General features: G+C 41.0%; 3 protein-coding genes across 3 annotated transcripts; 2 read left to right on the plus strand and 1 right to left on the minus strand.

Moving 5' to 3' along the window:
• The first annotated feature begins 5,720 nt into the window (after positions 1–5,720).
• ctsk (cathepsin K) lies at positions 5,721–12,328 on the plus strand. Its single transcript, XM_060921943.1, has 8 exons — positions 5,721–5,854; positions 6,367–6,508; positions 8,947–9,069; positions 10,123–10,272; positions 10,555–10,773; positions 11,406–11,571; positions 11,685–11,793; positions 11,927–12,328. The coding sequence occupies exons 2-8, from the start codon at positions 6,377–6,379 to the stop codon at positions 12,024–12,026; spliced, it is 999 nt and encodes a 332-aa protein (XP_060777926.1). The 5' UTR covers positions 5,721–5,854; positions 6,367–6,376; the 3' UTR covers positions 12,027–12,328.
• A 13,105-nt stretch (positions 12,329–25,433) lies between these two features.
• Positions 25,434–46,670, plus strand: ctss2.1 (cathepsin S, ortholog2, tandem duplicate 1). The gene is made up of 8 exons (XM_060921944.1): positions 25,434–25,516; positions 26,995–27,120; positions 35,796–35,918; positions 36,253–36,405; positions 44,649–44,873; positions 44,980–45,145; positions 45,422–45,524; positions 45,773–46,670. Exons 2-8 carry the CDS (start codon positions 27,001–27,003, stop codon positions 45,870–45,872), a joined length of 990 nt encoding a protein of 329 aa, XP_060777927.1. The 5' UTR covers positions 25,434–25,516; positions 26,995–27,000; the 3' UTR covers positions 45,873–46,670.
• A 2,801-nt stretch (positions 46,671–49,471) lies between these two features.
• Positions 49,472–54,591, minus strand: onecutl (one cut domain, family member, like). Its single transcript, XM_060920580.1, has 2 exons — positions 53,535–54,591; positions 49,472–49,917 (listed from the first exon to the last, which is right to left on the minus strand). The coding sequence occupies exons 1-2, from the start codon at positions 54,589–54,591 to the stop codon at positions 49,607–49,609; spliced, it is 1,368 nt and encodes a 455-aa protein (XP_060776563.1). The 3' UTR covers positions 49,472–49,606.
• Positions 54,592–72,089: the final 17,498 nt, after the last annotated feature.

Genomic DNA, 72,089 nt, shown 5'->3' on the forward strand with positions numbered 1-72,089 from the left:
ACACACAAGTCTACAATAACTATTGAGTGCAGTCCATCAACAGTCTTCCTGTTAGTACAAATTCATGTACACCATTTGTGTTTGCATAATGGAAATAAATGGTTTTGCTTTTTGGTCAGGAAATGTTAACAGATAATTACACACATTTCACTACACAGCTCCCAAGGAATCTCTAATCAGATGTATCAGATGCACAAGGTTTTATCTCAGGATCTTTAGATTTTAGTCTATTACAAAATTCTGAAAATAAAAAAAAGTGAATTTAAGCTTTTAGTGGTTTAATTTCAACTCTTTAGATGTGTTTCTGTGCCACTGTCATGCCAGGAGGCAATGCAATTTTTATCATGTTTATTTATGGAACCCTGGTATATTTGTGATGAACATGTCCAAGGAATTACCCATTAAACATGTCAAGCACGTCTTTCCTTCCCAGGGTGACAATTATAGTCATGACCATCAGCACGTCTGTAAGAAACATCACGAGACAATGTTCAAATATATCTTACATGCATGCTGAGTAAGACACAGCCATCCCACCTCAAGGTGCTGACTAATGGTGCTGGGAAGCAAGTTCAACTTGTGTAACAGCTTAGTTCATATACTATAACACTAACACACACACATACACACACACACACACACACACACACACACACACACATATATATATATATATATATATATATATATATATATATATATATATATATATATATATATGTATGTATGTATGTATGTGTGTGTGTGTGTGTGTGTGTGTGTGCTCGTGTGTGTGTGAGACTAAAACAGAAAGGTGTCAGCACGAACTTTTTCAGCAGTTTGTGCTACAATAGCTTGTTTGTGGGATTGGACCCATATGGACTAGCCATCGTGCCCCATGCAAATCAGTGAGTCTTCGACACCCATGACCCTGTCGCCGGTTTACCAGTTGCCCTTCCTTGGACCACTGCATACCAGGAACATCCCACAAGGTGTGCCATTTTGGAGATGCTCAGACCCAGTCATCTAGCAATCATAATTTGGCACTTGCTGCCTAATATATCCCACCCCTTGCAAGTGCCACTGTAATGAGATAATCAATGTTATTCACTTCACCTGTCAGTGGTCATAAAGTTAGGGCTGATCGGTATATATACATACTGTCTGGTTTTCTCCTAACATAGTTCAGATTGCTGTAAACCTGTTAAAATTCATTCATTATCGATACCACTTATCCATTGCTGGTCATGGATGAGCTGGAGCCAATCCCAGCTGACTTTGGTCAAGAGGCAGGGTACACCCTGAACAGGTTGCCAATCTATTAAGTGGATAACACAGAGAGACAGACATCCATTCACACTCACATTCACACCTACAGGCAATTTAGAGTAGCCCCTTGACCTAATCCACATGTCTTTGGACTGCATGAAGAAACCAGAGCCAGGAAACCCAGAGGAATCCCATGTAGGCATGAGGAGAACACAGAAAGGCCCCAGTTGACCAGCAGGTTCGACCCCATAATCTACTTGCTGTGTGGTGACAGTGCTAGCCAGTGGACCACCATACCACCCAACCTGGAAACAAATATATAGAGCAGGGGTTATCAAACTACGGCCCGTGGGCCGACTCCGGCCTGCCACCCCCCTTTGACCGGCCCCCCAGCCCCTCTGCCCCCCCCCATACACACTTAATCCGGCCCTATGAGGCAATCCCCAAAAGTGGTCATGGCCTATTTTTTTTAAATTGCTTTTTGGCAAATAATAATATGTCTGCATCTTGTATTTTGTTGATTTTATCAATTAAAATTGATATTTAGTTATAAAATGAACTATTCATATTTTCCGAATTTTCGTCATATGCTCGCGATCAAGTAGTGACAGGCAGCACACGCGCAGAGAACTGTCAGTGTTCAGGACAGCAAAATGGCTAGCGGTAAGCGAAAAGCTGACAGAGAGTGCAGAGTTTTTAAAGAACAGTGGACCACCGATTATTTTTTCATTCAGTGTAAGGACCGTGCAGTTTGTCTTGTATGTAAAGAAAGTGTGTCGGTTTTCAAAGAATATAATCTGCGTCGTCACTACGAAACCCGCCACAAAGAGTATGCTAGTTTGCGAGGGCAAACAAGAGAAGACAGGATTCGGAGGATGAAATGCGGACTGGCTGCACAACAGAATGTATTCCTTCGCCAAACCCAGATCAACCAGGCTGCTGTCCGAGCTAGCTATAATGTAGCTCACCTACTAGCTACCCATGGAAAGCCGTTTACTGATGGGGATTTTGTTAAAGTATGCATGCTTGCTGTGGCCGAGGAGGTGTGTCCCGACAAGAAGGATGTGCTCAGTGCGGTGAGTCTCTCCGCACCTACTATGACCAGGCGAACCGAAGATTTGGGGGACAACGTGTATGACCAGCTGAATGAGAAAGCGTCAGAATTCGAGTTTTTTGCTTTGGCCATGGATGAGAGCAATGACGTGCAGGACACATCACAACTGCTATGATCTATTGCTCATATTATTATAATTTCACTGTTTTTTTTAATGTATTTATTTTATAGGCCTATTTACTTGACCTTTATTAAGTGCTGCATGCAATTATTATTAACATTATTAATAATATCAACAGGCCTACCTACAATTTATAATTTTCCACTCACCTTTGCCAGTGTCAATCACCTCAACTAGGCAGATGTTTCTTACCTTGACAGCTTTGATGTTATTTTTATTAGAAAATAAATAAATGGAATATTTGTGGTATTTCAAATTAAAACAAAGTGTGAAGACTCGATTACTACTTTTGCAAACCACTAGTAAAGATAAACAAATATGTGCCAGGAATCAAGTGTGGATATAGTAGTGTGGATAGTAGTGGGGATATAGTAGTGTGGATATAGTAGTGTGGATATAGTAGTGGGGATATAGTAGTGTGGATATAGGAGTGTGGGATATAGTAGTGTGGATATAGTAGTGGGGATATAGTAGTGGGGATATAGTAGTGGGGATGGCTGTGCCAGGCTAGTAATCTCTACTACACAATGAGGCCTGCTGGTGGTCATATTTGTCTGGGTCATACAATTCTGTTATATAGCTGACCCGACCCCAGCCCCCCATCACAGTCAGGAATGACAATGTGGCCCCCAGAGAAAAAAGTTTGGTGACCCCTGATATAGAGGATATTACACAGTTGCACGAAGATATGAAATTTATCTTCAGCTGGTGAATATATTGATGAGTGAACAACACGAATGAGTGAAAATATTTTCACCACAAAAAGATAAACTTCATATCTTCATGCCATGTTCTTTACATTATATGGATACATCCACACAAAAAAAATGCAAGTTAATCAAAAGGATTTTAAAGTTGAAACAGTTTGCCATTTTGACAACACGCATCAAGTCAGCAGGAAAAAACTGGGAGTGATGTCATCAGAGTGAAATATCGGGAATTATTATACATACAGGACACTTTTTTTAATGCAATAGAAACATGTATTCTATTCACCTCTAGCAGGTTTCATTCATTTGGTTTGATCGCATACAATATTGTTAGCATATTGTTTGTCCTATGTGAATTACATCACTCTACCCAATGGAGAATGAGTGTTGAATATGGTTTATGATCTTACATGGTTGTCGAAACAACATGATGTCATACGTTGGAGCTGATGCGAATATCCAATGCGAAAGTTTTCTGCTGCTTATGCACAGAAGCATTTTTTGGTTCACCAGGAAAGAGAAAGACGTGTTGAACACCCAAAAGGCTACCAAAACTTCATTAAATATTATCCATCCCTCCATCCATCCATTATCTGTAGCTGCTTATCCTGTACAGGGTCACAGGCAAGCTGGAGTCTATCCCAGCTGACTATGGGTGAGAGGTGGGGTACACCCTGGACAAGTCACCAGATCATCACAGGGCTGACACATACTGTATACACAAACAACCATTCACACTCACATTCACACCTATGGTCAATTTAGAGCCACCAATTAGTCTAACCTGCATGTCTTTGGACTGTGGGTGAAACTGGAGCACCAGGAGGAAACCCAGGCAGAGAACATGCAAATTCCACAACACCACCGTGCTGCCTTCATTAGATATTATTCACGCATATTTACAAGAGAAAAACATACCAACAGATATCGAAAAACTGGAAAAGACACACGTTGGAGACGTAAAACTTCCCCGCTAGCAGGCGACTGTGACAATTTACAAACAAACATGGCCACCAGGTTTGCTTCGTTAAATACAGAAGATTTTGAGAGAATTTTGAAAGAGAAAGATGCGTTGAACACCCGCAAGGAATGTGTTTGTATAATAATAATAATAATAATAATAATAATAAAACACCTGGTGACTTGTCCAGGGTGTACCCCGCCTCTCTCCCATAGTCAGCTGGGATAGGCTCCAGCTTGCCTGCGACCCTGTAGAACAGGATAAGCGGCTACAGGTAATGGATGGATGGATGATAATAATAATAATAATAATAATAATAATAATAATAATAATAATAATCTCATTATCTCTAGCCGCTTTATCCTGCTCTACAGGGTCGCAAGCAAGCTGGAGCCTATCCCAGCTGACTACAGGCGAAAGGCGGGGTACACCCTGGACAAGTCACCAGGTCATCACAGGGCTGACACATAGACACAGACAACCATTCACACTCACATTCACACCTACGGTCAATTTAGAGTCACCAGTTAACCTAACCTGCATGTCTTTGGACTATGGGGGAAACCGGAGCACCCGGAGGAAATCCACGCAGACACGGGGAGAACATGCAAACTCTGCACAGAAAGGCCTTCGCCGGCCGCGGGGCTCAAACCCGGACCTTCTTGCTGTGAGGCGACAGCGCTAACCACTACACCACCGTGACACCCTTAATAATAATAATAATAATAATAATAATAATAATAATGTTTGGGTTTTGTAATACATCAGATATATTCCATTCAGCTAGCATGATACTGAACTCTTCTTCGACTTGTTCAATATCATGCTAACTGAATTGAATATATTTGATATACCACTCAATGCCAGCCAATATTATTTAAATATGTCACTCAGATCTGTGATGTATTTCGTATGAAAAATGCAAGTTTTTCAACATGAGAAGATAAACTTCATGTCTTCAAGCCAACATGTGATTTTCTTTTTATTTTACAGACACATTCACAAAACAAAAAGTACCCAAATTTATCAAAACAGTTCATCAATTTCCTCACGAGTGAGAGATTTATGTCATGGTTTTGGTTCTCCATGTCCTGGATGTATAGCTTGTATGAAAAATACGAGTGGTGTATTTCCCAATAGATAACTTGTGTCAGTATAATATAAACTAATATTAGTAGTGTGATTTCATTTTATATGGTTGAAATAGTATTGTTTGAAAAGCGTTGTTTAATTATAATATACATAACTGATTAAATAAAATTTTGGTGGTACACCTAAATGGATAGAGTTAAGAAAGTAAAGTCAGTTCAGTTAACTCAACACTTAGTTTGGATTATTTTTAAAACGAGCTCGAACAGAGCAATACTAAGAGTTTATAGAAACCACTTCAGAATCCCTACAGTTCTACAGAGATTAAAGTGTACAGGGAGATAACTTCAGGTCTACAGGATTCACTGCTCTGGGTTTCCTTATCCTGAACTCTACTGTAACTTGATATCTGACATCATCACACTGGGCTGGAGTTCCAGATGAGAAAACTGCCTTGAAAATTTCCATCCCTTTTTTTTCTACTGTAAAACAGAGCACTTCCTCAAAGGGTTTGCATATAAAGCAGTCGCCTGCTGAACAGTTTCACATTAGAGAGTTCGAAACCTTCCATGCTACAGAAGCGGCTACGACTTTCCCAAGCTCACTTTAAGGTATGACTAGTTTCCATTAAAGGTCTTTGATCCGTTTTGTTTCCTAAAAAAACGCGATTTTTAAGTAACTCGATACAGTATATTTAGTTTGATTAGCATTATTATTTTTAATATTTTAAAGGCTTTGCGTTTGAGCATTTTTTTAGGTCTATTGGATATACCGTAGCTAGTCCTCTGCTCAAGCAGGACTTTACATCACTTTCACTTTCCGTTAAGGCAGGAACACGTCTCGTCTCATCTCATCTCATTATCTGTAGCCGCTTTATCCTGTTCTACAGGGTCGCAGGCAAGCTGGAGCCTATCCCAGCTGACTATGGGCGAAAGGCAGGAATACGTATGAAGATTTATTTTTTCTAGAGATAAAATCCCGAAGAATATAGGCTTCTTCTGATGAAATGTCAGAGTTGTTGTCGCCTGTGATAAGTTACATTTCGCAGGTAGGGATGGATACAGTGATGGAACGAAGCCAGTCGTCTGTCTGTGACTCAGTGATCTCGTGACTGTCTTTGCAGGCAACACAGTATGGTTAAGTTTGGCTTAGTGCTATTCCTGCTGCTGCTGGGCTCTGCAGTCAGTCATCTCCTGGATCCCTCATCTCTGGACACATCATGGGAAAATTGGAAAACTACTCACGGGAAGGAATACAATGGCCTGGTAATATACTCTATCCATTATAGTTAGTAAGCATAATAACTAATGCATATACACTACCGTTCAAAAGTTTGGGGTCACTTTGAAATTTCCTTATTTTTGAAAGAAAAGCACTGTTCTTTTCAATGAAGATCACTTTAATCAGAAATACACTCTATACATTGCTAATGTGGTAAATGACTATTCTAGCTAAATTCTACTAAATGCCTGGTTTTTGGTGCAATATCTCCATAGGTGTATAGAGGCCCATTTCCAGCAACTATCACTCCAGTGTTCTAATGGTACAATGTGTTTGCTCATTGCCTCAGAAGGCTAATGGATGATTAGAAAACCCTTGTACAATCATGTTAGCACAGCTGAAAACAGTTGAGCTCTTTAGAGAAGCTATAAAACTGACCTTCCTTTGAGCAGATTGAGTTTCTGGAGCATCACATTTGTGGGGTCGATTAAATGCTCAAAATGGCCAGAAAAATGTCTTGACTATATTTTCTATTCATTTTACAACTTATGGTGGTAAATAAAAGGGTGACTTTTCATGGAAAACACAAAATTGTCTGGGTGACCCCAAACTTTTGAACAGTAGTGTAGAACAGAATATGCTTCTATCATAGGAATTATTATTGGCGCAGTGGTTAGCACTGTCGCCTCACAGCAAGAAGGTTCTGGGTTCAAGCCCAGTGGCTGACGGGGTCCTTTCTGTGTGGAGTTTGCATGTTCTGTCCCTGTTTGCATGGGTTTCCTCCAGGTGCTCCAGTTTCCCCCACAGTCCAGAGACATGCAGTTAAATTGCCCATAGGTGTGAATGGTTGTTTCCCAAGACCAGAAATGGGAGGGTTGTGGCAGGAAGAAGAAGAAACCTTTATTTGTCACATGCACACTTCAAGCATAGTGAAATTCATCCTCTGCATTTAACCCATCTGAAGCAGTGAACACACATGCACACACACTCAGAGCAGTGGGCAGCAACACCAGAGCGCCCAGGGAGCAGTCAGGGGTTAGGTACCTTGCTCAAGGGCACCCCAGCCCAAGGCCACCCCACGTTAACCTAACTGCATGTCTTTGGATTGTGGGGGAAACCAGAGCACCCAAAGGAAACCCACACAGACACAGGGAGAACATGCAAACTCCACACAGAAAGGCCCTCACCAGCCACTGGGTTCGAACCTGGAACCTTCTTGCTGTGAGGCGACTAGGGTTGCCACCATTCAGAAATGAAAATAAGGGATGCCCACCACGGCTCCTTGGGGCCATGACCACCACGGGCACGACTCCCATGGGGTGGGGTGCCCACAGCAGTGGTATGTTTTATTTTGTAGGTGTTTTTAGTAAAGGGGTGATCAAGAAAGCTAATAATATAACACACTAATAAAATAAAATTTTTAATCTAGGAAATGTATTTATTTATTTATTTATTTATTTATTTGTTACTATTATAATATACCGTACGCCACTGAAAACACTTGCTGACAGACTTTACAGTTTGCTCTGTAGTCGTCTTCACTCATGCTGTCCAGCCAAAGATGTGCCTCTTCCCACTCACGTCTGTATTTTTGTAAGCGTTTACGCTTTTGAGGACGTGGTGGAGTCCCGGGTGCAGCAGACATTTTTAAAAGGCCCGGGTTTTTTGAGCAGTGCTGGTGTGTGTTGTCTGTCTCTTGGCAACCGTGACAGCACTACACGCAGTGACGCAGGCAGCCAGGCACAGACGCACAGAGCGTGACACAGAGTGGAGGTTTTGTGTCCTGGGTAGATCCCGCAACAGAGTATTTCCTGTTTTATTTTGTTCATTATTGTTAGATCTAGTGTTGATATGTGTGAGACAGACATGTGTATTGGACATTTATGAAAATACGGAACAATTCGCGTCCCGTATCAGTTCAATACGGGACACAAGATTTAATTGCCAAATAAAGGACGATTCCGTATTTTACGGGACGGGTGGCAACCCTAGAGGCGACCATGCTAACCACTACACCACTGTGCCGCCCAAGGGCATCCGATGTAAAACTATGCTCCAATTAATATGACATGTGGATCAGTAGGGTCCACATAGACCCTGACCTGGCAATAGTGCTGGAGAATAAAATAGAAATAATTATTGTCAACTCAGCAATTCTTCTGGTTTGAAAATATTTTGTTTGCATAGCACATGATTCTGATGATCTGGCTGTAATTAATTAATCTGTATATGATAAAGTAGGCATGTCTATTTATTCACTGTTAGATATCAGTAAATTGTCATGCCAGACATAGGACTGCTGCTGGTAATTCCATTCTGGTTTTAGCCAGTTATCTGAAAAAGTTATTTTCATTTACAATACAGTGCAGTTTTATAACCTCAGTTCATGGGGATTTGACATTGTATCAAATATAGTAATATAATAAAGTACAAATGTTAATCATGTACAAAACTAATCATATTGTCTGTGTGCACATGGTAGGGTGAGGAGGCTATTCGTAGGGCTGTCTGGGAGAAGAACATGAGGCTGATTGAGAGCCATAATCAAGAGTACGAGCTGGGCCTCCACTCCTATGAACTAGGCATGAACCACCTTGGAGACATGGTAAATATCACTTTTCTAAAGGAACTTACTGTCATAAAACACAAAAAATACACATAGGCTGTTATTGCCCATTTTTATTTTCACTAAAACTTGAATTATTAATTTTCTTAGTGCTTCATTGTCTGAATGGCTCTTTTTCTCTGCACCTGTTAACCAGGAAGCGAGAGCAGGGTTAGATCCAGACAAAAGGAATTGGTTTTAGATCTTGGGACATTTTAAAGTCTTGAGAACCTCAGATGCCTCACATCATGTCTCCCAGAATCACTTTTTTCATCTCTATAACTTTAATAAGTTAATGTCCATAATGTATCTGGTCTGCTCTTTCTATCTCTGTGCTTCAGGTAAAATAGGTACAGTTGGCTTTTGGAAGTAAATGACTTTCTAAAATATTTAAAATTTCAAAAAAGAGTAGCTGCCAACATCCCGATATCACCTATGAGGAACAAGACAAAATACTGTAGTTCCTTATAGGTGATGTTGGCAGTTGGCAGCTGCACTGGTCTATATATATTCACTTAGCTCATTAAAATGGAAACTAAGAGTAAATCTTTTTTTTTATTTTGGTCTGATACCTACATGTATGTCAGAGCTTCTATTATTACTTGATATTGATTTAATACTGACATCCTTACAGTAACTAAGCCGGTTCACAATTTTGTCTTCTTATTAAATTATGAGAACCATTGCAGGTATGATGGTAGCATGCTTTAAGAAAACTTGTGGCGTTTGTTCATGTGAAAAATTATGACATTTCAGTCAACATTACAGTCACCATCACACAACAACAACATGGTATAAAATGCATCAGTGAATTATGCCAAATTCAATCCAATACCAGTACAATGTTTCACTGTATATTCTTAATGGTAGGACTTTTACTGAAGCTCTGATTACTTTGGTTACGCTGATAGTACTGTAACTAATCGGTCAAGTACAATTAACATTACTCAGGTTAACGTTAGATAAGGTTGGCCTTAACTGTAATTGTAACTGCAACATATGTTGTACGCTATACTCTTGATCAGTCTTTAACAATCTGTCTCTGCCTGTTAGACAATAGAAGAAGTAGCTGAGAAGTTGCTGGGTCTCCAGGTTCCTATGGACAGTGATCCCATGAATACCTATTCTCCTGACCCACTGGATAAACTGCCCAAATCTATTGATTACCGCAAACTTGGTTATGTTACCCCTGTCAGGAACCAGGTGAGAGATCATGATACACAGGACCTCTAACCTAGCTGGCCTCTGAGAGCAAGAACATTAGTAGCTTTAATTTTTGATGACAGTTCTAAATATAAGAGGCCAGTATATTGATATAGTTTGACAATTTAAGATTTTACAAATTTTTGTTGTTTTTTTTACAATAAGTTTTCTTTTTTTACACAAACAAAAAAACGTATGCAAGCATCTGACCTGAGGTAATGCTTTCACAAGGAGATGTGTGTGCAAATAAAAAGCTTTCTTCTGCTTTTCTCTCTATTTAAGGGCTCATGTGGCTCCTGTTGGGCCTTCAGCTCAGTCGGTGCTTTAGAGGGTCAGCTAAAGAAGACCACAGGCAAGCTGGTAAACCTCAGCCCTCAGAACCTGGTGGACTGTGTGACTGACAATTATGGCTGTAATGGTGGATACATGACAAAGGCTTTTAACTATGTTCAAAACAACAGAGGCATTGATTCTGAGGAGGCTTATCCCTATGTGGGACAGGTATGACTTTCTTTGCATGTGAATATTTATGGTATAAAACCATGCTGTTATAGGAAAATAATGAATAAATTGGTGGTGTAAGGCAGAGTGTTGATTATTTTCTTGTAACTGCATGCTCCAATGTGTTTCATCCTTCTTCCACTGCAGCTTGCCAGTATTTTTTATTTATTTATTGAAAAGCTACAGAACATACCTATTACCAGTAGCTTTAAATTACAATTTAAAGACATTTTATTATTAATTTACAAATTGAGAAAATACAATACACAAAAGTTTAGTACAGATATTAATATATTCAAAATGAATACTAGTGAATTAAATTAGTACAATTAAATGATGGTAACTGCAGATGATGATTATGATGTATATCTTCTGTGGTAAATTGGTCTATAAAGGCTTTACAGTTCCTATAATTCAAAACTCCAGTTTATGATCTTTGGTGTTTTAAGGAAATTTTCAAATAATGGATTTAATTTTGTCTGGTATTGCTAGGAGTTCATTTTCCTGATTTACAGTATATAAAAATAGATATTTGATATTAGATTACATATTAAATGCAGGTGTTTAGTGTTCTCTGTCAATCTTTCTACCTACTTTGCTGCTCATGTTCGTGTGAACACTACCCTCTGCAGGACCAAGACTGTGCATATAATAAATCTGGGAAGGCAGCAGAGTGCCGAGGATATAAGGAAGTAAAGAAAGGCAGCGAGTATGCACTGGCTTCTGCTGTTGCTAAAGTTGGCCCAGTTTCTGTCGGCATTGATGCCATGCAGTCAACTTTCCAGTTTTACAAGAGAGGTGAGTAGCAAAAACAAAGTTTCATGTTACTCGTGCATTAACAAAGCCTTGTTAAAAACAGAAACAATGCTAATTCGTGTGTAGGATGTTCAGCTTTGTGTTCTTTCTCTCAGGTGTGTATTTTGACCCCAACTGTGACAAGGAAAGCATCAACCATGCCGTGCTGGCAGTGGGCTATGGTGCCACAGTTAAGGGCAAAAAATACTGGATTGTCAAAAACAGGTGGGTTACTTTGAACTGTTAATTGTCTTTTTACAACCTATTACAATCTGTCAATGTTTTGAAAAGCTTTATTTCATTACTTACTTTATGCTTACCAATATACCCTTTTATCTCTATTTTGCTCCTGTTACAGTTGGGGTGAGGAGTGGGGAAATAAAGGTTATGTCCTGATGGCCCGTAACCGCAAAAATGCCTGTGGAATTGCCAACCTTGCCAGTTTCCCTGTCATGTAAAAATATTTAGGCATGTTTACCTAAGCAGAACAATCAACCATGGACACTAAGAAAACACAAGGGTCTGAGCCGTACTTCTTAACGCATAAGAACTCTTGCTGCTTTTCAGTATATAGGAAAGCATTGTTGAAATAGGATTTTAAAGTTCTTTGATTCATTATTGAAATATAATATCTAGATACCTATATCTATATAAATTCCTTGAGTAAAGATTTGATATGGAATATTTTGTCTTGTAAATTACGTATACTGAAGGGATTTTGTTTTTTGAAAAAATGAAATAAAGTTTCAGAAAACATGAATTTGTATTCCTTGACCCACTAAAGATGTAACCAAATACTGTACTAATATATTTATTTCTCCAATTGAACAGATAAAGTCTTCTAAAAAGATACAAATACACATAGGAATCATACTATTATTTTTTTGTCTTTCTGACAAAGAAAGTTTGTCAGAAAGGTTCACAGGGATTCTTCTTGAGACTAGAGGTATGCACTGGTACTGGGAACAGGTTCATGTGTTGTGGCACAAACTCAGCAGGCACAAGCTTGAAGCTCACAGGACAAAGACCACATTTATTAACAAAATACAAACAGGAGGCACACTTTTTCCCCTATCTTCAGTGCTTTGATCCTGTAGTGTAATCTAAATGCTGCCTTGGTTAAGTCCCAAAATTCACAAAGAAATATGTTTTTATTTATAGAGTTGCTACTCCATATAACTCAGAGAGACCACACACTGTGCACAGGGCAGCATATATCTGCTGGGGTTTTCAAAAAATAATGTAATTCATTTTAGAAATATTAAAATTTCATTGCTTATGGGTTCCCCCTCCCCCCATTTTTAAAAGAACATTCTCCATTGTTTTCATATTTGGAATGAAATGCTGCTTAAAGAACCCCATTTTGACTAGCAGCAATATATAGCATGCCAGCTTCAGTAAATCCTGATAGCATGACTTTTTTTTATCTTTCTGGAAACAAAATAAAAGCAAATCCAAAGTAAATCAAATAAAATGTTAGGTGACTACTGTTGTAAAATTAAAAACAGCAGTGCCTTGATTTGGGAAAGATGTGTCGAAAAATAGATATAGCTTACTCAGTCACTGTCAGGGATGAGTAGGATATAGATGTATGTGCGGTAGTAGTTTTATTAAGAAAAGTGTGACAATCAGGCAAACAATCCAATTCGGCAGGCAAGATCATAAACGTTAAACAAGCACAGAGTGAGGCGAGGCACACACAAAATGGAAACAAGGAACCAGAAAACCAGGTGTACAAAATAGAAACCCACAGCTTGGTAAAGTATCACAAGGAACTCAATACTTTGCACTGAGCGGGCGTTAAAACAGTCTTTATATAGGCATGCTGATGCACCTTAATCATGTGCAGATGAGCCTCGTTAACGGCAAGCGTGCGAGAGCCCGCTCAGCGCGTGCGCAGTCCGTCACGTGCATGAGAGTCCTTCTGGTGCACGCGCCAAAGCATGCGCAGGGCTGTTAGTCACGTTAGACAGAAAGTTTCCAGAGTTGTGTTTAATTATGAACTTGAGTGAAGTCGCTGAAGTCAAGGAACTGTAGCTGTAGGAGTTGATAAATAACAGCGTTTTCAGGGCCACAGTGGTAGGGATCACAAAAAAAAAAGAAATGATCTCTTAGATGACCTAGATTCATAGAATCCTAGATTATTTGAGAGTGAAAAACAATGGACAGTGACTACAATGACTAGCCACTTTACTAGGGACACCTATATACCTGCACATTCATGCAGTTATCTATTCAGACAATCATGTAGGAGCAGCACAATGCATAAAATCATGCTAAAAATAATCTCAGGCTACATGTATAATACATGGATTGGCTATTCTAAACTGCCTGTAAGTGTTAATGAGTGTGTAAATGTGCATATGCATAGTGCCTTGTGATAGACTGGTGTTCTATCCAAGGTGTATCCTCACCTCTTACCTAGTGTTCCTGGTATAGGCTCAGGATCCACCATAACCCTTTCCAAGATAAAATGATTACTGGAGGTAAATGTCTTTGTCCAAAATTGAGACACCTTCCCTTTTGCAGGACTTACCGACACTGTGGCAGTCAGATACGTAGATAGTGACATAGTCCATCATTTCGGGATTCATGTGCAGCCACTATAGACCAATACATGTTCAAGCTTTGAATAGAAAACTAGTAGGTGAGTGAGTCATTAACTACCAAATTGCCCAGCTTCACCTCTATACCAGCACCCTGCACACCAAAAATATCTGCTTTCTTATCACAGAGCCCTTAATAATCCAATTAATTATGCTTACAATCCAAGAATATCCTGGTCTGAGCAAGAAACCACAGCCTGGTCCCCTCACTGTCATGAAAATTTCTGTCACTTCCCATGATAACTATAGCCTCTATGCTGCATCTACCCACTGCTCCTCACTGAAACCAAGCCCATGGGAGAATGCATCTCATAAGCACCACATCAAGTCTCCATCAGGTCCTTCATCTCTCTTGAATCTGCAGATGTTTTCTTCTTAAACCTTCTTCACCAAGTATGATCTGCATTCACCGATCAGCCATAAAATGAAAAACATTGACTGGTAAAGTGGATTACATTGATATGTTGTTACAGTTGCTCCTGTCAAGGGGTGGGATATATTAAGCAGCAAGAGAACAGTCAGTTCTCAAAGTTGATGTGTTGGAAGCAGGAAAAATGGGCAAGCATAAGGATTTGAGTGAGATACTAAATTACAGGCCTAAAACTGACCAGGTTGCAACCCAAAAGGAGGCACAGAGAAACAAATTAACAAATGAACAAAACAAACAAACAAACAAGGAAAAAAACCAGAACCAAATGCAGAAAATAGATGAGACCTACTGTTTGCTATTTAGGGGCTAATCTAGATGAACACACAAAAACACATGGGCAGACACAGCAAAACAAATAATGGGAAACTTCCAATCAAGCCCACTATACAATAGGAGGAACCTGACCCCAGGAGGTGCTCAGCTCAACTGCAATGGGGAGGGAATTCAAGAGAGAAGACTAAGTTCAAACTGTCTTGTGCTGCTTTAAACAAATTTAACAGAAATGCAAAACAGGGGCGGCATGGTGGTGTAGTGGTTAGCGCTGTCGCCTCACAGCAAAAAGGTCCGGGTTCGAGCCCCGTGGCCGGCAAGGGCCTTTCTGTGCGGAGTTTGCATTTTCTCCCCATGTCCGTGTGGGTTTCCTCTGGGTGCTCTGGTTTCCCCCACAGTCCAAAGACATGCAGGTTAGGTTAACTGGTGACTCTAAATTGACCGTAGGCGTGAATGTGAGTGTGAATGGTTGTCTGTGTCTATGTGTCAGTCCTGTGATGACCTGGCGACTTGTCCAGGGTGTACCCCGCCTTTCGCCCGTAGTCAGCTGGGATAGGCTCCAGCTTGCCTGCGACCCTGTAGAACAGGATAAAGCGGCTAGAGATAATGAGATGAATGAGATGCAAAACTGGGTAAGAAATGAGCAAATGCAAAAAGAAAAAGGGACAGCCTGCCTTTATGTGGAAAGCTCTAAATGGGCATGGACATTAGACAAAGTTGTTTGGTTTTGGGTTTGTTTTTTTGGGGGGGAGGGGGGTGTTTGACAAAGTTGGGACAGTATATTGAAATTTAAATTAAAACTGAAAACAATGATTTGTAAATAATTTGACCTGTATTCAACTCAAAGCAATACAATAGCACATTAGACATTTTAATCTTGGTACAAAACTTTATACAGCACAGCCCCACACACTGTAAGAATGATACTCACAAGTGTTGTGCCTTGGACACTGCAAAACAAAAAGAAAGCAAGGAAATATGGGAATAATTTCAGACTTCAACACAAAGAGAAAAACAAAAATAAACACAATCCCTCAAGTGTTGTTGTTGTTGTTGTTGTTTTCTTTATGACTAAAGCCAGTCCATAAGCTCAAGAAAATTACCCCACCCCAAGTCCATTCACTCCTCAGACTACAGCAGTTTCTAGGGCACTGCCCGGAAGATAATCAGGACCCCTATTGAGACACACCAAGGCAGTGAGCACAGCACACATGGAGCACAGCACTGGTGACAAGGATCACTCAATCCACAACTTAACAGCTACAACAGGGCTGATGCATATGTGCAAATGCACAAATCCAGTACGTGGGGCTGTGCTGATTTTATTATCAGTACTAATGTTTAAGGTACTCCGGCTGGGGGAATATTTCCCATAAACTTTTCATACCATGACAGAAGCAGGATTGAATCTATCACATGCTGAGGTATGTTATGTATTGCGCAATTGTCAGATTGTTCCCTTTTCAGTTTCTTCCCTTTCAATAATGACACACGCAAAAAGTACTCATTCGCTTTGTGGACAGTCTTCTATCTGCAGTGTGTGTGTGTGTGTGTGTGTGTGTGTGTGTGTGTGTGTGTGTGAGAGAGAGAGAGAGAGAGAGAGAGAGAGAGAGAGTAATTGAGTGAGATCATTGAGTTTGTTGAAACTGAGGTTGTATGTTTTACACACACACACACACACACACACACACACACACACACACACACACACACACCTTCAGCTGAAGTCTCAAAAACTGTCAAAAAGAATTCACATTTTACATTTTGAACACTTTCATCACACCTTCCAAACACATCTAAGCTTGATAGAAATTTTATTTGCTGAGACTCATGTCAGAAGCATGACTTACGGATTTCACTTCCTTTTGTAATTTCCCCTTTATTTCTTGACAGGCGTGTACTGGCTGTTTTATTTTTTGCCAGTTTTTTTCCCCATGACTTCCTTTATACTGACATCAAAATTGACTGTCCTGTCCAACATCGCAGTAAAAAGACAAGTAGAAGTTGGTTGCGAAAGTTTTACTGAAAGTGAAGACAGTCGTTCATTTGTAGATAATTGATAATTTAAATCTCATAAATTGAAATATTTAAATCATCCAAATTCTTTATGGCGGCCTTTTGTACATTCATGTGACCTATTTTAAAGTTACAGGTATATCCTTGTGTATGCTTGTCTTAATATTCATACTTAATAAATTATTTTTAAAAATAGAATAAATTATGTCATATATCATTAGTACAAACCTTTGCACACAGTAGAATGTGATTACCATAATATGACATAGTATGGTCACCAGGGAGTAAGAAGATGGTCGTAGTTGAATTGACAGTGCCATGGGAAGAGAGATGCAGTGAAGCTAATGAAAGGAAAAGAGCCAAGTATGAAGAGCTGATGGCAGATTGTAGAGATAAAGGGTGGCAGATATGGAACTATCCTGTGGAGGTAGGATGCAGAGGCTTTCCTGCACAGTCAGTGTGGCAAATGTTTTCTGCTCTAGGAGTTACAGGGCGAGTCAGATGGACAGCAATCCAGAAAATGGCCCAAGCAGCAGAGAGGGCATCATGCTGGGTTTGGCAGAAGAGGGATGTCAGTAGCTGGAGACCCACCACCGACGCGCAGTGACTGATTACCACTGTGGACCCCCCATCCTGAGAGTGTAGCAATCCAGAAAATGGTCCAAGCAGCAGAGAAGGCATCATGCTGGGTTTGGCAGAAGAGGGATGTCAGTAGCTGGAGACCCACCACCGATGCGCAGTGACTGATTGCCACTGTGGACCCCCATCCTGAGAGTGTACCGAGCTAGGGGTCGAAACACATGATGAGGGATGGCCTCGGCTGAGGACGTCGGTGGTGTAGCAGTTTATAAGACCAGTACTGTATTAAGGTAACCTGAGCAACAATTCTTCTGATGAATACCGAGACAGTAACAAATTAGCAAATTGGCAAGTGAAGGTTTTTCCAATGTTCAAGTATTTTAGGTGAACCTCTGTCCACTGTATCCTCAGATTCCTGTTTTTGGCTGTAACGATGTGTTTCTGTTTACCCCAGTTGTAAAGAGTGTTTATTTGAGTTATTCTTCCTGCCAGTTTGAACCAGTCTGGGCATTCTCCTCGAAACTCTCTCATTAACAAAGAGTTTCTGCCTGCACAGCTGCTGCTCACTCTATGTTTTTTTATTTATCTTATCATTCTGTGTTATCTCTAGACACTTTTGGTTGAGAAAATCCCAGCAGATCAGCAGTTTCTCAAATATTTAAACCAACAGGTCTGGAACCAACAACCATGCTGGTTAAAGTCAGATTAGTGTAAATTTAGATTTAACCTTTTTTTTTTAAGTGTAGAAAAAGCAATCTTGTAATTGTCTCCTAAACTGAAATCGACAGTGGAATGCCCTGGAGTTCAATTAGAAGGTTTGCTAAAACATTCCAGTGCATACATGGATAAATGCTCCAAATCCACTGTAACACTGACCAGGATAAACAGGATGCTGAAGATAAATCAATGGACAGATGGATGCATGGAAGGCTGGAAGCAATTCTGATGCATGTCTTTCTATACAGGGTGTCCCAAAAGTCTCCATACATAGGGGAAATTAACTTTTTTAGCTAAATGTAACTTTATTTACAAAACATCCTCTACACGATTGCCATTTCTTTGTAAACACATATGGAGTCATCTCTCCCACTCATGAAGACCGCCTGTTAACACATCCGGCGTTATGCATGTACTGTAACTGCACTCTGAATGCGTCCCTTTAAATGATCTTTGTGCTGTATGTTTTCCTGGTACATCATGGCCTTCATGTGCCCCCAGAGGTAAAAATCATGTGGGCTGAGAGTTGAGGCACTCATAGGCCATGTCATGAGGTCACGGCAACCAATCTGAGAACCCAGAAACTGTTGATCCAGCCATCCCCTATGTATGGGGGTAACCCTGTAGATTCCAGTACGAGGTATAGGCTTATGACTTACATTCTAACAAATTTAGCCTTTTGGATGTAGCTGTCTGTAGTGTAGTTCTAACCTATTTCCGTGAATCTCATTGGGACTTTCCAACATTACATCAGCACTTTGCCATTCTTTTTGTAGGTCACTTCATATCACTGAGTGACATTCAAAGGAGTTGACACTCAGCCCAGTCAGTAGAGAGTTGTTTTCACCCTCTGCCAGTCTGTAACTTTGTTATCCCCAATGTCTGCTGCTTGAACTTGTTCTTATGAACTGCTGTCTTTGAAATTTTGAGGATGGAAGCAACCTGACACTCATTGTATCCCTCTGCCAATGAAGCCAGAATTGAACCCTTATTGGGGTTTTTTTTCATTCAAAACTTTTCTTTTTAATTCTTTTGGCATGATGAATAGATATTTTGGTATTCCAATTAAATTTAAGGTACTACTCGCACAGTTTTTGCCATCCAATCTGGTCCTATAGAGATCTTGCAGTCACGTGACCGGAAAGTACACAACCGCCATCTTGTCGGTCAAAAACACAGCTGAATACTGCTGCACTCGTGTACAGAATGGATCAATTTCAACCGACGGACTACACGGCTCATTTTTCTAATGAACAGATAACTAGATATATGTCTAAAATAAACGATCTACAGATTAGTGACCCTTATGGCTTACCGGATGGAGTTTTCACGACCGGATTTTGAACTGCCAGCGGAATACCCAGACTTGTATAATTACCTCATTAACTTTCCCTCGCTGTTCAGTGGTGAAGCACTGCATGCTTATAAATCTCTGGACAGTTATCTTTACAGAAATTCAGGATTTGTCAGCGACTCAGATGTGGCATCTTGTAAACAAGAATCCTCATTGGATGGGTAAGTCACTTAAGTATTGAGTATAGCACTGACCAGCCGATTATAGAATAGAATAAGGTAATTCCAGCTGTAATTCCAAATCGTCCATCTTGTTTACATGGATCTGGCGTTGGAGAGGTAGAGGCTTAGCAGTGGAGGTTTGAGTGGCTGTTTTCTGAGCTTAGTCAACAGGCCAGCTCTGCAGCCTCGCTTTTGCTTCCGCTCCCGGCACCGCCTCCTTCGCTTTGCCTCCGATAACAATCCACGGAGACCCCGCTGGTCTTGCTATCTCGTCCGGAATGTTGTGCATGCGATGGAAATCGCTACAAACCGTCATTTTCTGCTGGAAACCAATGTCCAGTAAGTCCATACGGTTGTAGTGGATATTGAAGTCCGGTACAGACGAACAACACGCAAAAATACACACAAAAAACATAAAAAACGTGCACAGGTAGGGAGAGCTTGTAGCCGCAGCCATTGTAGTAGAATTGTATATAGTAGGGTTTTCCAGAAGAAAAGGTAGAAGTAAAAGCAGAAGTAGAAGTAGAAGGCGGAATATGGCATTTGACCGACAAGATGGCGTCTGTCACAATCTGGATCGGCTGTGACGTCACATGCAAGTGCTCCATTGCAAGAGGATAGTGATGATCACAGCAGTTTACACACACACACACACACACACACACACACACACACACACACTTATTTATTTATTTATTTTTTATACTAGTGCATCTCAAAAAATTAGAATATTGTGAAAAAGTTCAATATTTTCCACCAGTTATTTAAGAAAGTGAAAATGTTATATATTATAGACGCATTTTTCTATTTTAATTTTAATCAGTATGGCATACAGTACAAAAACATAAAAAAAAATCTCAAAATATTAGAATATTTAATTTCGAGTTTGAGTAAAACAGTATGAACACAGTGTATCTCTCGGTCTAGTTCAGTACACACAACCACAATCATGGGGAAGACTGCTGACTTGACTGTTGTCCAGAAGATGATCACTGATGCCCTCCACAAGGAGGGTAAGCCACAAAAGGTCATTGCTGAAAAGGGTGGCTGGAAAAGGTGCACAAGCAACAGGGATGGCCGCAATCTTGAGAGGACTGTCAAGAAAAGTTGACTCAAGAACTTGGGAGAGCTTCATAAGGAGTGGACTGCGGCTGGTGTCAGTGTATCAAGACCCATCACGAACAGACATCTTCAAGAAAGGGGATACAACTTTCGTATTCCTAATATCAAGCTACTCCTGAGCCAGAGACAATGTCAGAAGTGTCTTATCTGGGCTAAGGAGAGAAAGAAATGGACTGTTGCTCAGTGGTCCAAAGTCCTCTTTTCAGATGAAAGTACATTTTGCATTTAATTTGGAAATCATGGTTCTAGAGTCTGGAGGAAGAGTGGAGAGGCACAGACTCCAAGGTGTTTGAACCCCAGTGTGAAGTTTCCACAGTCTGTGATGATTTGGGGTGCCATGTCATCTGCTGGTGTTGGTCCACTGTATTTTATCAAGTCCAAAGTCAACACAGCCATCTACCAGGAGATTTTAGAGCACTTCATGCTTCCATCTGCTGACGAGCTTTTTGGAGATGCTGATTTCCTTTTCCAGCAGGACTTAGCACCTACCCACAGTGCCAAAACTACTACCAAATGGTTTGCTGACCATGATATTACTGTGTTTGACTGGCCAGCCAACTTGCCTGACCTGAACCCTATAGAGAATCTATGGGGTATTGTCAAGAGGAAGATGAGAAACACCCGACCCAAAAATACAGATATGCTGAAGGCCACTATCAAAGCAACCTGGGCTTCAGTAACACCTCAGCAGTGCCACAGACTGATCACCTCCATGCCACACCGCATTGATACAGTAATTCATGGTAAAGGAGCCCCAACCAAGTATTGAGTGTATAAATGAATATACTTTTCAGAAGTTGGACATTTCTGTATTGTAAATCCTTTTTTTGATTGATCTTAGGGAATATTCTAATAATTTGAGATACTGGATTTCTGATTTTCATGAGCTATAAGTCATAATCATCAAAATTAAAACAAAAAAAGGCTTTAAATCTTTCACTTTACATGTAATGAATATAGAATATATGAAAGTTTACCTTTTTGAATTAAATTATGAAAAAAGGAACTTTTTCATGGTATTCTAATTTTTTGAGATGCACTTATATATCATCTTGGGAACCAAGAAAAAAAAATGTCTCTCTCAATTTCTCTTTTGTTGTAATTTCCTTACTAGGAATTTCCCAGCAACCCTCCCAGTCGCATGATATATCATTGGAAAGCCCAGGATAAATGCTTTACAAGACACCAGGATTCAAGTGAACAGCTTGAAAGAGTAAGAGGGTGTGTGCATAAAATAAATGTCAACTACAGAGGACACAAGTCTATGGGTTCCTCATTAAATAAAGTTTGGTTCAGGTGATCACCTAATCAGTATCTAATTAAGTAAAATGAAATGTGCTTGTGTTGGAATTCCAGCACAGACACCGAAATGAAATGCCTGCCATACATAGAAATGCTGATTTAAGAAAAAATTGAAGTGGTCTCTTAATTTTTTCCACATAGATAGATAGATAGATAGATAGATAGATAGATAGATAGATAGATAGATAGATAGATAGATAGATAGATAGATAGATAGATAGATAGATAGATAGATAGATGCGATATTGTAAAATCAAGTCAAGTTTATTTGTATAGCGCTTTTAACAATAAACATTGTCGCAAAGCAGCTTTACAGAATTTGAACGACTTAAAACATGAGCTAATTTTGTCCCTAATCTATCCCCAATGAGCAAGCCTGTGGCGACGGTGGCAAGGAAAAACTCCCTCAGAAAACATGAGGAAGAAACCTCGAGAGGAACCAGACTCAAAAGGAAACCCATCCTCATTTGGGCAACAACAGACAGCATGACTATAACATTAACAGTTTTAACATGAAGACAGTTTCGTTGATGTTGTAACTCTTCCTTGATGGAAACTTGAGTGCAAAACTGTTCATGACAACTGCAGTCCTAAAGTTAGCAAGTCAACTGTAGTCCTCAGCCATAAAAGCATTACTGTAAGTGTCCAGAGCGTCCTCCAGGTGTAACCCTCAACTGTCCTCATGGGGCCGTCCTTCACAGGAGCGATGCAATAAAACTCCGACCAGACACAGGGCAGCAGGATGGATCAAGCAGGTCCGAGGGGCAGAAGAGGCCAGCATCTCAATCCCAGGACCAACATGTAACTCAGAGGGACAGATTGGGGGGGGGGGAGGGGGGAGAGAGAGAAAACACAGGTTGTTAGGTATGCCCAATGTCACCTGAATAAGTAGGAACAGTATACATATTGCGGCACGGCGGTGTAGTGGTTAGCGCTGTCGCCTCACAGCAAGAAGGTCCGGGTTTGAGCCCCGTGGCTGGTGAGGGCCTTTCTGTGTGGAGTTTGCATGTTCTCCCCGTGTCCGTGTGGGTTTCCTCTGGGTGCTCCGGTTTCCCCCACAGTCCAAAGACATACAGGTTAGGTTAACTGGTGACTCTAAATTGACCGTAGGTGTGAATGTGAGTGTGAATGGTTGTCTGTGTCTATGTGTCAGCCCTGTGATGACCTGGCGACTTGTCCAGGGTGTACCCCGCCTTTCGCCCGTGGTCAGCTGGGGTGGGCTCCGGCTTGCCTGCGACCCTGTAGAACAGGATAAAGAGGCTAGAGATAATAAGATGAGTATACATATTGCACTGAGTACAAGCAGGGACTCCGGCAACTAACTATGACAGTGTAACCGCTGTCTTCGTTGTGTTGTGTTTCTGTGACAAAGGCCGACACTTTCTCAGTGTTTGAATGCACTTTTATTGCCTGTAAGACAGCAAGGAAACCCACTGGTTGGTCACGTTCATATACAGCAGTTTCTCGGCACAGCTTCATAGGAAGAAGTTAGCAAATATTAGCTTAGCCTTTGAGCTAAGGTAGCTAACTATCGTATCAATATGTAACAACAATACACAACCAATTTGACTCATTCTGTTAAAGTGCCATTCCACCATTGGATGTATTTTTTTGGCATAAAATACAATATATTTTATGACAACATGACTAGACAGAGACATCTTTTAGCTTCAAAATGATATATCAAACATAATTTTTTGACAACGACAAGTATATTAATTTTGCGACCAAAGTCACCTACCCTTTTAATTTCCGCGCGGTAGTGAAACGTGATGTCATCGGCAGGTTCCCCTTCTTGTGTACCATGTCACGTGTGACGTGGCACAGATTATCAGCAATGGCGGATAGAACGCGATTGTCAGCTTTGGAAAAGAAGCGAAGGAAAATAGCAAGTGATGCCCAAAGGAGACGGTCAATGGTGAATATCGGCACAGCAATCGACAAGTGGAAATCGCATTCTATCCGCCATTGCTGATAATCTGTGCCACATCACATGTGACGTGGTACACAAGAAGGGGAACCTGCCGATGACATCACGTTTCACTACCGCGCGGAAATTAAAAGGGTAGGTGACTTTGGTCGCAAAATTAATATACTTGTCGTTGTCAAAAAATTATGTTTGATATATCATTTTGAAGCTAAAAGATGTCTCTGTCTAGTCATGTTGTCATAAAATATATTGTATTTTATGCCAAAAAAATACATCCAATAGTGGAATGGCACTTTAAGTGCAATGTGTTCACCATCTTCTTAAGTATAATATAATTTTAGCTGTGTTATTGCATTACGTTATTTTCACAGTTTCAGTGCAGTGCTGTGCTTTGAGTAACCTACCATGGGCTCAATCCTCACGTACTGGTACTGAGGTAACGTCACAGACAGTATTTATATGCTGAGGGGAGCCATGGCAATCAGTGAGTGTCCATGATACATTGTATGTAACAGCAAATCTGATTGCTTGTCACTGTGTCAAGTGGAATCAACAGCTAAAATCTGTTACAACAGCATAACTAAAAGGGGAGAGCCAGAAGGTAACACAGGCATGAGGGAGCCCCGGGACATAAAGCAGCAGCCACTACACCGTCAACAAACTTGAGTGAGCAAGTGAGTGGGGACTGACAGCATCCGTACATTTCAGTTTACCAAAACACTCTATGTCTGAGGACCCTCCAGATCTACTCCTTTACCTCATAAACACCATTAACAAAAGGCTTGACTAAACAGATATGTTTTCAGCCTAGACTTAAACGCTGAGACTGAGTCTGATTCCTGAACATTACTTGGAAGGCTGTTCCATAACTGTGGAGCTTTGTAAGAAAAGGCTCTGCCCCCTGATGTAGCCTTCACTATACGAGGTACCAACAGATAGCCTGCACCTTTTGATCTAAGTAGGCGTGGCGGGTCATAAAGGACCAGAAGTTCACTCAGGTACTGTGGCGCAAGACCATTCAGTGCTTTAAAGGTCAATAGTAGTATTTTATAATCAATACAAAATTTGATTGGGAGCCAATGCAGTGTGGATCAGACAGGGGTGATGTGGTCATATTTTCTAGTTCTAGTAAAGACTCTTGCTGCTGTATTTTGAACTAACTGGAGCTTGTTTATGCACTTATTGGAACATCCAGACAGTAAGGCATTACAATAATCCAACCTGGAGGTAACGAAAGCATGAACTAGTTTTTCCGCGTCATGTAGTGACATTAAATTTCATTTAGTGACATTAAATTTTGCTTGGCTGTTATATCTATCTGCCATATGTAGCAAGAGAAAACGATCTCATGATCTCATTTGACACGTGATAACACCTTTTATAAGCTGAAAACGGTTCAGGCATGAGTCAGTCAGGTTCTGCTTCCTCCTGGGTGAACGCGGTTTATCTCAGAGGCACGAGGTAAGCGCTGGTTAAAGATACACTGGGCTATTTGAGATGTGTCGGTTTCATTCCACATTTCGAGAAATCTAAAGAAAAGTCTGTTTTGAATCTGTGTGATAGTTTCCTGTAGAGCAGGCTATACTGTACATAACAGGCGGATAGATTTTACTTTCGGTTTTAGTATGGCATTCTAAAGCAAGTTGTGTTTGTGTTTGTTGTTCCATGAATAAAATGTGTTTGGGATAAAGTTTTCGAAGTTTAGCCTACAGGTTATGAGTTTTTGTGTCTTCAGATTGTTTTTCTCGGTTGAAGGGAAAAGGGGAACATGAACCGATTTGTTGTGAAAGAGTGGATATTTGGCACATTAACATTCTGGTATATAAAAGTAAAACCCCTGTTTGTTAAATATGGAATGCTGCCTTACATATTCCCATGTGATATTTCTATTGGAATTATATAAACTCTGAATTTGGTAGATCATGAAAAAAAAAAAAAACCTGTGTACCAAAGCAATGCTGGATCAGCCGTTTGTGGTTCCTTTGCGTTTTTTCCAACGAACTTCAGGTTATTGCTTCACTTCCTTGTCCTGTTATTTTATTCGTCATCTATAAACCACACTGAAGAGGCTTACAATATGTTCATAAAATAATCAGGGCGGCTGAGAAGAGAGAAAATTGTAGAAAGGGATTAAAAAAAAGGAGGCTGTGTTGAGGAAGCTGGGTGCTATTCGAGCTTTGCCCCCCCCCCGGATGCAGAGGTTTACATCCAAAACAGAAATCTGTTAATGTTACCTGGTTCATTGCAAAATTATTCCAGCAGGTGGCAGTATTTGTGCACAGTTTGTCAGAAAGAACAGGTGGAATGTCTGTGTGAAATAGTTTTTTTGTGTCCTTTTATGCTGGTACATGATGGAAATGTAATACTTCTGTGGAAGCTCACTTGCGAATGAAGGTGGTCTGGGTGTCTCTTAGTAATGAAGTTTATATCTTGTTTTGGGCAACGCTGAAGATTTGCATTGGAGAGGATGAGAGCAGCAAGAACTTTTTGTGTAGGTTGTACAGAATGTAAAATGCTCTGGTTGTTGAAGTGTATGAATTTTACTGAAGAAATATAATAGAGATATAATACTTGGATTAACTGCTGCACTGTAAAGATTAGAAAAACACCTTGAACTGTATCATACACAAGCCTTCATATGAAGGTTTAAGCTGTATGTTTGTACACAGTTAAGTCGCGCCACAACTTCTCTCAGTATTCAGTTATTGAAAAACGAAATAGGCTTTGGTCATGGGATTGGTTGCGTAACTAAGATCTTACATTCCCTTATGGTTTCTGTTCTGTGTAAAACTCACAGCTGGCAGAAGCAGTTAATTTCTCTAATCTAACAGGCATCCATATTAAAAGCAAAAAATAGTATAATCATATTTCCTTTCCATGGCTCTGATTTACCTTTTATGACCAGTTTGGTTCAGCTAACTGTTTCTGATTTTGAGCAGGTTAAGATGTTGAGGAGCTTGCTGTTCACAGTGATCTGTGGGTCAGTAGTGGCCCTTAAGGACCCAACCCTGGACATGCACTGGCTGCTGTGGAAGAAAAATCACAGCAAAACCTACACTAGTGAGGTGAGGATAATTTCTAAGACTACTGTGAAATTAGGATAGTGGAACTGTCACTTATTCTTATGTTGGATTTCAAAAATGTAAAGCTGCCTGGACGCTTGTCTTAACTGATATGAATGTGGGCCAAGCGTCTTGATGTACAAATGATCTACAACGACTTTTCCAATTATTGTTGTACTAGACCAGTTATTTTTGGAAATAGCCCAGCTGTGGGCAAAATGGACATATTTGCGGGAACTGTGTATAAAGTTACACATACCTTCAGGATTTAACCTCAATAAAACTCTCCTGTTCAATGAAGACCTTGACTGATGAAGTATGAAGAACATTTGCCACTTTCTGTAAGTTCATTAATTAGGAGGCTAAGTGCCGAATGTGTATAGGCAACCTATAGTGATCATTCATATATATATATATATATATATATATATATATATATATATATATATATATCCCTGTGATGACCTGGCGACTTGTCCAGGGTGTACCCCGCCTTTCGCCCGTAGTCAGCTGGGATAGGCTCCAGCTTGTCTGCGACCCTGTAGAACAGGATAAAGCGGCTAGAGATAATGAGATGAGATATATATATGTATGTATGTGGCAGATCACAGAATCCAGGGACACATGTCTGCCCGGGGGCATTTTGAGTTATTGACAGATTCAGAAAGTACAGTTTCTAAGCTTTCCAATGATGCCTTCCATGTGGAGATCTGACAATATTTGAAGAATGTGTGGCCTTTTGAAAGTGTATACTTCTTAAAACAGAAAAGGGAGAAAATCGCCCTCAAAGTTTTCCATCTCAGCTACTCTGGCTGCAGGGCGGGCACATAATGGTGCTCATTTGCATGATATTAAGGAAAGCTCTACCCCCTATGAGCTAGCACGATACTACTTTCATGTAAACAAAGATCACCACGTCAATTTTCCTTCCATGCAAAGTATGCCCAACACAATTATGAAGTACAAAAATAAGTCCGAAAGTATACTTTAACGTTTTGTGGTTGAAAAATTACTCACACCGTAAGAAAGAAAGATAGCACGATGATGACACAACTAACACAACGCTAGTTTCATGTAAAGCCTCGGTCACAACCGGCCATACAGTACGTGCTCCTACAGCCGGTCTACACACAAAAAATGCAAGAAACACACGGAGAGCATGCAAGAAACGCACGAGAGCGCACGTGTGACGTGCTGATTTTCGAGCTGCAGACCAGCCGCAGAGGCTCGTTGTCATGTCAAACAAACTCTACGGGCGCTTACGTTTTTTTCAGGTTGCAAGACAAACTTACGGCCAACGTGCGTCTTTCTCCATGAACAAAAAAAAACCCCGCAGCGATTTGGGAAACGCCCAAAAATCACACGGCCAAAAAATCGTACGTCCGGTTGTGACCTAGGCTTAACCAAACCACAACACTCTCCGTTACATGCAAAAATAACCACACAGCCTTAGATTAATAAACTTACCCCATCAGAAAGAGAAATGGCACCTTGCACACACCAATGCCTCCGATGGAATGTAATCCTAGAATGGTCCGTGTATCATCCGATCATTCAAGTATTCCATTCAATCTGGAAAACGAGGTTGCGTTTTTTTTTGCTAGAAATGGTGATCTCCGATGTAAATACCGTGTGTTGGTTTGCTTCGCGGTGTTTCAGCTCCTCTGCACTCTGTTTAGTAACTCATTCCATAGTGAAATTACATGCCTGTATGCAGCTAAGTAGCCACGAGCTCAGCCTGTATCATACAGCTGATTCGCGAAAAAAAAAAAAAAAGACTTAAATCATCATGTGAATGGCCCATATGGTAATTTACGCACACCCCCCAGCAGGCTACAGTCCTGACAAAAACGAGACAATTTGCAACAAAAAATGTATGCTTTTCCAACAAAACAATCTATTATCTGAAATACTGATTGCATTCTTCAAGATCTCAACTTGCACATGATGGAAAAAAACAAAAATCACAAATTTAAAAAAAAAAAATGCTTCTTTTGCGATTATCTCGGATTCGTTTTGGCCGACATGTGTCCCTGGATTCGGTGAGGGGTCACACACACACACACACACACACACACACACACACACACACACACACACACACACACATATATATATATATATATATATATATATATATATATATATATATAGTGGTGGTGTAGTGGTTAGCGCTGTTGCCTCACAGCAAGAAGGTCCGGGTTCGAGCCCCGTGGCCGACGAGGGCCTTTCTGTGCGGAGTTTGCATGTTCTCCCCGTGTCTGCGTGGGTTTCCTCCGGGTGCTCTGGTTTCCCCCACAGTCCAAAGACATGCAAGTTAGGTTAACTGGTGTCTCTAAATTGACCGTAGGTGTGAATGTGAGTGCGAATGGTTGTTTGTGTCTGTGTCGGCCCTGTAATGACCTGGCAACTTGTCCAGGGTGTACCCCGCCTTTTGCCCGTAGTTAGCTGGGATAGGCTCCAGCTTGCCTGCGACCCTGTAGAGCAAGATAAAGCAGCTAGAGATAATGAGATGAGATGTATATCATCTTCTTCCGCTTATCCGGAGCCGGGTCGCAGAGGCAGCAGTCTGAGCATGGAAGCCCAAACTTCCCTCTCCCAAGACACCTCAGCCAGCTCCTCGGGAAGAACACAGAGGCGTTCCCAGGCCAGCCAAGAGACATAGTCCCTCCAGCATGCCCTGGGTCTTCCCCGGGGCCTCCCCCTGGGGGGACATGCTTGGAACATCTCCCCAGGGAGGCATCCAGGAGGCATCCGAAAGAGATGCCCGAGCCACCTCAGCTGATTCCTCTCGATGTGGAGGAGCAGCGGCTCTACTCCGAGCTCCTCCCGAGTGATTGTGCGTCTCACCCTATCTCTAAGGGAGCGCCCAGCCACCCTGCGAAGGAAACTCATTTTGGCCGCTTGTATCCGCAATCTTGTTCTTTCAGTCATTACCCAAAGCTCATGACCATAGGTGAGAGTCGGAACGTAGATCGCCTCAGCTCCTTCACCACGACGGACCGGTAAAGTGAACGCATCACTGCAGAGGCTGCACTGATCTGCCTGTCAATCTCACACTCCATCCTTCCCTCACTCATGAACAAGATCCTGAGATACTTAAACTCCTCCACTTGAGGCAGGACTTCTCCACGAACCTGGAGAGGGCAAGCCACCCTTTTCTGGTCGAGAACCATGGCCTCGGACTTGGAGGTGCTGATTCTCATCCCAGCCGCTTCACACTCGACTGCAAACCACCCCAGTGCATGCTGAAGGTCCTGGTTTGAAGAAGCCAACAGGACAACATCATCCGCAAAAAGCAGAGATGAAATCCTGTGGTTCCCAAACAGGACTCCCTCCAGCCCCTGGCTGCACCTAGAAATTCTGTTCATAAAAATTATGAACAGAACTGGTGACAAAGGGCAGCCCTGCCAGAGTCCAACATGCACTGGGAACAGGTCTGACTTACTGCCGGCAATGCGAACCAGACTCCTGCTCCGTTCGTACAGGGACTGGACAGCCCTTAGCAAAGAGCCCCGAACCCCATACTCCTGAAGCACCCCCCACAGAATACCACAAGGGACATGGTCGAATGTCTTCTCCAGATCCACAAAGCACATGTGGACTGGTTGGGCAAACTCCCATGAACCCTCGATCACCCTATGAAGGGTATAGAGCTGGTCCAGTGTTCCACGACCAGGACGAAAACCGCATTGTTCCTCCTGGATCCAAGGTTTGACTATTGGCCGAATTCTCCTCTCCAGTACCCTGGAGTAAACCTTCCCGGGGAGGCTGAGAAGTGTGATTCCCCTATAATTGGTGCACACTCTCCGGTCCCCTTTCTTGAAAAGAGGGACCACCACCCTGGTCTGCCACTCCAGAGGCACTGTCCCCAACCGCCATGTGATGTTGCAGAGGTGTGTCAGCCAAGACAGTCCCACAACATCCAGAGACTTGAGATACTCAGGGCGGATCTCATCCACCCCCGGTGCCTTGCCACCAAGGAGCTTGCAAACCACCTCAGTGACTTCGGCTTGGGTAATGGATGAGTGCACCTCTGAGTCATCAGCCTCCACTTCCTCAATGGAAGACATGATGGTGGGATTGAGGAGATCCTCGAAGTATTCCTTCCACCGCCCAACAATATCCCCAGTTGAGGTCAAAAGCTCCCCACCTGCACTGTAAACAGTGTTGGCAGAGTACTGCTTCCCCCTCCTGAGGCGTCGGACGGTTTGCCAGAATTTCTTCGAGGCCCACCGATAGTCCTCCTCCACGGCCTCACCAAACTCCTCCCAGTTCCGAGTTTTTGCCTCTGCAACTGCCCGAGCTGCGGCACGCCTGGCCTGCCGATACCCGTCAGCTGCCTCAAGAGTCCCGGAGGCCAACATGGCCCGATAGGACTCCTTCTTCAGCTTGACGGTATCCCTTACTTCCGGTGTCCACCACCGGGTTTGGGGATTGCCGCCATGACAGGCACCAGAGACCTTGCGGCCACAGCTCCAAACAGCCATGTCAACAATGGAGGCAGAGAACATGGTCCACTCAGACTCAATGTCCCCCACCTCCCTCGGGAGCTGTGAGAAGCTCTCCCGGAGGTGGGAGTTAAAGACCTCCACAACAGAGTGCTCGGCCAGACGTTCCCAGCAGACCCTCACCATATGTTTGGGCCTGCCAGGTCTGTCTGGCTTCCTCCTCCACCAGCAGATCCAACACACCACCAGGTGGTGATCAGTTGACAACTCAGCCCCTCTCTTCACCCGAGTGTCCAAGACATCGGGCCGGAGATCAGATGAAACGACAACAAAGTCAATCATCGACCTCTGACCTAAGGTGTCCTTGTGCCACGTGCACTTATGGACACCCCTATGCTTGAACGTGGTGTTCATTATAGACAAACCATGATTAGCACAGAAGTCCAATAACAAAACACCACTCGGGTTCAGATCGGGGAGGCCGTTCCTCCCAATCACACCCCTCCGGGTGTCACTGTCATCACCCACATGAGCCTTGAAGTCCCCCAGTAGAACAATGGAGTCCCCAGTCTGAGCACCTCTCAGTACCTCTCTCAGGGACTCCAAGAAGGCCGAATACTCTATGCTGCTATTCGGCCCATAGGCACAAACAACAGCAAGCACCCTCTCCCTGACCCGAAGGCGCAGAGAGGCAACCCTCTCGTTCACTGGGGTAAACTCTAACACATGGCGGCTAAGCTGTGGAGCTACAGTATAAGCAAGCCCACACCAGCCCGCCGCCGCTCACCGGGGGTGACTCCAGAGAAGTGGAGAGTCCAGCCCCTCTCGAGGAGCTGGGTTCCGGAACCCAAGCTGTGCGTGGAGGTGAGCCCGACTATCTCTAACCAGTACCTCTCAACCTCCCGCACAAGCTCAGGCTCCCCCCCCCCCCCCCCCCCGCAACGACGTGACATTCCATGTCCCAACAGCTAGCCGCTGTGTTCGGGGATCAGGTCGTCGAGGCCCCTTGGGCTGAGCATACGCATACGAGCTCCAGGGTGGGGCCCCAGCTGTGCCATACTGGGCGATGTCACGGTCCTTGTTTTATAAATTTCCATAAGAGGTTTGGTGAACTGCTCTTGTTCAAGACCAAGATCTCTGTGTGTGTGTGTGTGTGTGTTTGATATTAATTCAGATTTGATATTTATAATTCAGATACTGGCCCAGCCAGTTTACTCTGAAGTTATGCGCACACACAGCTCCAATCTAATGATTAGGACAGTGTTTCCAGAATTGGATTTTTACAGCTGCATTAATAGTACATTCAATGTATAGTGGATATAAAAAGTGTACACACCACATTAAAATAGTTTTTTCTGATGTAAAAAAAAAGAGACCATGATAAATAATTTCAAAACTTTTCCCACCTTTAATGTGACCTGTACCCTGTACAATTCAATTGAAAAACAAACAAATCTGTTGGGGGGGGACATAAAAAATAAACATACAATAAGCTGGTTGCATAAGTGTGCACACCCTAATACTTTGTTGAAGCACCTTTTGATTTAATTACAGCATTCAGTCTTTTTGGGTAGGAGTCTATCAGCCTGCCACATCTAGACTTGGCAATATTTGCCCACTCTTCCTTACAAAAGTGCTCCAAATCTGTTAGATTGTGAGGGCATCTCTTGTGCACAGCCCTCTTCAGGTCACTCCACAGATTTTCAATTGGATTTAGGTCTGGGCTCTGGCTGGGCCATTCCAAAACATTTTGGGGGTCATTGTTGTGCTGAAAGATGAAATTCCTCTTCATCCTCAGCTTTCTAGCAGACACCTGAAGGTTTTGGGCCAAAACTTACTGGTATTTAAAACTGTTCATAATTCTATCCACCTTGACTAAAGCCCCTGTTCCAGCTGAAGAAAAACAACCCCAAAACATGATGCTGCCACCACTATGCTTCACCGTGGGTATGGTGTTCTTTTGGTGATGTGTACAGTAGTGGTGTTTTTGCAAACATACCTTTTGGAATTGTGGCCAAAAAGTTCAACCTTGGTTTCATCAGTCCATAACACACTTTCCCACATGCCTTTGGTAGAGTTGATGTGTTTTTTTTTCTTTTTTTTTTTGCAAAATTTAGCCAGGCCTGGATGTTTTTCTTTGACTCTACCCCATAGTCCAGACATAGGGAGAACACGGGAGATTGTTGTTACATGTAGTACACAACCAGTACTTGCCAGAAATTCTTGCAGCTCCTTCAGTGTTGCTGTAGGCCTCTTGGCAGCCTCCTGACCAGTTTTCGTCTTGTCTTTTCATCAATTTTGGAGGGACGTCCAGTTCTTGGTAATGTCACTGTTGTCCCATAGTTTCTCTACTTCTTGATGACTGTCTTCACTGTGCTCCATGGTATATCTAATGCCGTGGACATTTTTTGTCCCCTTCTCCTGACTGATACCGTTCAACAATGAGATCCTTTTGGATGCTTTGTAAGCTCTCTGCGAACCCTGGCTTTTGCTGGAGGATGCAACTGAATAAATGTCTAAACTTTATTTGGGGTTAATCAGAGTCATTTTAATTGATGGCAGGTGTGAATCCAAAAAGACTGAATGCTGTAATTAAATCAGAAGGTGCTTCAACAAAGTATTAGTTTAAGGGTGTGCACACTTATGCAACCAGCTTATTGTGTATTTTCCCCCCCTAACAGATTTGTTTGTTTTTCAATTGAATTGTACAGGTTCAAGGTCACATTAAAGGTGGGAAGTGTTTTGAAATTATTTATCGTGGTGTCGATATTTTTTTTTAAACATCAGAAAAACCTATCATTTTAACAGGGTGTGTACACTTTTTATATCCACTATAGTATTGATTCAATAGTGCATTCAATAAAGCTGCAATAATAGTAGTACTATTATACTACTGTAGTAGTATAATAGTAACCTTAAAGGAAAGCTCTGGGATTTTTTTTTTTCCACCAAGGCCATATGTTCCCATGTCTTTGGGTCCAAATATTTACTACAGACAAAAATGATTGAAATTGGTCCAGCATTACGTTAGAAAGTTATAACTGGCAGTCATTGTTTTACCTTTGTCTTTTTTTCAGTCTCTGACACAGCACCCCATTCAGTGCCTGTAATCGACTATCTTTCAGGGGCTGTTTTCTGATGTTTACAAAAGGGTTCCTTTCCATGTTGTCAGACACTCATCATAATCCGCGTAAATATTGGGGCATTACTTTGGAAATAGACTTCACAAATTCTGCATGACTTTTCTCCTTTTGTAAGCATCAGAAAACAGCTCTATATGATAATTGCCTATAGGCACTGAATGGGGTGCTGTGTCAGAGACCAGAAGAAGGGAAAGGTAAAACACTGACTGCAGAAACAGTCATTTTCTACAGTTTCTTTGCAGTTATTGAGGAAAACAGACAAAGGTGTAGCTCTGTAAGGATCATTTCCATGTTGCCAGACACTTATAATTAAATTATGAGCCTGTCAGTGGTGAAAACTTTGACAAAAGTTTGATTTACTTTGATGCAGATGTTTGCCCCGTAGGCTTACATTCTACAGCTGTTTTGTGGTTGCCAGTTTTATTGTTCTAACTCAATACTGAACCAATTTCAGTCATTTTTGTCCCTACTATATATTTGGACCCAACGAGATGGTGAAATAGGGCTCAGGATATTTAAAAAAAAAAAAGGTTTTTTAATTAGGGTGTGATCCCCTTTAAAATTATTCACTCATTCAGGTGGCTATCTGCTATTCTGTGTCTATTAGGCACTGTAATTTCCAGTAACTCCAAAGATTCTTGGTTTCTTCAGACTGATTTTAATTTTGCTGTGAAATAACCTCCGATAGAAGTCTTGAGTTCCCATGATGTCTTACTAGGGCTCCAGCCCCAGGGCAAGAATCAGACAGAAGCCCTCTGGACTTACAAATCATAAAATTATTGAATTCAAAACAAGGCAATACTCGCATCACAAAACTTGTAGACATTTATGCTATACATGTGTCATTTATAGGTTTGATAAACTGTAGTGGAAGCTCAAATTCAAGTTTATTTGTGCACAAAAATGTTAATACCAACAAATCTGAATAAATTTTTGCCATTTTAGAATTTTATTGTAAGATGTGACTAATTTATGTAAGAGGCATAATTTCACAATATTGATATTGTATACTCCTATGTACCAGTGATACTATAAGTCCTTAATATGCCAGAAGTGCCAATACTTTGTAAATGTGTGGTGGCAGTTGGAGGAGTTGGGTCGGAGGGAAGTTTGGGAGAGCAACCTGCGCTTGATCACCCTACACAACCTGGAGGCTTCTTTGGGAATGCACACATATGAATTGGGCATGAACCATATGGGAGACATGGTAAGATTTTTACAAAAATCAGGAGAACTTCAAAATCAGATAATTGGGTCTATAGGCAGATGCAAAAGTACTAGCAAGTGCATTTCTTTATGTATATTTATGGAAAAAATATTTGTCATCAGTCAAGAAACTTATTTGGGTCCATGAATTTTATTTCAGTTTCTTTTACCTAATGTCAGCTTTAATGAATTTAAGGAAATCTCTACACAAATAGGAACAGTAGCTTCAGGAAAGTAGATATTTTCTTTATTCAGTCTGATAGTCTACAAACTAAAAGTGGACTTAAAACCAGTAAATGATTCCTACTGTAACACTTTCTGTAAATGAATGCTAGACTCAAGAGGAGATCCTGCAAAAGTTTGCCGGGACTCGAGTACCTCCTAACCTGACAAGGAGGACTTCTACATTTGCTGCTTCTGCTGGAATTTCAGTACCAGATTCAATTGACTGGAGGGAAAAGGGCTATGTAACAGAGGTCAAGTACCAGGTAATATTTTGTTTTACTATGCTCTAATATTGATAGCCTATATGCATTCATGCTTTCTTGATTCTTTCACAAGGTCAGATTTTTTTTTTTGTCTACAGTCAAATTAAATCTAATTCTAGAATTTTGAAAGAAAAAAAATAGTACAGTGGGGCAAAAAAGTATTTAGTCAGCCACCAATTGTGCAAGTTCTCCCACTTAAAAAGATGAGAGAGGCCTGTAATTTTCATCATAGGTACACTTCAACTATGAGGGACAGAATGGGGGGAAAGAATCCAGGAAATCACATTGTAGAATTTTTAATGAATTAATTGGTAAATTCCTCAGTAAAATAAGTATTTGGTCACCTACAAACAAGCAAGATTTCTGGCTCTCACAGACCTGTAACTTCTTTAAGAGGCTCCTCTGTCCTCCACTCGTTACCTGTATTAATGGCACCTATTTGAACTCGTTATCAGTATAAAAGACACCTGTCCACAACCTCAAACAGTCACACTCCAAACTCCACTATGGCCAAGACCAAAGAGCTGTCAAAGGACACCAGAAACAAAATTGTAGACCTGCACCAGGCTGGGAAGACTGAATCTGCAATAGGTAAGCAGCTTGGTGTGAAGAAATCAACTGTGGGAGCAATTATTAGAAAATGGAAGACATACAAGACCACTGATAATCTCCCTCAATCTGGGGCTCCATGCAAGATCTCACCCCGTGGGGTCAAAATGATCACAAGAACGGTGAGCAAAAATCTCAGAACCACATGGGGGGACCTAGTGAATGACCTGCAGAGAGCTGGGACCAAAGTAACAAAGGCTACCTCAGTAACACACTACGCCGCCAGGGACTCAAATCCTGCAGTGCCAGACGTGTCCCCCTGCTTAAGCCAGTACATGTCCAGGACCGTCTGAAGTTTGCTAGAGAGCATTTGGATGATCCAGAAGAGGATTGGGAGAATGTCATATGGTCAGATGAAACCAAAATAGAACTTTTTGGTAAAAACTCAACTTGTCGTGTTTGGAGGAGAAAGAATGCCGAGTTGCATCCAAAGAACACCATACCTACTGTGAAGCATGGGAGTGGAAACATCATGCTTTGGGGCTGTTTTTCTGCAAAGGGACCAGGACGACTGATCCGTGTAAAGGAAAGAATGAATGGGGCCATGTATCATGAGATTTTGAGTGAAAACCTCCTTCCATCAGCAAGGGCATTGAAGATGAAACGTGGCTGGGTCTTTCAGCATGACAATGATCCCAAACACACCTCCCGGGCAACAAAGGAATGGCTTCATAAGAAGCATTTCAAGGTCCTGGAGTGGCCTAGCCAGTCTCCTTATCTCAACCCCATAGAAAATCTTTGGAGGGAGTTGAAAATCCATGTTGCCCAGCGACGGCCCCAAAACATTGCTCTAGAGGAGATCTGCATGGAGGAATGGGCCAAAATACCAGCAACAGTGTGTGAAAACCTTGTGAAGACTTACAGAAAACGTTTGACCTCTGTCATTGCCAACAAAGGGTATATAACAAAGTATTGAGATGAACTTTTGTTATTGACCAAATACTTATTTTCTACCATAACTTGCAAATAAATTCTTTAAAAATCAGACAATGTGATTTTCTGAATTTTTTTTCTCATTTTGTCTCTCATAGTTGAGGTATACCTATGATGAAAATTACAGGCCTCTCTCATCTTTTTAAGTGGGAGAACTTGCACAATTGGTGACTGACTAAATACTTTTTTTGCCCCACTGTATATTAAGAAGTAACACCCTTTTGGTTCAGGGGAAATGGGAGACAGGCTTGTGACGCCTCAAGGTGCATTTTATTCAGTGATTTTATTTCACTCTGTGCACTCTAAGCGCGCGTGCACACACACACACACACACACACACACACACACACACACACACACTGCACTGGGCTGCTCTTCTCTCTCTGTTTACCAGTTTCTCTCTTCAAACACACAAAGGATACACAAATAAACCGCTGGCAATCTGACACAGGTGAGACTCGTGTTAACTGCCAGTTCACCCTGCCTCATCAACTGTGCCCCTGCTGCAGCATACCCCTACTGCCCGACTTAGGCCAGGGAGCCATCCGCCATGCAGCTACCTGCCCCCTCCACAAAGGGAGAGGTAATCTCCCACAAACATCTGCATTCCTGGACTGTGGACCACCTTGAACTTGAAGGGCTGAAGAATTAGATACTAACAAGTGATCCATACATTGGCATCCTTCTTGTGGTGGAACCACTGGAGTAGGGTGTGGTCAAAACAGCCAGTCCCAAAAACTGCCTTACCCACTTTTGGTCCTGGATCTTGGGCAGGCGCAATCACTGCCATGTTATCAATTTGGGGATGCCGTGCTACCCAAAAGACCCATAATTATGATTTGTGAATGGATCACTCCTCCCTCCTGAGAATATGCAGTGGTCATATGACAAGTGAATGAGAAACTCGTACCCAAAAGACCTGTTCATGAATGAAGCCGAGCTTGAGTGGCATGCATGTGTGGCCCAGGGAAAAATGAATGAATCACTCACTGAGATGACTCGTTACTCCTGAATCATACAAAAGATTCAAAATGAACAAATTTTGCCTGAATGACACCACTATTTGATTACCCCCATGTTGAGCAGAGCCTTGAGTTTATACCCGAATTACTTTTTTGGCAACCTGTGCTGTCTGGGACAGCAAGAGGTGGTCCAGGACAGGGGACCGGGATGAATTGGGCTGCACATTTTGGACTGCCTCATCACAGCTCCTCCCTCTCAGGAACCACCATTGCCACAGGGACCTCATCTCTCCATGGTTTTAGGAGATTGAAGCAGTATATCTGAAGTGCATTGCCTCTGTCCATTTGCCTGACCTCATAGTCAACAACTGACTTGCCGTGTGACCTCAAAGGGTCCTTACCACTTCGTGAGTAATTTGGATCTCAGTTTGGGTAGTAAAGTGAACATTTTATCTCCCAGTGCAAATTCCTGTAGCCGAACACCCCATTATACAGTGAGGATTGCTGTTCTTGAGCCTGAAGCAAATTCTTCTGGGTTAGGTGGCTCAGTGTGTAAAGTTTTGCTCTCAGGTCAAGAACATACTGAATTTCATTGTCATAGAAGGTTCCTTCTCCCAATTTCCCCTAATGACATCCAAGATGCCATGAGGCTTATCCCCATACATTAATTGAATTGAGGAGACTCTGTGGAAGCTTGTGTGACTGCTTGAACTGCAAATAAAAGGGGTTCGAACCATCTGTTCCAATTCTGTGCATCCCCATGAACAAATATATGAATCATGTATTTAAGTGTGTGATTAAACCATTTAACTAGTCCATTCGTCTGCGGGTGGTAAACGTTGGCATGAATCAATTTGTGCATAGCATGAACGGTGTGCCTTCAGGATCTCTTTTGGGATCCCAACTTGGGAGAAAATAGTGTCTTCATAACACTGCGTGAATAAATGTTGCATAGACACACTGTTTCTGGGTATTAGCATTGAATGATCTACTAGGACTAATACAAAGCAATGCCCTCATACAATCCAGTCTAATGACCTGATGAGATCCATGCCAATTCTTTCGAAGGGGCTCTTGATCAGTGGTAAAGGGCGCAATGGTGCTTTTAGGGTGGTTGGCAGATTCACCAGCTGACATTCACGACATGCCATGCACCACCTATGAGCATCGCTGTGAATGCTCGGCCAGTAGAAATGGGCCATGAGACCATTCAGTGTTTTTTATCCTGTCCTAAATGCCCTGCCATGGGACTGTGACAAGCTACATGTAAGAAAAGTTCCTTCTGACTTTTCAGGACCAACAACTGTCGTTTCTTCCTCATACCCCATTCGTACTCTCAGTGAAAAGTCTAAATTTTCTGTTATTATGCAGTAATGGTGTTGTGTGAGATTGGGAGCAAAATGGCAACATCAAAACCTTAATCTACCCCCTGGTGACCATAACGTTTATGTAAATCATAATGTAATATTGATGGGTCTCACAATGGGTCTACTCATACTTCCTCAAATGCTAAACAACTGGCAGCAAACTCAAAACAACAAGCAAACATTGGCAGATATAGTGGGAGCGCCATATCCATGGGGATATGTCAGAAGATCTAATGCAGGTAGCTGAAACTGTAGATTGGAGCGCCATATAAAGCTTGTTTTTCATGTAGCCTATGTTAAAGTTTCATTTATATACTACACACAGTATGACCTCTCTTTCCTTCAAATGAATGAGATTCTGACATTTCCACTAAATATTTTTTTTTTATCATGGTTGAGGCATGGAGATGGATGTAAGTGTGGAAAACATTTATGTACACAGGATAGTCAAAGCAACAAAAAAACACCAGGCATGAAAACACAACAGTAGAGGTGAGGAAGACAATGTGCATTGGCATGAAAAAAAAATGCCAGACAAACTAACAGAAGCTGGGGTTTAAATAAGGTGAGCACTAAGTGGGGAAAAGTGAAAGTAGGTGTGCTTGGTTAATGCTGTTTAGAGAGAACAGGAAACTTTCATATATTCTATACTCATTACATGTAAAGTAAAATATTTCTAGCCTTTTTTGTTTTAATATTGATGATTATGGCTTATAGCTCATGAACATTAGGAATCCAGTATCTCAAATTATAAGCATATGTCCTAAGATCAATCAAAAAAGGATTTACAATACAGAAATGTCCAACTTCTGAAAAGTATGTTAAATTATGTACTCAATAAATAAGTTGAGGCTCCTTTACCATGGATTACTGCATCAATGCGGCATGGCATGGAGGCGATCAGCCTGTGGCACTGCTGAGATGTTATTGAAGCCCAGGTTGCTTTGATAGCAGCCTTCATCTTGTCTGTATTTTTGGGTCGGGTGTTTCTCATCTTCCTCTTGACAATACCCAGTGGATTCTCTATGGGGTTCAGGTCAGGCAAGTTGGCTGGCCAGTCAAGCACAGTAATATCAAGGTCAGCTAATAATAATAATCAGTTGAATTTATATAGCACCTCTCTCACACCCAAGGTCGCTTTACAATTTAAAAAAAGTCCACCAAAAGAAGGTCAAGATGTCATTCCAATGGTGTAGCTGTCACAGTCCCACCAAAAGGCACACGAAGAGAAGTTCCACACTGCCTGCACAGACACCGTGATGCCGCTGGGCAACATCGCTCAGAACATCGTGCCATGGATCCACAAAGCGAGCACAGAAGTACTGCCACGCAGAGCGCTGGTATGTCCCAAACCACCTACACAGCCACCGCAACGCCACTGAGCAACATTGCTTGGAACACCATGCCAAGCACAAAAGCATCATTGCATAGAGCACTGGACAACCATGATGTTAAAAGAGCAACAAGCTCACTGCAGTCCGTAGCTAGGAGCACCGGTATCACCAACGGCAAACCAAGGCCTGGAGGGAACTGATGCCCAAAACTGGGTCCAGAGTTACACCACAACCAGTGGACAAAACACTCAAACAAAAAAACAACAAAAACAAACAAACATCAAACTACACAAAAAAGAAAAACAAGAGGGAAAATAAAAGAAAGAGAAGTGGCAGCCAGAATGCGCACAGCATACTCTCAACCAGAAATGGAAACCATTTGGTAGTAGTTTTGGCAATGTGGGCAGGTGCTGAGTCCTGCTGGAAAAGGAAATCAGCATCTCCATAAAACTTGTGAGCAGATACCAGCCTGAAGTTCTCTAAAATCTCCTGGTAGACCACTGCGTTGACTTTGGACTTGATAAAACACAGTGGACCAACACCAGCAAATGACATGGCACCCCAAATCATTACAGACTGCAGAGACTTCACACTGGACTTCAAACACCTTGGATTCTGTGCCTCTTCACTCTTCCTCCAGACTCAAGGACCTTGATTTTTCAAATGAAATGCAAAATTTACTTTCATCTGAAAAGAGAACTTTGGACCACTGAGCAACAGCCCAGTGCTTTCTCTCCTTAGTCCAGGGAAGACACTTCTGACAATGTCTCTGGTTCAGGAGTGGCTTTATATTAGGAATGTAACAGTTGTAGCCCCTTTCCTGAAGACGTGTCTGTGCGTGGTGGCTCTTGATGCACTGACACCAGCCTCAGTCCACTCCTTGTGAAGCTCTCCCAAGTTCTTGAATCAACTTTTCTTGATAATCCTCTCAAGGCTGCGCTCATCCTTGTTGCTTGTGCACCTTTTCCAGCCAGCTTTTTCAGCAATGATCATCTGTTGCTTACCCTCCTTGTGGAGGGTGTCCGTGATCATGTTTTGGACAACTGTCAAGTCAGCAGTCTTCCCCATGATTGTGGTTGCGTGTACTGAACTAGATTGAGAGATGGTATTTAGCTGCTTTATCCTGTTATCCTCTAGCCGCTTTATCCTGTTCTACAGGGTCGCAGGCAAGCTGGAGCCTATCCCAGCTGACTACGGGCGAAAGGCGGGGTACACCCTGGACAAGTCGCCAGGTCATCACAGGGCTGATGCATAGACACAGACAACCATTCACATTCACACCTACGGTCAATTTAGAGTCACCAGTTAACCTAACCTGCATGTCTTTGGGCTGTGGGGGAAACCGGAGCACCCGGAGGGAACCCACGTGGACATGGGGAGAACATGCAAACTCTGCACAGAAAGGCCCTCGCCGGCCACGGGGCTCGAACCCGGACCTTCTTGCTGTGAAGCGACAGCGCTAACCACTACACCACCATGCCGCCCGGTATTTATACTGTTTTACTCAAAATGAAATACTCCTATTTTTAGGGTTTTTTTTATTTTTTTGCACTGTAGGCCATAATTATCAAAATTAAAATAGAAAAATGCTTGAAACATTTGGTTCACATTTAATCAGTCTAGAATATGTTCATTTTCACTTTCTTAAAAAAAAACTAATGGAAAATATAGAACTCATCTCATCTCATTATCTCTAGCCGCTTTATCCTTCTACAGGGTCGCAGGCAAGCTGGAGCCTATCCCAGCTGACTACGGGCGAAAGGCGGGGTACACCCTGGACAAGTCGCCAGGTCATCACAGGGCTGACACATAGACACAGACAACCATTCACATTCACAGTCAATTTAGAGTCACCAGTTAACCTAACCTGCATGTCTTTGGGCTGTGGGGGAAACCGGAGCACCCGGAGGGAACCCACGTGGACATGGGGAGAACATGCAAACTCCGCACAGAAAGGCCCTCGCCGGCCACGGGGCTCAAACCCGGACCTTCTTGCTGTGAAGCGACAGCGCTAACCACTACACCACCATGCCGCCCGGTATTTATACTGTTTTACTCAAAATGAAATACTCCTATTTTGAGGGGTTTTTTTTTTGCACTGTAGGCCATAATTATCAAAATTAAAATAGAAAAATGCTTGAAACATTTGGTTCACATTTAATCAGTCTAGAATATATTCATTTTCACTTTCTTAAAAAAACTAATGGAAAATATAGAACTTTTTCACAATATTCTAATTGTGTGTGTGCGCGCCTATGCGTGCATGTTTTTATATACTACTGAGGACCAAATGTCCCCACTAGGATAGTAAAATCCAACAATTTCGACCTGAGGGGACATTTGGATGGTCCCCATAAGGAAATTGCTGTTGTGTGTTGTGTGTGCATGTGGTGTGTGTTTTTTTTTTTTTAAACAAAAAATATATAACAGCCAAAAAGTTTCCTTTTCATTACTGAAGTGAAGGTTAGGTTTAGGTGCAGGCATAGCATTAATTAACTGCAATAATACAGGGTTGGTCAAAAAATTATGTAAACACTTAAGTGGTAGAAACCATTTATTCACAAATCATACATCATATGTGCAAGATGATTTACAGGATGGTCTCAACCTGTTCGCCATCGTGTTCAACACACAAAAACTAGCGAGCAACAGTACCATTTAAAGCCTGGACACATGAGAAAAATACTTGACTTTGACAGGAGAAAAATAATCCATTAGTGTTAACATAATTTTGATTAACCCTGTAATTGTCAGTAGAAGGTCCTCACAAGGATAGTGAGACAAACGTGTGTGTACACACACACACACACACACACACACACACACACACACACACACACACAGTATCAGACTAATTCATTTGCTTCTATCTGAATAAATTTGACTATTTGACTTGAGTTTCTTCCTGTATTGACTTCAAAGCCATTAGACTGAGAAATGTGTGTGAAATTTATAGAAGGAAGATGGTTGAGAAACTGCAGTCACTGTTTATGCTCATGTTTCTTTTTCATAGTTTCAATGTTATTTCCTCCTGTCAGGGTGCATGTGGTTCATGCTGGGCATTCAGTGCTGCTGGTGCACTAGAGGGTCAGCTAAAGAGGACTACAGGTCAGGTGACATCTCTCAGTTCCCAGAACTTGGTGGACTGCTCTACAAAGTATGGAAACAAGGGTTGCCATGGAGGTTTCATGACCAGGGCCTTCCAGTATGTCATTGACAATAGTGGTATAGATTCTGACGAAGCCTACCCTTACACTGCTGTGGTACATTACCTCTTTAAAATCCATATTCAAATATAAAATTTTGTCTTGTGTGTACTATGTGGCAATGCAAGTATTTGTCCTTACTGGTTTCTTAATTGTTTTCCAGGACGGACAGTGCAGATATGACCCATCAAAACGTGTTGCCAATTGCTCCGGTTATTATTATGTTTCTGAGGGTGATGAGGAGGCACTTAAGCAAGCTCTGGCCACCATTGGCCCCATCTCTGTGGCTATTGATGCTACTCGTCCAACGTTCCTCATGTACCGCAGTGGTATGATGTACTTTAACAACTACAAATGGCCTCAAAACAGTATAAATAGCTGATGACTTTGTATTTTTACACATGCTTGCATTTGAATGAATGAATTTCAAGCACATTGTATTATTATTGTTAGCCACATTGCAGTACATTCAACAAGAGTCATAAAGATGTGACTCTTGTGAGGCATATCTTTACTGCCACCTTAATGCACATGAATTTAAAAATGCTATGGTCTCTGCAGTATGGCCTATATTTTGTCTATACTTTGTCTGCTTTTCTTAACAGGTGTCTACAATGACCCAACTTGCACCCACGACGTAAACCACGGAGTGCTGGCTGTAGGGTATGGCACCCTGAATGGAGAAGACTACTGGCTAGTGAAAAACAGGTACAAGTTACAGTTTTAATCACCGTATAAGACAACAGGCTTATATAATTTCATTATTTCAATTAATAAAATATAAAATTTCTCTATGGCAAATAAAACCTTATGACTAAACAGACTACATTTGGGTTTCATTTAAATGTACACTTGCATCTGATAAACTGAAATGTTTATGATTTTAAGAACATACCATTATATATCTCAAGAATGTTGACCACAGTGTTTCTGTAATATATGTCTTTCTGTGACAGCTGGGGTACAAGTTTTGGAGATGGAGGCTACATCCGCATTGCCCGCAACAAAGGCAATATGTGTGGCATTGCAAGCTATGCTTGCTACCCAGTCATGTAGGACAGATAAACAGGAGCATATTATTAGATTCTTGATTACCTTCATTTCTAGTATGTTTTTAAATCAGATGTTTATGATTTTGTTTTATCTTTATCTTAAATGTTGCTTCACGAAATACATTGATTTTATACTTGAACAAACTTTTTTGTACAGAAATTGAAACTGATATATGAAAACATGATTCTACCCCACTGAATTTACAAGTGACTTTTTATTAGTGCAACATCACCACAAACAATTTCACATGAGGTATCAAAGGATTTTCAAAATTGGTACACAACATCCAGTTATGATTGACACACAGACTGTCATGATTCAAAACCTTTGGTTGGTTAGCAACATTCATAGGTTAACATGAGGAGAGAATGACACAATGACTTACTGACAAATGTCCCAAATAAAACTGGCACAAACACGATCAATGGCAATGATTTTAAAGCTTTTTGGTACCTGTAACTTTTATATGTTTAGGGATCACAATATTGAACACCTTTTTAACAAAAAAATCTGATGCCAACTTTTGTTCTAAAGTGTCTTTCAGTTCTACAAGCTGAAAGGTCAATATACTTCAAAAGTTCTCTAGCAATGTCAAGTTGTCTTCTAAAATTATATTCTATTTAGACAAATTACAAAAGGTGTCCAGTGGCTGTAACTATATTATGAACAGACACTTTACAGTTTTAGTCAAGTTTGGCTCTTAAGTCATCTATATTTGACTGTCACCTATTCTTTTTTTGATTTATTGTTTAACTGGTTACACTTTTGTGGGAAGAATAAACAATCATAAATACAGCAAGACCACCCTTTCCTGCTTCGATTGTCCCATTTGGTATCTGCATCGATGATTTTTATTTCCCTGTCAACACACAGACAACTAATATGTTCTCCTCCTGTATGTATGTTTTATCTCTGTCTGTCTGTAGATAAAACTGTGATTAGCGCTTTCAGATTGATTCCAGCACATTTGGTTAGAAAAGATGAGACACAAACTCTCCCTGAATGCATGGGATCTTTGGTACAGTTACATATCAGCTACACCACACACAATTGAGGTAGATGAATTCTTCATAGTAGTGAATGGGTTGAGTTGTTTCTTGGATGGCAAAAATGAAGTCACATGTACAGTCGTAGCCAGAAAATATGGGCCAACCACTGTCTAGGAATCAAATGGGGATGCAAATGCTTCCATACAGTAGTGTACACACATATGCGCAAGGAGAAATGAGCAACATTAACAAGAGTGTATGTTTACAGCATGTACATGCCAAAACATTCCTTGCACAGTGCAGTCCAGTTTTTACAGACCAGCTCCTAGAGATCCTTCACACCCGTCTGGCCTGTATTTGTGTCTGGGCCATTCTCTAAACTTTCAGCCATTTTCTTCTAAGAGACAGCAAAAACCTTTAACCACGAGGGGCTCCCTAAGATTAGTACTTTCAATGAATCTTTATACTACCAAGGTTGTCTTGGGTTCAGAGATGCAATACGCAAATCTGAAATAGCAATTCTGCTGTATCTAAAATGCTCTTTTGGCAACACTTGGAGAACTGCTGCACCAGGACAACTGCTGAGTGTTAACACGTGCGCTGATGCAGACACCCTTGTTCTGCTCTCAGCAGGCTTACAATTGTCACTCATTAAAGTTTAATTTGCACTCTCCAGCACTCCCTCCCCACTCACTATCCCTTGGATTGGTAATGCAGCCCTTCTCTGATCTGCCCTCCCCTCTGAATGCCCTAAGCCCATGGGTCTGGCTGAGTGAGCAGCGAGCTTCGGCCCCAGCCTCCAACAGGACACACATAAAAAAAAGCCTCTTTCATGTCAGCAAAAGTCGATGGCCTCTTTCATGGTCCCTCTTTCAAGTGCATGCTGTGAAGGGGGCCTCACTTCACATCCTGCGAAGGTTAAAGACAGAGTGACACGTGAACGCAGCCAAAACGGCATTGCAACTTTGTCTTGTACCCTTGAACCCCACGTAACACTGTGCCACCCATCCCAAAAGACACAGGGCTTGTGTATGTGTAGAGCAATGCATTTCAACTGAAAGGGATCACATGGATCCATTATGACTAAATTTAGTCAAAAATGGGAAAAGCATTTAGGAAAAGATTTTGGGTGCCTCTGACCTAGTCAAAAAGCATCCACAGCCAGGCTGAACTTTCAGACTGAATTTCCAGCTATGTGATTCTGGTCAACAATTCTAGTCTTCCAGCTGGTGCAGTTTTAGATTTGATCAGTGTATCAGAGGTGCTCTGACTTGAGCAGGCATTGCATGTTTTTTTTTCTTTTTTTCTTCCTTTTTTTCCAAATGGACAGTTAGAACACTAGCATTATTACAGAAACAAACAACAGCAGAGCCTACATTCAGGGAGGACAAACCTTCATCTTTGGTATCATGATGGGACTCCCATCAGAAACAAATTAATAGACAATGTGATGAAATAAATACTTACAATAATACAATATTTAGCAAATAAATAACCAGGAAATAAATACATGAATACATAAATAACTGCATAATAATAATAATAATAATAATAATAATAATAATAATCAAAACTACTAGTATGTTTCAGTTCATTGAGTTCAGATTTTGAGCCCAAGTCACAAATAATATCCAAGTTTTGTTCTTTTTTTTCTTTTGGATGTGATAAACCATATGCCTTTGAGATTTAATAACAGGCATTAAGTAATCCACCATGGCTTGTGTGCTTGATATTTGTAGAAAACCATTATCTGCTAATACATTTCTCCGTTATCCAGTATGAGCACCAAGTACAATCTTGCAGTGGCTCTACAGGAGTTTTCTCTATTGGTCATTTTCAGATCAGTGGATGGAAATTACAAATGCGAATAATCAGTGCTCACTGTACATCTACAGAGGATTCATCTTTGTACCTTTGTCTGTATTTCTTTGCAGCAGCTCCCATGAGATCCACCAATCAATCGATCAGTGCTCTTGAGGGTACTCTTTAAAAAAACGCATCCTCTGCCCCTCCTCCCTCTCCTTCAGGATCTGTTTTCATCCCTATAGGATTCAGGTTCATTGTTTAGTTAGGAGGATGCTAGTCAGTTCTGCACACAGGCTCAGGCTATCTCCATGTAGAACCTTGGGCAGCAGGATCGGAAGGTGAGCTGTAGCTTTTGTTAGAATTTATCCAAGATGAAATAAACCCCTAAAAATCCACACAAAGTTACTTTCAAGCATTTCTCAAAGAAGGAGAAAAACATCATACCACATTCTTTTGGCATTTATCTTTGGTCATAATTTTCTTTACATATTGTATGAAAGGAACCCAAAGCACTCAAGCTGTTTAGACAAAAAATGTCTGAGTGACATGTCTTGATTTTTAAAATACTGATACTGTTTTCTGTATTAAACAAAAGCAGTGATACCAAAAACGACTGCTCACTAAACGACTGCAGTATTCTTGGTTAATCACCTTTTACTGAAATTATGTCAGACATGATTTCTTCCATTAAAAAGAAAATCAGTTGGTCTATTCCAAATTAAAGATGAACTACCAGTGATACTGATAACTACCAGTGATACTGATACTACCAGTGATACTGATAACTATACTGAGAAATCTGTCTCTTCCATAGTGTTTTATCTTTGGTTTCAGTTGTACTTTAATTCCTGTGTAAATCAACTCCGATTAAAAAAAAAACCTCTGTCAGCATCAGAGATGTTAGATCTTTCACATGCTGTGGAGATCTGGCCTCTTCTCGCATCATGCCGTAGTGCAAGAGACAGTAGGGGAGGAGGTGCTGGACCCTGAGGACCCAGTGGAGGATGGGCGTCCATCCTCGCTCCAGCGGTTGAGGTTTCTACGGCGAGCGTTCATGAAGAAGTTGCTAACAGTGGACAGCTCGAGGCCCAGTTGCTGTGCAATTGTCACCTGCAGCTCTTTGGCAGGTCGCTGGTTTTCTCGGAAGATCGCCATCAGTGTACGTCGCTGCAAGTCTGTGAAGACCAGGCGAGTACGCTTTGGTCCCTGGTTTCTTTCCTGCTTGGACTGCTCCTGCTCCTTCCGCTTACATGCTGAGGGCCAGAGACAGAGAGAGAAAAAGAGAGATGTAATTGAATTAGTTATATTAAAAAAGTTGCTTCAATTTTAAATTACATTTGTAATTATTCATTATTTAAAGAATTATCTAAAAGAATAAGATTATTGCTTACACATACAGTTCAATCTGTGTGTTGCAGTGGAATAAATATTCTTATTAGAAGTAGGAAAATACTTTACAAATACAAAATTACTACATGCAACGGTAATTACTGCAAATGTCTGGCCTATCTATCTATTTTTGCCTATAATTATGTTTATTTGTGTCAGTTGGCTGGAGCTGTAGAATCATATTTCAGAAACATTTGCAAAGAGAAACCATTTAAAAAAGAGCAAACTGTATATCACAAAAAATACAAAGTGCTATTAATTGTTTTTAAATCATTTTGTATTGCTGTTAATAATTACCGAAAAAGATTGTAGAGTGTAAAAAAAGCAATAACAGATCTTGTTAAAGCAAGTATTAACATTGTGCACCACTTCATGCTGCCAGCACTAGCAGACGCATATATTATGACTTCCTCATTGATTCCACTATTTATTAATAAAGAAATAGCACTAACATACATCGTTGTCCACTTTATATGTACATGTTACAGATTTATAAGAGTGTAGAGTGTAGCGTCTCCCTCCCATTCTCCCTGCTGACACTTGCCAATGCAGGACCAAGCATTAACTAAATGCTTCCTCATGTTGTAATCATGTGTAAAAGGCTGGGAATTACCATGCTATAAATCCAAAGCACTGCACCTCTTTCACAGGCATAAACATCCCCCATAGAGTTCTTATGATCATGAGAGTAGACCTTAATCATGATGTATGCCTCTTGTCTCATGTTGCCGAAACGTGATCGAAAGCACCACTGTTCTTCACCCCCCCACCCACCCCCCCACACACACACACCACCATCCCTCACTACACTACCTCACTGCCCCCTCTCAACCTTCCTCTCTTCTGACCCACCCCCTGCTGATTTCTTGGGCCATGGGCTGATAGAAATTATTGATTAAATCTATGCTGCTCAGACTCCTCAACCTACAGAGCCTGGTTAACCCTTTCAATGCTGCCATGGCTTCCACTGAACAAATACAAGGTTTATTTTAAGGCTCTGCAGGCAAAACAATCATGCCTCAATCTCAACCATGTCAATTTGAATTATAGACAGGTGTGGGCTCTTACATGCCTGTTTTACCCATCAACAGAGTTGCTAAATGACTCTCAAACTCGCTGATGTTGCAGAGACACTGAGAGACACTCAAGCCTTTTTTTATATCGCATTTATTCATTTAGACTTTAAGACAAGGGCTTCAAGCTCCAGTGCTCATGTGTGAAATCCCTGCACTGCCAGGGAGCTGAGGGATAGAGTAATGATCTCCATCCTGTTCTGTTACTGAGCCACTCACTCTGTCTCGCTCTCTCTCGATCTTCTTTTTCAATTATAAGCAGTGCATCCTGTATATACCTACACTCAGCTCACAGGGCAAAGACACAAAAGAGCGAAAGAAACGGATAGAAAGACAATTACACTATTTATTTGCAGCACATCACTAATAATAGCTATGATTGGGTCACGATATACATATGAATATAGAAAAAGTGTCAACAGATTAAAAGAAAATATAATTCCTATATTTCAGCTAGTGTATATCAATACACATATTGCAGCCGATGTGCAGTACATAAAAAAAACCAAATAGCATAAATAGCATGCAATTTATCCAAATCCTAATAATTGCCAAAACATTATATATAAAGTTCTACAATTCTCTAAAATTACACATATATTATTAAGAATTAAATTCTATTTCTAAATGGTAAGTTTTTAAAATAAAGCCTTATAAAGCCAAAGCAGCTGTTGATTTAATTTAATGTAATTTAAATTGTATGTGGGTATAGAATATTGCGTTTGGGTTTTTTATTGTAGTATAATTTGGATTTGCAGTGCTGTAGTACATTTGTACTTAGTTCTATGATAGGTCTATAATGTTTGGACATTAAGCATTAGACATTGGGATTTGTCTGCCAAAATCCAGTTTAAGACTGCAAGTCATTACAAACAAACAAACAAACAAACAAACAAAAAACTGAATATTAATATTGAAAATACATAAGATACTATGTTACATAATTTCTGCCATGATGTTTTGTTCAGATACATTTTTCTGCATTAATTTAGGTCATCTTTCTCCCAGTCAATGTTCTGCATTAAGTCTCCTGTTCTCTGAAAGGAAGCATGGTGCTGCGTGCATTCTAATTCCAGCCTGCGCTTGCTTATTCACAGGAGCTGTGAGCTGGCGGCCTGTGCTCTGCTTTCCCAAGGAAATCAATACCAGCTGATAATTAAACAAAAGGCTTGGCAAGAAACGCCAACCCTTGTGGAAAGTAGGTTATATAGAAAGGCACAGAGGTGTCCACCTTGTGCCTTTGCCAGGGCTAAAAAGACTGTGTATGAGTGTGTGTCTATTTGTGAGTGTGCATTGGACAGACAATTGGAAGAAATGTATGATTCATCAGATGATACCAAATATTAACATGCTTGATGCATTAATCTACTGTAAGAATATTTTAATGCCTATAAATCTAAAATGAATCAAAACTTAAACAAATGTTTAAGACATTTCCAAAAATACAAGTGGCCAAGTTTAACTAAAAATATTGCTCCCCAGGACAATATATATTTGACTGCAGTTACCAAGTGACTCACATTAGTGTATTCAGGAAGTGGCACAAAAACAACAGCAAGATGCAGTATCACGCGGGCAAAAAGGGCATTGATTTATTTTGTGTATTTCCGTGCTAAGAACACTCCTATGACCGAGAGCACATTGTTCACCAATCAATATCTGTGGTGGTAATGCAAGCAGAATAATTCATTCTGAAACACATTTCAGGCTTTGGTGATTGATCGCTTGGGATTTGAACAGACTTTGGCAAGGCGGCATTCACGTTCGTCTTCGGTGACTATCTACTAGGGAGAGCTGTCCGACATTTTGAAAGCCATTCTCATGTTACTGTTTTTCTGTGGAGCTCTTTGTATGCCATGTGCATCAACTGGATATTCAGCCCTAGTCTTGTCACAACACTGCAACACTATAACAAGCACTGGATTTCAAAACAAATCTCTGAAGAATATTATGTAGCAGCCAACAAAGGACATCACTTCTCCATATCTTGTACAAAATGACATTAGTGCAATTGCTGCAAAATGAACTCATACTTTTTTCCTTTCTTTTGTTTTGAGCATTGCGTACCTTAATACAATTTTATTAGGAAATGTCAACAGGGCCATACATTCAGCCAGTACAGATAGCTAATGAAATTTTAAAGGAAATGCATCTGAATAGAGATGTATTTGTTTGGAACTATATTGTTTTAAGTGTTGTCTCTGGACAAAGACAAAAATGGCAAAGAAAGGCTTGTGCCCAAAAGTTTTTGTGATACAGAAAAAAATGAATAAAACTTCTATCATTTTAAATTCCACAATGAGTGCTTTCTGATGTACAGTGAGCTGTGAATTCACATCAGAAATAGAGCTGTGTGTTAGTTTGCTTTGTCCACCTTATAGACAAATAAGCATGCTTGAGAATTTTACCTTCCAGTCGCAGTGATGCCATCCTCTGAAATTCTGGCTCTTGCAACCAGCGGGACATCCTTTTGAAGGTCTCACGGCCAGACTTGAGCTTGCTCCAGGGCTTTGGGTTTCGTAGCAGATCGGACAGGGTACCCTGAGAGCGGCACAGCACCCTCTCTGCGAAGATGGCCTGCGGGATGCTGTACCTCTTCAGCTCTGTGATGATCCGCTGGGCCACGTCTTTGGTGTTGATCTCCTCGCTTGCACTGCTACTCTGGGAACCAGCCAACATACCCTCCCTGGTGAGAGCAGAACTTGAAGAGGAGGAAGAGGAGGGGGAAGAAACAGATAGCTCAGCCAGCTTTGAGGCCTGCTGGCTGGGCTGATGATGCTGGTAACTCTGGGTATATATATGGGGGTGGTAGGTGGGTATGTGCTGGTGGTCAATCTTGTTCAGATGGTGGCTGACCCCATGGTCACTGCCCAGAGAGGGGGGTGACATTTCCCTCCCAAAGTCTGCCACTGTTCGGCAGAATAGGTTACTCCCATTGCTGCCCATATGGACCTCATGGCTGCCTGCTAACATCTGGCCACTATGTCCATTCTGGGTCCCTAAAGAGCTGTAGCTGTGCATGGCCGGTTCCAGACCTGAGCTGCCCAGAGGCGGAGACAGAGTCTGTGCCATACCCAAGTCTTTGCTGTAGGGGTTATAGAAGTTACCTCCAAGGCCTCTGTCCTCGCGCATGAGTGTAAAGCTACCGATTACATTGCTGACAGGCAAACAGGGATGGTGGTGATGATGATGGTGAAACTTGTCGTCAAATGGCTGCAGGGGGGTCAGTGTGGTGTAGGTGCTGCCACAGTTTGCAGGGCTCTCCCTTCCATAGCCCAGCGTTGGCATACTGTGCTCGTAACCAGGGCTTCTGTGCTCATGTTCCAGGCCCATGGGGGGGCTTCCCAAAGCTGGACGCGAGAAGGCAGCAGAGACATCTCGTGAGTGCAGCATCACTCGACTGTCTTGACTGTGTGCAAGCTCCACATGACTGTGAACCGACACCTCTCCCATATTCCCATCCATTTCTACAAAACAGCCTTGAAATATCTTACTTTCAGACGTACAGTATACCTGTTAGGAAGTGTGAATGTTTGCAAAGTGATAAATAAAGTATAAAGAAGAGCAATATTTTTGCTTTCAGTCTGATGTCAAAAGGCGGATACAGGAGTTCATTTTCAGCATTTTTTGTGCTCCTTAAATGCACCTTGTCCTTGACCGTGGAAAGCCTGTGGAAGAGATACAGTAGGCCGTGATCACTTGATTGCTTATTGATCAGTTGTTGTTGAAACCTCGTCGCATATTGATCACGTACTACCAAATCCTGGCCAACCACCGACAAGTTTAGCAACAACAGCGCAACAAATAGGCTACTTTGATTCTCCGCAGGCAATTTACACAAGCGCAAATCATTCGGTGTGGTATTTTATTAACTTAAGTCCCAATACATTGAACTCGCTTTCTTTTTCGGAAGCTCTAAATATTTGAGGTGATTTTTAGTCATCCTGGTGTTGGATGCTCTTACCTCAACGCAGCAGGCGATGCTGGAGCAGATACCCGACACACAAGAGCCGCGGAGGGAAAACAAGAATCCTGAAAATGTATGATGTTTTCCAGTCGGAAGAGATCGATAATCCAAACAAACAAACAAACAAACAAACAAACTGCTATCGAGGTGAGATACTTTTGCACACCATCGACATGATTCTGGGTTTGAAAAGGCGGCGGTCCGTCTCCTCAGTTTACTTCACTTTCCGGCATAAATGACCGGGATGCGATAAAATGCCTCCTGCTTGTGAATATTGTCGGCTTTGCTTTGCTCTGCTCTGCTCTACACGGCCGAGCGCTCTGTGTATGTCTCCGAGCCCAGCTCCCTTTCTGTCATTATCTCTGTGCATCCCCCTCCTTCCCTTTCCTCTGTCTCTCTATCGATCTCAGCCCCGTTTTTCTCTCCTCCTCCCTCTCTCCCCCTCTGAACGTCACACACTTAAAAATCTGACAGATGTTGCATGAATTTCTAACTCGGATTAACTCTTTCGCTCCTGTAGGCTGCCGTCTGCTATAGTCACTTGTAGACTTATTAAACCATGGCGATATTTGGTAAAACTGCGAGATCATCAGTTATCTCATCATAAATTAATTTACCAGATTTTTTTCAAGATTCAAAGGCTTTATTGTCTCACACACACACACACACACACACACACACACACACACACACACACACACTATATAAACATCGCAACATTGTATACAGTGAGATTCCGAACCTTCTCACTCCCCAGTACTAAGAATAAAAAAATATATACGAATAAAATATTATCGAATTAGAATAAAATCTAAAATGTGCAGGCGAATAGAATCAGGTGCAAAGTGAAAAAGTGTATCATCTGTGATCTGTAATAATGCTTAATGTCCAAGCTGATACCCCAGTTAATGATGGAGTTCAGTCTCCTGATGGCCTGAGGATAAAAACTGTTCCTCTCCTTCCTGTTGGATGGTAGTAGAGGAAACATTTCATGGCATGGGTGGACTTCCTGCCTCTTGTCTGAGTGTAGATTGTTTCATGAATAACCTGTCTCTTCACCTTTGCAGAGGAAATCCTCCTACATGTTGCTTGACGATTCAATTCAAAACAAAATTTTATCCATCCATCCATCCATCCATCCATCCATCCATCCATCCATTATCTGTAGCCGCTTATCCTGTACAGGGTCGCAGGCAAGCTGGACCCTACAAAATTTTATGTCATTAAAAATCCTGATAAATAAAGCAACTGCACTGGCTTTTCTGATCCTGTTCATTCATTCATTCATTCATTCATTCATTCATTCATTCATATCTCTCTCTCTCTCTCTCTCTCTCTCTCTCTCTCTCTCCCCCTCTCCTATATCAGTGGCACACCATTCCTTGGTTATATACAGTAGCAATACATTTGCCATAGCTTGCCTATACCTATAGCTAACAGTGTGTCAGAAATTAATTTGTAAGCCAATACGTTACTTTTTACTTTTTATATAAGGCTTATAAGAATCTATTCGACTGATCACTTCTTATTGGACAAATAAGACTAATATTCCCTTTTTTCCTTTTTAAAAGTCAGCTTTAAAAAAGACTCATAAGTTTATTTGAAGGTCTTTATTGCGTAATCATGTTATAAAATTGAAGTGTGTGTGTGTGTGTGTGTGTGTGTTTTCATGGGTATATCCTAATAATTTCTAACTGGCATATTAATTTTCATCGATGAGCAGGATTGAGTGCCTGGAACATTGCGGATGTGGTGTGTTGCGGCAGCAGATGCTGCGCTATCTACACACACACACACACACACACACACACACACACACACACACACGGGCTCTGGAAGAGCTGCAGGGAGAACGTAAAGCGCCTTTCCATCCCAGAAAACAGGGAGAGAGCCTTTAGAGGGGAAAGTTCACTCTCGAGTGCAGACAAAACAGTCGCTTGAGAAACATCAGACCAAGACAAGTCGATAACACTCAATCTTGTTCAAAAATCTTTGACTCTGCAAGTATTATAAGGGCTATTTTAAAAGGTAAACATTTTATTTGATTTCACGCAATTTTTTAAAAAAATGCCTAATCAGCAAATATGGCCTATATATTATGGATATGGATAAAAATAATCCATATGTCAGACTGCACTTTGTTTAAAACATCAATTAAATCAATTTGTTTGTAAAAAGACAAGGTATTTCCTGCAGCTATGAAGGTTTAATGGTAGGCTGAAGTAAACATAATCAATATTAATTCTGTTCCTACTCAAAAGCACATTATATTCCTTAGGCTGAATAATAATAATAATAATAATAATAATAATAATAATAATAATAATAATAATAATAATAATAATTTGGCTTAATCACTGGGGAAGTGCAGTAGTCTTACTGTGTTTAAAAATGCTTCTTTTTCTGTATATAATGGCGAGATCACTATAAAGAGAGCAGTAGCAAAGGGCCGCGGTTAGAAACAGGTGAAGGCCGGGGCAGATAGTGTGGGCGCTGCTGCTGAAATGTCCCTGAGTGATCGAACACTGATCATGGCTCTCAAATCAAAGCTGTGCGGCTGCTAAATTATTTAAACGTGTCTCTGTGAACATATGGTGCGGTCACCCGCTGCTGCGCGCTTTACAGGTCCACAGATACTGTGCTGTGAACTTTGGGCTGATTATATCAGTCTAAAAAGGTTTCCGTCCTGATGGTCCATTTTCATCCCGTCGTTTGTGTCCATCTTCCTTATCAACATTTTTTTTTAAATCAATATCAATATTTTGGATTTTTTCCATTTTATTTTTCACATCCAACTCATTGATTTCTCTTCTGAAAACTGATAAATTGTTTTATTTTCAAAAAAATAAGGAAAAAGTAGCCGGACTCTTAAAAAAAAAAACAGTGGTACAAATATCCAAACAGTGAGCAAATCAAGAAACGGACAGAAACAGGCTGTTTATGGAGGATCGATCGATTGCAAATCACAAACTATATAGGGGGCTGGGGGGGGGGGGGGGGGGGGGGGAGAGACACTGATAATACTTTCATTTCCATCAAGGGGACCAGAAATACAAAAATTGCTGAATTAATTAATGAATTACTCAAATTTGTAAAATATACTCAAATGTTATATATTTATAATGTATATTTTATCTTCAGAATGACATTCTGAGCTACACTAAACCTTCTGAGAGCTGTACATCGAAAGTCATAAACTGTCTACATCTGAGTAGAACTCCACATACTCCACTATCTACAGAATTTAGATAGACTTTATAATTATTGTTATATTATATAGTAATACTAATACTATATATTATCAGACTTTATAATTCAGACAGGTTGACTGAAAGGTGCACTGTAAAAAGAGGTTTTGAGTTATCATAAATATCTTAGAAGTATTTAAAAATTAGACTCTGGACAGCAGGCAAAATAGTATCAGGATTTCATTTAAAGCTGAGCGTCTCTGAGAACTAAAAAAAAAAAATGTTGATTTTGCGAAATTGAACCGACTGAACGAAAGGGTTAATAATCTACTTTATGTAAGGTGCTTTATGTTAAAATTATGGCAAAGAAAGTCCTTGTGACAAAACAGTTTTTTTTTCTTAAGTAGAATCGACCTAATTGATGGACACTGTAAACCTCTCTAAACAAAATGACATTGCTATTACTAAATTAATTTAACTATTACATTTGAGATATGATAAAGATTCAGTCTCAATATTTCAACATGTTGCCATACAACATTAAGGAATATTTCACAAGTGAATATATTTCCACTTAGCAGCTTCATCAATAAACCGAAGTATTCACATATAATACAAGAAATCTAAAAATCGGTGTATCCTTCAGAAAGCTAAATGGCAGATAGGAATCGACCGAAGCCTGAAGTCAAGAATTCAATTAAAGTGATCGAGTTTCTCAGACAGCACTCGCCTATTAAAAACAGTAAGACTACAAAGACCAGGATAAAATCCTAACGAGGAATTTGAGCCATAACACGAAATTAAACCTTGTGCTCTATATTAAAATGCGTAAAATATGTTTTTATTTAATTTCTTAAAATAAATCAGTAATATTTCAGCAGTCGTAGATCAGGTGCTTTAGGCCTAAACGTCTTCCATTAATCAATATTGCCTTCATATAAAATTCTATAGAAACTAATGTGACATAATTCGTTTAAATTAGACTACATTTCGCTATATATTGTGGCTAAATTAAATTCGGTGGTACTTCATCTATTTCATTTTACCTCATTTTATATTGAACAATTTAAAGTCGCACGAATTTCAAAGAAATGATCATTTTGTATTTTCATGCGCTTTTCTCTTAATATTTATATTTCTGTCTAACTTACACCCCTTGCTTGGTTTGATTAGGACATAGCCCTACCCATAAACGAGAATTATTGCTAAAATATATTTTAAAACACGCCTAAAATATTAGATTTAATATAAAATTTGTGAAATATAAAAGTAAATAGTTGAAATAGGTTGGTGGTGTTTAGTCAATACTGCATGACTGTAGGAGCCATTGCCTTTATTATAACCTATATTCTAAGGCCAAAGAGAGCAGACTAATTTTTCCCAGGAATACTCTTTAATTTATAAGAGCTGAATCAAGATCTGCAGAGCTGAATTATCACACTGTAAGAGTTCGTTCAGATTTGGAGGTTCACTGGGATATAGCCTTGTTTTCTGGCCCGCATTTTTAGGCTGATTCCACTGCACTAAAATGTACAACTACAGGTTGATGGTGAGAGAAGAGGCGCACATCATTGTGCACATGTAATGGCGGAATCACTCAACTACGCAAGTCTGTGTTGATCCACTACAGGTTTTCAGCTTAAAACTCAGCATAAACATTAATAGGCACTTAAAAAATAGCTATTTCACATGGCTATCTTCTCCTCCGCCGTCTGAGAGCCTGTGGCCTATCGATTAGGGAAGCAGGAACATACTGTAATTACCACACAGTGTATAAGCCTATTGAACTGCCTTACCGTGTTGGACTATGTGTAAACTATGGCCTGTTATACATATGCAGACAAAGTGCATATTATTTATAATGCATTATCAGGATTGACAGGATTAACAAAGTTTGTCATAGCAAATGCAATGATAATACAGTGCAGTAATATAATATTGCAAGGCCAATAAATAAATAACAGTAGACTTCAAATAAGCTTAACTCTGGTCTGCAGCTCAGGGAGGATAACAGGTCAGTTTATATATATATATATATATATATATATATATATATATATATATATATATATATATATATATATATATATATATGGACACACCTAACTGAATAGGTTTTTTTTTCAGTGAGGAAGAAAAATAATTTAAAGACACCATGTCTTAAAGTAATGATGGATGTCGTTTCTCTTTACTTAGTTGAGCAGTTCTTGACATAATATGGATTACTACAGTTGTAGAATTGGGCTATTTACTGCATTTTTATTATTTACTATTTACTGTTTGATCTCAAATGCATTAAGAAGGCAAGAAATTGCACTAATTGACTTTTGATGAGACACACCTGTTAATTGAAAAGCATTCCAGGTGACTACCTCACAAAGCTGGTAAAGATAATGCCAATAGTGTGCAAAGCGTCATCAAGGTAAATGATGGCTACTTTGAAGAATCTAAAATATGAAACATATCTTTTTACACTTTTTTTGTCTCATTCATCTCATCTCATTATCTCTAGCCGCTTTATCCTGTTCTACAGGGTCACAGGCAAGCTGGAGCCTATCCCAGCTGACTATGGGCGAGAGGCGGGGTACATCCTGGACAAGTCACCAGATCATTGCAGATAATTCCATACACGTTCCATAAATTATTTCATAGTTTTGATGTCTTCAGTATTGCTCTACAATGCAGAAAATACTCAAAGTACATAAAAACCTATGAAAGAGTATGTGTGTACCAACTTTTGACTGGTACTATAAATATATCCTGTATATCTCCAAAGCTTTAATCAATTACATAAATGCCACTGCAGTATAAGCAGAATTCAGGATAATTATTATTATACATATACATGGTACTTTCACATTCAAAACCAGAACAACCAAAATTAGCTTGGAGCATTTAATGGTAGCTTTTCAATGACACTGACTGTACTTATTCCTACTTGGGTAACACAGACACCACTTTCACATCCACGCTCACATTGCATTTCACTGCTAAGCATACCACACTACAAGAACACCAAGCAAGAGCTATCTGCTCCACTTTGTAATAGTAAAACCCTTCCAGAGTACAACATCAGCACAGACAGATGGGTGACATAAATTATTGGACTGCAAACATTAACAGATAATATTTCTATCTGTGAATACATATTACTGTGCATGAAAGACATATGATCATATCATTTGTGTGTGTGTGTGTGTGTGTGTCTGTTCCCCAATAATGAATCCAGTAAGACAACAGCTCCCTGGCTGGGTGGGAGAGGAATTCGCAGTGCAGCCAATGTGCATCTTTCCTCTTCTCTCTCTCTCCCTTTATAGCCCTCTCTCTAGTCCTCTCCAAGGTTAAGGTCAGCAATTTGAATCCATTTCCTCCTGTTCTGCAATTTTATTTGCTCCACCAGCTGGTATTCTCCAAATTCCCTCTTCTCTCCATTGCTTGTATCCTGTGTCTCCGCTCAGTGCTGTGCTGCGTATGCCTCAGTACTCACTCTGTGTGTCTGCTCAGTGTTTCTGCCTTGCTCTTTTTAATCAGCATGTTAATAAGAAAGGTAACTAATCAATACATTCAATGGCCTGGCCCTACGATTGATACCATCTCATCCTCCCTCCCATCCCTCTGTCGGACACACACACACACACACACACACACACACACACACACACACACACACACACACACACACACAGTCTTGAGTCAGAACATAATGTAATTAAAGCATATTATTTTTGCCTGACCATTGTTTTACATTAGGCCAGCTCTACATAAGATACTAATTATTTCACAACTTTTGTTTTCTTTTTTATCAGTATTTCCCATCACAAAATACCCTATACCTCGACCTCCATCCATTTGAAAATTCTATACATAAATGCCACAATTGTATATGCCAGTGTTTGTCTACATGAGAAAATATACAATTCTTTCAGAAGGAAAGAAATTTCAGTCTGCACTATTCCATAAAAAGCTAAGGGCTCTAAATGCACATAGAGAATTTTTTTTTTCTTAACCCAAAAGACAGAGTAGCTCTCCTCACATATACCCCCATGATAAAAATACCTCTGAAAGCTGAAAGAGTGTTTTTTTTTCCCACCCCAGGGTAAGGTCTCCCACAACAAATGTCTGTGCATCAAGCAGGCCAACTAGAGAGTGATGGCAAAGGATGAAGAGAATTCCCTCACAGAAGAAAGTGTCAAGGAAAAAAAGCTGAAAAGCAAACACACAAACAAACACAAAGTGGCCCTTATAGCTGCCATCACAAGGCTATTGTTCAGAGTGCAATGTTGTCTCTGCCTAGCGGTGGGGTCTCTGCAGTGTGGTTATGGCAGAGCTTCTGTCATAAGAGTGGTTGATTTTAACATCTCTTCACTTTCATTGTCTGAAAAAACATTGTTTTATTTGGCTTCTGCAAGCACTGACAGAATAAAAAAAAAAAGCTTATTTTACTGTATAAATTTAAGACAAAGCAAATATCACCATTTTTACCAAGTACACATCAAGGTAGATGTGACTGATGAATGACAATGTTCTTAATATAATGTCATAATGTACTCATAAAAGCATGAATACATGTCCATCTTTGATTTCTCCAGTTCCTTCAGGAAGCTTCGGCACTGAAGTGTCTTTCAAAGGGGAATATCAAATATCAGAGCCCATTTGTATGAGAGTAAAAAGGCTAAACTAGGATTAGGTTTCCACTGTTCATAGTAATCATGTGCAAATATATGGAGGACAAAAACATATCTTCAATCACCAGGTTATAAGAAGTAGCTTTAAATATTTTTAATCATTAAGACAGACTTTGCACCATACTACAATGATCGGTGATATTTTGGTTTGTGCATGCAAGTGTCCCATGGGAGTTTGAGTGACCACTGCCTCTCTGACTCCCCTTCAGGCTGACAGCCCCATCACCCACACCTTCATCAGAGATGCTGGAGTCACCTAGCAACAGAGATCTAAGGTCAGAGGTCAAAGACCACAGGCTATTTCAAATGTTATATACGTGTTCATGTATATGCACATACACAGAACCTTCACCAAACGTACTGTCCATTGCCTGTATGAGTTGGAATTAATAAAGTAAATTATATATATATATATATATATATATATATATATATATATATATATATATATATATATAAGAAATAAATTCCACAAAAGGTAAAACTAAAGGATGGTGTGTTCAGAAGAAAGGAGGCACACATAATTCTGCACACTTATTACCAAATACACACTCTCATAATATCCGCTTGTAAGAAAGTGAGTCTATGCAATTCAAAATGAATGGTATGTCATGGTATGTCATTCAATCAACTAGTTGCCTATTCATATTTTACTCTTTTTTATTATCATAGAAACATTTCATTCTCTTTGTCAGTTTATATATAATGAGATTCTCTTTGTTTTGCTGCAAAACCTGGTTGACCATTTCACTCTCCCCTCATATAATCAGCCTGGGGTCATTGACCTTAGCTGACCATGCAAGGAGGATGGTTACGATCCAATCACAAACACTTGGAAGCAGAAGGATGGACACAGCAATGAAAACGTGGGGGAGGAGAGGAGATGGTGGATAGCTGTGGTACTAATCTGTGCCTTGATCAGGTCTGAAGCACCCTGAATGGAAGGATGAAGTAAAAAGGAGGGATAAATGAAGATCCACCTCTTCTCCATCTGTGCTGGGTGTTTGCCCTGGTTTGCAGAGGGTGAAATGTGATATGTACTCAGTGCTGTTTCAGTCTAAAACTTTTACAATCTTTCACAATGTATGCTTTCAGAGACAGTATAAATATACTTATACACTGGCATCTGTAACACTTATGTAATTCTAAGCAGTGTGAGTTATATAATAAAATTAGAATATATGTATTTCTTAGCTGGTGTTGTTAGCGTTGTTCTGATGAAATGCAGTAGTTTCTGTGACTCTCTAATGAACATATAGATTTTCATGAGCATGATTGGCTAGGATTGTAAGAATTAACTACAATTGCTTGGTGGCTGTATGGGATGCGGGACGCCTGCTGCTACAGGCCAGCTGTGCTGTCACCAAAGAGCTTGAGCACTGGGCAACTGTCACATTATCACACGCACACACACACACACCCTCCCCCACCTACTCATACACAGATGGCTGGTCAGCACGTGCCCGGAGGAGGGCACAACAATGCCCCCCCCCAGCTGGACATTGTGGACAGGTCAGTGATACTCAATCCCCTCTTTTAGGCCAGCTGCTGCAGGGTCTGGACTAATGGAGCTCCTGCTAACACACACACACACACACACAAAACACACGTACAAAGGATAAACCCTCTGGCCCCCACAATACTGACCAGTTAAAAGGCTCATGTTGGGGAAAGGGGAGGGGAGGGCAGCTGGCCATTTAAAGTTTTGAGCTTCATCAGGCAGAGTAATTGTGTGCACGTGCATGTGTGCGTATTTAGAGAAAGGCTGGGAGTGGCTAAAAACCACAAAGGTGACACATAAGGACAAGTCAGAGCCATAAGACGCCTTTAACAATTCAGCTGACAGAGGGTCACTTCAAAAAGACAGGATGCTCATGTGGTTTTTAGACATTTTTTGGTTTTGTTTTATAGTCTCCTACATTATGCTCTTTACCTCCTGTGATACTACCACATACTTACAGAAAAAAATTAGTTTTATAGAAAAATAACTGTAAAAATGTTGTTGTTGATTGTAATTACTCAAGTGTTAATATTAAAAGGATGCTGGAACACATGAGTACCTCAGCTATAATTTGAATGTTACACAAGTCAATATGAGAGTAAGAGTAACTCAAATGAACCAAGAGAACACCAGTATTAATGCTAACATTTCACTATTACTGGTATTAATACCAGTATTTCAGAATGAAATGAGTACAAATGCTGTAGCAGAAGCAGAAGGCCCTGTATCTTTCAGGTAATGTGAAATGTACATTACCCTTGACTTTGAACAATTTGACCAAACGCTGCAGTAGGTTTTAGGAATATCTTGTTTGTATTGACTGTTGTTTTGCTGTCTGTTGAGCAGCATGTAGTCGGCTGCAGCTGGGTAAGTAGAAGTCCAGTGTGCTGCAGCTCCAGGCTAACCCAGTATGGGAGAGGGTCCTGGGCCAAGCTGAGCCAAGTAGTTGATAAATCAATAAAACACACACACACACACACACACACACACACACACACACACACACACACACACACACACACACACGTCACTGCAGGCCTGAGAGGCCATATGAAACTACCATTGATCGGAGGGGGTAGGGAGCAGACTGATTTTTGCCGTGTGTGTATGTGAGAGGAGCTACATGGTCTGCCTCCATTCCTGATGCAGAAGTAGCAGGTAGCCACAAAACGACCAAACAAAGCAGTCAAACACACATATACCATCAAGCTATGTGCATGCTGAGGAGAGAGAAGTGTGTCTGTCAATACTTCTCTGTTACAACTCACAAGACAGGCTCAGTGGACTACATTTTTGGCCGTGTGTCTGCTTCTACTTCCTTTCTTCCCTCCATTCCTCCCTCCCTCCTTCACTGAGAATGCCTAGAATCACCCAGTGCCTATTAATAGTGCTCCACCAGAGGTTCTCAGACCCCACTGTTTTTAAATACACACAAACTCTGTTATGCACTCTCTTAGCAGAACAGCACACAGTGAATTTCTACAGAGAGCAGTGGTTAATAAACCTTGTCCTCAGCTCCAATTTTACCAACAGTTCATCTACCCATTAGATGGAACAAGAGTACTACTTAAACAGCTTTGTCTCAATAACATAACGAACAGGGCCACACTCTGTTCTGCAAAGAGTACTTAACAGCTAAGTGCCACTTGAGGCACATATGTATCCACACAGAATGTGTCTAGTGTTGTGGTGCTTGACTTTTTGTTGTCCTGTTTCAGTGGGTGCTTTTTTCAGGGCTCTCTCTTATTACCCCATCGTGTGCGAACAGGCACAGCACTGTTCATGTTTACTTGACCTGCAAATTGGGGTCAACTCAAAGCAAAGACCTGTGCACTTGTGCAAAGATCCCTCCACTTTGCACACATGAAAGAAAGGACAAATGTAGCAAAGAAAAGGATCTGCTGAAACATAAGTACTGCATGCACAAGCATAAATCTGTTAACATCACAAATATCCTACAGAGAGAGGGTGAAATGTAAAATTTAGCTTCAATTCACCTCTCCATTGCAAGGTTACATTGCAACATAAAATATCTCTGACAACATGATGTGCATCTCTGATAAACTGGTCTGCACATCATCTTCATTCATTTGTTCTACTGTTTTAAGACCTACAGCAAAAGCTGTGAAAGAGTAGACAGGTGTAAATAAATGGCGGGGCTCTGTCCTTGTTCGTCGAGTTGCTATGGCAACAGCTGATAGAGTATCCTATCGATCGCGGTGTCCAGTTGGAATTGTGCAGCCCCTGAACCCAGATTTTTTCTCTTCGGTGATGGGCGTGGATCAATAGGCTGATATTGTATGCCTCTTTTGCCTTGTGTCTCCCACTGCCTCAATAATAGTGATAATGATAGTGAGAAGGAAGAGGAACCAAAAAGAAGAGAAACAATAGCTAAATGTCAGATGGATCTTTTCATGTAAAATGAAAAATATAGTGGAAAAAATCGTCCTCTTCATTAACTGAGAAGCCCCATTTTCAAAAAATGGATTGCCATCTTTTCAGAAATGGCATTGATTCCACTCCTAAGTGATATGACGCCATTCGAGACTTGAAAAAAAGTCCAGATTTGTCCTGCTCTCTCCTACGACATACTACACTCCAGATGGAACTCCACTGGTCAGGCATAACATCTGTCACATTTAATTCAAATGTCCTCGGCTCACTCACTACATATGCAAACAGCCAGGCAGCTTTTACCTAAAATGGAACCATTTACACTCTGGCCACTTTTTTGGTTATCATGCAAATGTGCGTGACAGCAAGCATGGACCAAGGTGCTGCAGTAAGTGCAGAGAGGGTGGGAGAGGCACCATGGAGGACCTAAGGGAGCTCGTTTAAATCTGGCCTGAGGGATCCCTCCAGCTAGGGGTCACGGATGGAGTCACAGCACGCTGAATTTAAAGGTGGGCCTCCTTAAGGTGCCTCTGTTGCCTGCAGGCACGGCCATCACAATTCCTGCAGTGCTGGAAATGAAAGCAAGGCCAGGACAAAGGCTCTTCCCTTGCTTATGGCCACTGCTGAGAAACATTACCCAAATGATTGAGATGTCTGTTACATCTTTCTCTGTAGCTCCACACACTACATCAAAGCAGTGTCTTCTGAGTTATTTCTTTCTCATATAGGCACCAGTGTAATTGTATGTTATAGCCTGGCCAGTAACCTGGCTTACAAATTCACTGTGCCTTCCATCTAGTAAAATTTAAAAAAAAAAATTTTTTTTTACCAGATTTAAACAATGGTTTGCTGTATGGTCTTGAATTCTTGCCAAGACACAGACATGGAGATGGGCTAAGATACTACACTGGTTTGTTCGGGTGTGACTTGAATCTGTGGACATGAGGCAGAATTAAATCCCAAATGGTACCTAGATATGAAATAATGGTGTCTGCACTCTTGTACCGCATTACATGTCCAATAGGAAGCATCTGGGATTCATTCAGGGGGACTAGTACAGTTGAACTGCGGTCTATAGATTTCTGTAACCGTCTGTGTCCTGTGCTCTCCAGGAAACTGTGCCGCTACCGGAAATGGCACTTAGCCCGCGGCAGAAATGGAAATGGCGGTGCGCTGTAGTGTGAGGCTGAACGGAGCGGACGCCCTCCCGAACCCGCCGAGATGAAAACCCGTCCTGCGGGCCAGAAGTCAGCCGCCATGTGGGATAGAAGGAACGAGGGAGAAAAAGTGTTCTCCGCCTCCAGCTCTCTCTCTCTCTCTCTCTGTGCTGGCAGAGTCTGAACTTGGCTCCACACGCTACAGAAGTTTCTGGAACAGACAAGCATGCTAATGAAAATAGTGCTTTTTAGCGCTTCCTAATGGGAGCGGTTCATGCTAATCTATATGCTAATATAGGGCAGACCTACTCAAGAGCCTTTAGTTCTCCCATGAAATGTATAGTTATCCTAAATCATATAGTTATCCCAAAACAGCTGCTCTGTTCAGGAAGACAGTTAGAACTAGAAATAATGATAATGTTTACACTGATACATGATACGTAGCAGACAACAGATTGGCTTAGACTTTAAATACATTTAGCTATAGACATATTAAAACATGCACAATACAGTATTAGTCGAAACCAAAGCCATTTCTGCCATATCAGTGTTTTTCTTACTCAAGTACAATCTCATATTAGATTTCTTGTCACAAGACAAATGATAAGTCAAGATATATTGATACACTGATAAAAGTTCCATCTAATAGATACCAATTATAAATTTGAATATATGAACCTGTGCAGGGTCACGGACAAGCTGGAGCCTAGCCCAGCTGACTATGGGCGAGAGACCCTGCACAGGATAAGTGATTATGGATAATGGATGGATGGATATCTGAACCTGTGCATTACTTCACAGTAATTAAAAAAAGTAACCTCTGATGTGGGTGAGAAACTCATTCATTCCCCTTCACTAACCACTTTATTCTTTTATTCTGAAGAATATGTGGGACACTTCACCACAAGCGGGATGTCAGACACACACACACACACACACACACACACACACACACACACACACACACACACACAGGGAGAGAGAGAGAGAGAGAGAGAGAGAGCCTGGAGGAAACCCACATGAACACAGAACAAATGGGATTGTACAGTCTGTTATAGAATTCTGCCAAGATTTTAATTGCATTCATCTTGTACAATGTGACAAGTAACAATCTGAAAAGACTGCTGTAATGGCACAGCCTAAAATCAGCTGAAGGCAGTGACATACTCAAAAGTTATCAAAGCCATTACAGTGCATCTTGAAAGAACATTTATTTCTTGAGGAAACCAAAAATCTAATGTGACTAGATTGACGCAAACACCTGAACAGTGACTCGCCATATTATTAAAAACATGTTAAAACTGTGCTGTCCTGTGTCTTCCTTGAACACAAGGCAAAGTTGTGAATAACAACAGGGTAAGAGCAGTGGGTGTGGTACGGTATGTGTGTGGGTGGTGAGAGTAGAGATATGGGATGGAGGGTGGCTTTTTTTTTTCTCTCTGTGAGCTCCTCAGGACCAAAATATGCGTGTAAAAGCCTGGGGATTAATATCAATTTGACTGCCTTAATTGGGCAGGTGAGCTACAAACCGAATCAGGAAACCTGAGCTCATCAGAATGTGGCAGGAATATGAACGGAGTCAGATTTACTTCCCTGCACAAGTAATCTGAATTGGTTGGAAATGAGACCGACTGAGAAAGGTTCTTGTTTTAACTGTTTTACCTCCTTCTAATTATCAGGGTAGAGTCTCTATAGTAGTAAAGTGTGGGTAGTAATAGAGACAAAAACCTTGCTCTTCACTATATTCCCTACAAACCACCTGTAGTATGGCGGTGAGGGAATGAACTTCCATCCATTTCAGCTCTATGAACAGCTGAGTCACTGAGTTACTATTTCATTGAAAATAGTACAAAGACAACATGCCAAATGTTGAAACTGAGAAATTTTATGATTTTTGGAAAATTTTTGCTCATTTTGAATTTGATGTCAGCAACATGTTTCAAAAAAGTTGAGACAGGGGCAAGAAAAGACTGAAAAAGTTGTGTAATGTTAAAAAAAAAAAAACTAATTCAGTTAATTGGCAACAGGTCAATAACATGACTGGGTATAAAAAGAGCATCCCAGAGAGGTGGAATCTCTCAGAAGTAAAGATGGGGAGGGGTTCACCACTCTGTGAAAGACTGCATAGGCAAACAATGCAACAATTTAAGAATAATGTCCCTCAAGGTAAAATTGCAAAGAATTTGGGGATGCCATCATCTATGGTACATAATATCATTAAAAGATTCAGAGAATCTGGAGAAACCTCTGTATGCAAGAAACAAGGCTGAAAACTGACACTGGATACCTGTGATCTTCAGGCCCTCAGGCGACACTGCGTTAAAAGCAGATAAGTATCTGTAGTGGAAATCACTGTATGGACTCAGGAACACTTCAAAAAACCATCATCTGTGAATACAGTTCATTACTGCATCCACAAATGCAAGTTAAAACCAGATATAAATAATATCCATAAACACCACCACCTTCTCTGGGCCTGAGCTCTTTTACGATGGACTGAGATGAAGTGGAAAATTGTCCTGAGGTCTGCCGAATCAAAATGAGAAATTCTTTTGAGAAATCATGGACACCACGTCCTCCAGGCTAAAGAGGAGAGGGACCATCTGGCTTGTTATCAGTGCACAGTTCAAAAGCCAGCATCTGTGATGGTATGAGGGTGCATTAGTGCACATGACATAGGTAACTTGTACATCTGGGAAGGCATCATTAATGCTGAATGATATATACATGTTTCAGAGCAATATGCTGCCAACCAGAAAAAAAAAATCTTTTTCAGGGAAGGCCTTCTTTCTTTCAGCAAGACAATGCCAAACTGCTTTCTGCACATATTAAAACTGCATGGCTCCGCAGTAAAAGAGTCCAGGTGCTAAACTAGCGTGCCTGCAGTCCAGACCTGTCTCTCAGTTAAAATATTTGGCGCATAATGAAGCACAAAATACGACAAAGGAGACCCCAAACTGTTGAGCAACTGAAATTGTATATCAGGCAAGAATGGGACAACATGTCTCTTTCAAAACTATAGCAACTGGTCTCCTCAGTTCCCAAACATTTACAAAGTGTTGTTAAAAGTAGAGGTGATGCAACACAGTGGTAAACATGCCCCATCCCAACTTTTCTGAAATGTGTTACTGACATCAAATTCAAAATGAGTATATATTTTTCAAAAAACAAGAACATTTCTGTTTCAACATTCAATATCTTGTCTTTGTACTATTTTCAATGAAACATAGGGTTTCATTGATTTGCAAATTATTGCATTCTGTTTTTATTTACAATTTACACAGCATCCCAACTTTTTTGGAATTAGGGTTGTAGTTCAGTACACACAACCACAATCACTGGGAAAACTGCTGACTTGGCAGTTGTCCAAAAGACAATCATCGACACCCTCCACACGGAGGGTAAGCCACAGAGGGTCATTGTTGAAAAGGCTGGCTGGAAAAGGTGCGCAAGTAACAAGGATGACCACAGCTTTGAGAAAATTGTCAGGAAAAGCTGATTCAAGAACTTGAGAGCACTTCACAAGGAGTGGACTGAGGCTGATGTCAGAGCATCAAGAGCCACCACGCACAGACATCTTCAGGAAAGGGGCTACAACTGTCACATTCCTAATATCAAGCCACTCCTGAACCAGAGACAACATTAGAAGCATCTTACCTGGGCTAAGGAGAGAAAGAACTGGACTGTTGCTCAGTAGTCCAAAATCCTCTTTTCAGATGAAAGTAAATTTTGCATTCCATTTTTAAATCAAAGTCCTAGACTCTGGAGGAAGAAAGAAAAAAGAAAGAAAGCACAACTTTATTCATCACACACTTGTGAAATTCATCTCTGCATTTAAGCCATCTGAAGCAGTGAACACACACATGCACACACACACACATGAGCAATGAGCACACACACATACCCAGAGCAGTGGGCAGCCATGCTAACAGCGCCCGGGGAGCAGTTGGGAGTTAGGTGCCTCGCTCAAGGGCACCTCAGCCCAAGGCCGTCCCATATTAACCTAACTGCATGTCTTTGAACTGTGGGGGAAACCGGAGCACCCGGAGGAAACCCACGCAGACACGAGGA

The sequence above is a fragment of the Neoarius graeffei genome, chromosome 5, assembly GCF_027579695.1.
Source record: "Neoarius graeffei isolate fNeoGra1 chromosome 5, fNeoGra1.pri, whole genome shotgun sequence".
Classification (NCBI taxonomy): domain Eukaryota; kingdom Metazoa; phylum Chordata; class Actinopteri; order Siluriformes; family Ariidae; genus Neoarius; species Neoarius graeffei.

Bases quoted from the DNA above. Each gene is read 5' to 3' on its own strand.
- onecutl (XM_060920580.1), bottom strand. From the start codon at position 54,591: ATGGATGGGAATATGGGAGAGGTGTCGGTTCACAGTCATGTGGAGCTT. The intron at 49,918-53,534 runs GTAAAATTCTCA...TCTGGCCCTCAG, and splicing joins GGCATCACTGCGACTGGAAG to CATGTAAGCGGAAGGAGCAG.
- ctsk (XM_060921943.1), top strand. From the start codon at position 6,377: ATGGTTAAGTTTGGCTTAGTGCTATTCCTGCTGCTGCTGGGCTCTGCA. The intron at 6,509-8,946 runs GTAATATACTCT...TGCACATGGTAG, and splicing joins GGAAGGAATACAATGGCCTG to GGTGAGGAGGCTATTCGTAG. The intron at 9,070-10,122 runs GTAAATATCACT...TCTGCCTGTTAG, and splicing joins TGAACCACCTTGGAGACATG to ACAATAGAAGAAGTAGCTGA.
- ctss2.1 (XM_060921944.1), top strand. From the start codon at position 27,001: ATGTTGAGGAGCTTGCTGTTCACAGTGATCTGTGGGTCAGTAGTGGCC. The intron at 35,919-36,252 runs GTAAGATTTTTA...AATGAATGCTAG, and splicing joins TGAACCATATGGGAGACATG to ACTCAAGAGGAGATCCTGCA. The intron at 45,525-45,772 runs GTACAAGTTACA...TTTCTGTGACAG, and splicing joins TACTGGCTAGTGAAAAACAG to CTGGGGTACAAGTTTTGGAG.